The 72,089-nt window shown below is 36.4% G+C and overlaps 2 protein-coding genes across 2 annotated transcripts in view; both read right to left on the bottom strand.

Annotated features, from left to right (window-relative positions):
• LOC149016106 (cytochrome P450 736A117-like) overlaps positions 1-298 on the bottom strand; it is a 2,009-nt gene extending 1,711 nt beyond the window's left edge. Inside the window, exon 1 of the mRNA XM_089155838.1 lies at positions 1-298. This exon is cut by the window's left edge and continues 651 nt beyond it. Coding sequence (XP_089011964.1) covers positions 1-285 — 285 coding nt within the window. The 5' untranslated portion in view covers positions 286-298.
• A 17,766-nt stretch (positions 299-18,064) lies between these two features.
• On the bottom strand, positions 18,065-50,586 carry LOC149016105 (separase-like). Its single transcript, XM_089157236.1, has 27 exons — positions 49,774-50,586; positions 49,372-49,549; positions 49,170-49,277; positions 46,519-46,653; positions 45,949-46,430; positions 45,408-45,522; positions 45,145-45,270; positions 41,813-42,106; positions 41,613-41,732; positions 41,264-41,485; positions 40,718-40,828; positions 40,455-40,601; positions 39,975-40,340; positions 39,793-39,882; positions 31,906-32,151; positions 31,665-31,788; positions 30,722-31,546; positions 30,330-30,567; positions 29,115-29,220; positions 28,352-28,546; positions 27,287-27,336; positions 26,947-27,179; positions 22,558-22,789; positions 21,845-22,241; positions 19,804-20,043; positions 19,309-19,396; positions 18,065-19,117 (listed from the first exon to the last, which is right to left on the bottom strand). The coding sequence occupies exons 1-27, from the start codon at positions 50,475-50,477 to the stop codon at positions 18,606-18,608; spliced, it is 6,684 nt and encodes a 2,227-aa protein (XP_089013362.1). The 5' UTR covers positions 50,478-50,586; the 3' UTR covers positions 18,065-18,605.
• Between the last annotated feature and the right edge of the window lie 21,503 nt (positions 50,587-72,089).

The following is a 72,089-nucleotide window of genomic DNA, read 5'->3' as shown; positions in this document are numbered from 1 at the left end:
TTTCATGATCTCGCAAGCAAGATCTGCAGATGAGACTATAAGGGTTGGTTTGCTGCCGAAGTGCAACAGCATGAGAGGGCCATGGCGTTGAGCCAACGCAAATAGTGATCGATGAGGTAAGGAGCCTAGTTGATGGAGGTTTCCTATTATAGGAAGTTTTGATGGAGAAGGTGGAAAATTAGGTTTCTTTTTCCTGGATCTGTTGATGAAGTGTATGAGAAAGCAAAACAGAAGGAAGGAGATGGCATGAACTAAGAAACCTTGATACTCTAATGTTGGTAGCATTTTCCTAGAGATGTTCTATTCTCTTCTGGTTCAAAACTGAAGATGATAATTGATATATATATAAATGTGCTATTTTCTGGTTCAAAACTGAAGATGATAATTGATAAATATGCTATTTATTCTGGTCCATATTGAAGATGGGGATCATGGTGAAGTTTCTATCACATTCTGTGGATAGAGACTGACTTTCGCTCAGCCACTAGTCACTCGAATTGTCTCATATTTTCCAATGCATGGTTTCTTGTTTGTTTTGAATTGAACGACCAATGCTTTCGAATGGTTGTATCCGGAAACGCTCTAATGATGTCTTCACTCTTCATACCTAACGTTCAGAATTGAATCAGTACAATTACAGAGCCATTCTGTTCAAAGTTCAGAAAGGAATTGAAGTAACCTGTAAGGGGCTGTTAAGGCGGTAAAAAAAATCAATGTTCCTACGTAGAATGTTAGATTTCGAAAGAAAAAAAAATTCCTTTGTAATTTTAAATTGCTAAAAAAAACTAATGTCTTTACGTATACGGTATAAGGTAAAAGGTTAGGGGTTGAATTTTCCATGACGAATGCTGAATTATTTCTTTATATTTAAATTATATGTATCAAATCTTTGAGAGACAGGAGGTAAAGTCTCAATTATATGTTTAAATTATGTAAAGCGTCAAAAAGAAGAAGCTGCTGACAAATTAAGTTAAGCATTGAAAGACAAAGGACAAAAGATCCTTCGAATTACTTAGGCTAGAGTTTGTTCATTAAGGTTTGTGACCTTGAAGCATTTCTCTCACCCTAAGAAAAAAAAAACAACCGGAAGGATCCACTGAAATCACCTGGGAAGAATATTCCATTTGGAATGACGGTTTAAAAGTTAAATAAAATCACATCCGAGCCACCATATTCACATATGTATTAATGAGTTATTATTTTTTAAGTATGAATCCTTTTATTATAACATAAACTAATATTGGGTTCTCTTATTATAATAAATTACGTATGAATCTCCTAGTAACCAACACTATTTAAAAAAATGTTAAGTTTCTTTGTAAAATAACTTAAAAAAAAAAAAAAAGAAGATAGATTTCAATATTTATGAATTCAAGTAAGAATTGTTTTTTATTCTCAGAACGTGGAGGTTTACAATAATATTTTGATATTGGTCAACAGCTTCTATGTTGAGGTTATATCAGAAATAGGGTCAATTTTGATGTTGGTCAAACAACTAAGAAACCTTGATGCTCTAATGGTGGTAGAATTTTCTATTCTCTACTGGTTCGAAACTGAAGAGGATAGAGTTGCTATTTAATCTAAGTTATATGGTCCCTTTGAAGCTGGGAATCAAGGTGAAGTTCCTTTCACATTCTAGCTCTGGATAAAAATTGACATCGGCTTGTGAAAATCAGAATCTAACCTGCCACTTGTCAGTCGAATAGGCTCATATCTTCCATTAGATGATTATTACTCGTTAAGTTTGAGTTACAGCGAGCTGCTCTTGCATGGGTAGGCAGACAATCCTGTCTAAGGCAGAGCTGCTGAAACACTATATAATATCTTCGTTGTTGGTGTCGAATTTGTCAAGGTTGCAGACCACGATTCACACAAAACGATTCAGATATGGTTTGATCTGATGCGAGATTCTCTCACCTACAAGACCACTAGAAAAGCGGTAAGAAACGGAGCCGATCAGTTGGATCGGCATTTCATCTCCGACGGCCAAGTCAGTAAGAACGAAAAATAGCTGTTCTAGGGCTCAAGTGATGAGCTCTAGGTTTTTTGAATGTATGAAAGCGTGAAGTTGCAGGATTTTTGAGTGAATGAAAGTGTGTTATCTTTTGCTTGTGTCTGATCCCTCTTAATAGATTTTCCTTACTCACTAGGCCTTGTATGGACCGTCAATTGAGTGCTATGGAATCAATGGTTATGATTATATTCTTACATGGCCTGTGGTCTAGCCTCATAAATGTTTGGACCGTCGGCTGGTCTAACGTGAACTAATGATGGGTGATTTATCCACAACATGAGCCCCAAGCCTGCTGACTAGGTCGACTTTAGTTGAGACTGTGAAATCCCTCATAACCCTAACCCATAAATCAATATTGTATGTCCAAAAAACCTAGAGTGCAGGAAGAAGACAACTGTGGGTCATCCGAATTGAAAACATTGAATTTGACTTTGAACTAATGGAAGTAGATGGAAATGAGACTAAGTTGGGAACTTTGTTGGATTTTGGAAGAAGAATTAACCCGAACGTTGACAGACTTGGTAGATGGATCAAGAGTACAGTAATGACACAAGTGAAAGGTCCCGAAAAATCAAGTAAGACCCTTCTATAACTTTGAAAGGGACCCAAGAGGAAGTTATGGCTTTCAAAGCACCAAAAGTGTCAAGTTGGCAGCCTACCTTGGTAGTCCCAGGCGTCCAAGCCTATTTCAGGGAAAATTGGCACTTTTGGGGGATTAGGATTTTGAAGCCTATTTAATTATTTTCGTTATAAAACATGTCATTATGTTTTAAAGCCATCAAAGAATGTCAGAGACACTCTAAAGAACCCTCTCCAAGGTGAAGGAAGGTTTGGGAGCATCCATCAAGTTTTTCGTCTGACAATTCTTCTTCTACAAGGTTAGCATTCACTCTATTCTTTCTAATTCTTCTTTCTCTATTGTTTCTACCTATTGTCGAGACTTAGAAGAAGGTCTAAATCTACTGTAAGTACCTTTTCTTCTATTTTCTTAATTATAGAGTGAATCTCCATTCACTCTAGCTCTTTCATAAATCTCACGATATGATTTCGGTAAAGACATAGCATGAATCTATGTAGGGGTGTCAATTTGCAGCCCAAACCGTTAAAACCGAACCGAACCGGTCCAAACCGATCCTTAATGGGCCGTAATTGGGCTGAGGGAGGCAGAGCCCGAACCCAACCCGAACCCAAACCGCTACCCGTTATAACCCATTTTACAACCCGTTATGTAGTTTAACATTAAATATTATTTGAATAGTCATATTACCATTAGGTAGTTGATATAGATTTTCTGAAAAATAGCATAAATTCAAAGATCAAATAGTCATTCTACTACTTGTAAAAGACAATTAGAAGGATTAACTATGAATGTCCAATTAAATGTACAAAGTTTGTTTAAATTAAGTAAATATTTTTTTTGCATACCAAAAATTATTAGCCCAAACCATTAGTCAACCTGAGTATAGACCATTAGCCCAAACCATTAGTTAGCCCGAACCCAAACCGCATCAAACCGAAACCGTTATTTTGCTAACAGGCCGTGTTTGGGCTGAGTGTTTTTTAGCCCAAAACCGTTAGGCCCAGCTCGAAACCGCCCCAAACCGCACCGTTGACATCCCTAAATCTATGTAGTTTTATTTCTCTTTGATTAGTCTGATTTTCAAACCATGTTAGACCATATTCTATGATGTTTTCAGACCTTATTCTACTATTCTCTTTACCTTAGAGTGAATAGTCTATCTCTGAATCTGCGGTTTGATTTCGTATGAAACCTAATATAGGACTTGTTAGGCTTTCATGCATTCATTTGGTCATAATTGATGCCTAAATCATACTAGATAATGTCCTACCATGATTTCAGAATTTTTTAGTTAATTTCGGAATGATTTGGAACCCAAACGATGAGTTTTCTATCGATTTCAGGATTTGTTGTCCGTACACAACAGCCTTGGTCGATTGGCTTGGCAACCCCTGGCGACCAACCATGCTGCTGACAATAGAATGCCTAGTTTTGCCCTCTTTTCATCTTCAAACCTTTAGGGTTTGTTCCTAATATTGAATCATCATATTGTTAGGATTTTTTTGACAAGTTTGAACTCATCTTTTGATCTCCTCTTCAAAGGTTTCAAATCGACAATAAGGTGAGGACGTTCACTTACATATAACCTTAGTTACATTCTTATTGGTAATAGGACTTGAATGCATGTTCTATATTGTTGTTTTTAGGACTTAAACATGATTGTTATGCCTTTGTAATTTCAGAATATTGTTAGTAATGATGTTTTACATATTTGTTAGATATTTGAATGTTTGAAATGAGAATGAATTATGATATAATGATGTGTTTGGAATCATATTGATGTGAATGCTTAGGTTGTGATTGTAAATTGTAGAATGCCAATTGGGTGTTTTTGTCTTGGGACATTAGTAGAAGTGGTATGGGACACAATCCTATGATACCCCTTGGCGCTTTTCATGATTATTGGATGTCATACCTAGGGTGTGTAGAAGTGTTTGGTTAGAAACCTCGTCATATCACACCCTATCGGCGTGGGTGTTGAAGCAGAGTGACCTGTGGTAGCAATGGGGATTGTGGGTGCTCAAGACTAGTAGTCAATCCGTGAGAGGACACAATCAAATTGTGGGGGCCATTCATTGGTAGGGTTGCATTATAATAAGTCTTGGCTCATGGGCGCTCAAGACCAGTAGACAACCCGTGATGGGACATGAAAGCTTCCCGTTCATTATATGTGGATGACCAATAGGGTTAAAAATCCGTAGTCCAAGCTGGTTGGTGCCATAGGATACGATGACTCTAAGAGGAAGGATACCGGAACTGATTGTGAGAGGTATGAGGGAAAGTATCTGTCACATCCCCCAGTCAAGTACCTAACTACAACACCCAGAGGTGTGATCCACAACGCGGAAGATCAAGTCTCAACAATCATCCTCCCACATAGCACAATAATATAATCTTGAGCAAGAATAAATCATTGTATTAATTGGGCTTCTTTGGCAAGTTTGATTCTATCTTTTGGTTACTCTTCAAAGGATCCAAGTCGACAACAAGGTGATGACGTTTACTTACAAATAACATATAAGTTACTTTCTTATCTTGTAATAGAACTTGAATGCACGATCTATATTACTGTTTTAGGACTTATTCATAATAGATATGCCTCTATAATTTCAGAATGTTATTAGCAATGATGATATGCATCTTTGTTGAATATGTAAAGTTAGAATGTAAATGAGTTATGATATGATGTTATGTTTGAAATCATATTGTAATGTGATTGCTTAGGTTGTGATTGTGGAATGAGGAATACCAATTGGGTGTTTCTGTCATGGGACATCAGTGGAGATGGAATGGGACGCATTCCTATGATGTCCATTGGCGCTTTCCATGATTACTAGATGTCATATCTAGGATTGTCTGGAAGTGTTTGGTTAGAAACCTCGTCATATCTCACTCTATCGGCGTGGGTATTGAGGCCGAGTGACCCATGACAGCAATGAGGATTACAAGCTCTTAAGACCGATATCCAACTCGTGAGAGGACATAATCACATTGTGGGGGTCATTCATTGGTAGGATCGCATTATAATAAACCTGGGCTGGTAGAGTCACATTATAATAAGCCTGGGCTCATGGGCGCTCAAGACCAATAAACAACATGTGAGAGGACATGAAAGCTTCCCATTTATTATATGTGGATGACCAATAGAGTTAAGAGTCCATAGTTAAGGGTGTCAATTGCATACCGAACCTCGCCGTCTAAAACCATAGCATATCGCACCTTTTAAAATTCGTTATGGTACGTACCAAAACCGAATTTCTTTTTGTACGGTTCCTGTTTTCAGGTACTCATACTGTCGATATGTACCGAAATCGCACCGAATTGGTACCATACCAAATTAAGGGATATAAATGTAATTTTACAATTAAAACAATTTACCTTTACCCAATCCTTAATTAGATTTACTTGCTTTGTCCTTCATTCATCTTCTTAGATTTACTTGCTTTGTCTCGGTTAATATTAGATTCTATCGATTGTTGATCACAATTTCATTAAGATCTTAATGAACTAACAACAAAGTGGCATGAGTTCGATCGTACCGAAATTGTATCGCACAGATACCATGTTTAAACCGTTTTCCCACACCGATTTAATACCAAAACCGTACTGTACCGTGTAAATTTGGTACGGTACGGTTCTGGTTTTCGGTATTCAAAGTTGGTACCATACCAAAACCATACCGATTGACACCCTTATCCGTAGTCCAAGTTAGTTGGATACATAGGAAACGATGACTCTAGGGAAAATATACCAGAATGGATTGCGAGAAGCAAGGAAGGAAAGTATCCGACCCTAAGTTGATATGACCTTTCATGTTACTAAAAGAGAAAAATCAGGTTATGACTCTTTCAAAGTCTCTTTCCACCATTAATGGCTTCCAAACAAACCCTCCCCTGCTAGCCATGTTGGATCTTAACTCGACCTGCATCAGGTGTAGCCGTGCAGGGCAGGCTCACTCTCCCCTCTCTCTCCCCCACTGAGTGATCCACTTTCAGAAATATATCATAATATCATGCTTCTCAGTCCTCCCCTCATAATATCTCAGTCTTTGTACGCCAACTTCAAGCTCCACAATCAATGAATAATCAATTTCTCACCATTTAAGGTTCAGTCTGATCTGTGCCACCCTATAATGGTTTATGCAGATTTCATCTTCTGATCAGATCGTCTGGAGATCTCGTTGTTTCAGATGAGGACCCATTCTGGGGTTCTTGAGACCAATTTAATCACTAATTCGGAGTGGGTTCATCCATCCATCACGCAGTGACAAAATTGGGGCTTTCCTCTTCCCTTTTTGCAGCTGGAAAAAGTGATTATCACAAGTGACTCTTCAATGGATGAGAGGATGAGGATTCCAAATAAATAAAAGAATCACTACTGAGAATCAGATTTGCCTATCGCTGTCGAATCAATATAATTGTATGATTCCAAACAGCCCCCACACACTATCACAACAAAATAAGGCAATGCATGCACATGACTAACAAGGCAGGTTTCTAACTTCCTATCCAAGGATCCATTTATGGAGGGATTCTCACACTTCTTCTTGTGGCTTTCTATAACAAGTGGTTGCATCTAATCTCATCTTTATTAATTTCTATTTAGTACACTATTACATTAATGCTAATCTCTTGTATTAGTTACTTTTCTATCATCAAACAATATATATTTTTGAAGGTGGGCTATTAACAACTCTACAAATACGTTGGATTTCTCTAGGGATAGTCAGACTGAAGATCACCCATTTTAATCATACCCTCCATAAAGGCTTGGAAGAACCCCTCTTGATTAGTGCTAAAGTTCCGTATTCAGTCTTTTCATTTGTGAAGTGTCTAAACTAAACTGAGTTGAGAAATCCTCGTCAAGAGACCAAGTCCTTGAAGTACTGTTTGTCGAACACCAGCGAAGTAGCATGAAGGTCCCTTATGATTTCTTCCCATCCACCTTTTGGACAGAATATGTTGTATTATTTTTAATATAATAAAATAATAAACTTTTCATTTAAAATTGGATTTATAAGTGCGGAAACTTTCCTTTGTTTATTTTAGGAAAGTGTGTGTTATATAGTCCCACATTGGAAACCGAGATGTCGGAATCCAAATTAATTAATAGGTACTGCCTATTAACTTTGATTTAATATCAAAAGACATGCCAATGCGTGTGCAGTGTACGAGCGAGGACGGTGTACCGTCCGAGCGCGCTCACGCACGGCGTGGGCAGTGGGCTATTTAGGCGCTTTTGGCGCACACACTTAGCACTTAGCACGCTTCGAGCGAGATCAAATCTGAACCGTCTATTTTGATCAACGGCAGATCTAGGGCAATGGAAGTAGATCCATAAATGTCATCTTGATGGTTCAATCTAGACCGTTAGATCGTGCGGCCGAATGATCCAACGACTCAGATCTGAACATTGGCATTTGTATCCCTACAGAGAGGTGCACCCATACGAACAGAGTCATGAACTGTTCAGTAGAGGCACCTCAATGCCTATAAATCCCCTCTAGTTTCTCAACAGCAGGAGAGTAGAAAATCCGAAGTTTTCTCTGTTCTTGAGTTTTGTCTGTGCTTTGCAAAACTCAAGAAACAACCTTGAGTTTGGGCTTCTTTGTATCCTGGGAGACGGTTCGCTGGTACCTCATAGCACCTTTCTTGAGGGGCGAATTATGTCTTAAGGACAGCGACATAATAACGTGCCTAGAAGCTTCAGCTGTCATACTGTTATCTCGTGCTCCTGATTACACCAAGTTTTATTTTTCAACAAGTTTGTCAAGCATCTCCCTGCACTCAATTTCTATGGCAGGGTCAGGTATGCCGGTTCCTGAGTGGTTGTAAAGGCGGTTAACGATTGAGAAGAATTGTCTCTTACCAATCAAGTGAGAACCAGAGAGGGCTACAAGGTCCTTCATTGATAGATCAACCTGCAGAATAGATCGATAAGGGCACTTGCAGTGGATCTTGGGCTCAGCATGATTTCGTCAGAGTCTTCTTGGCTTGCTGTTAAGCTATCTAGCTTTACTTCCCAATAGAGTCCTCCAGTCTACAACAGCAAAACAAAATTCTTAAGAATTTCCAAGGGAGAGAAAAAAAAATACAGATTTTCATGCTATTCACTGAGTTGGGTTTCTGTAGAAGCTCTTGTTACCAATACAACCGCATCTCTAGAGGCCATGATGAGTATAGATCTTTTCTAATTCTTCCTTCGCCTCATCAAGGAAGATATTCCCATTTGAAGGTCTTGATCCTTCAGGCTCCACCTTGGTTGTTGAGCAAAAACCAAAACACAAAAGTCTTCCTCCCCCATACAAACCATCTTTATTTTCTGACCTCAAAAAACCTATTCCTCCTTTTTACCAACTCAATCGAAAGCTCTTCGACTATATGAATCCTCCCCCATGCAAACCATCTCTATATTCATACCTCAGAAAAACTGACTCCTCCTGTTTTTACCTACTTAAGAAGGTTGATGGTTTCCCAAGGATGGAAAGCAGGAGTAACTTCAGTCAAAAGCTCTGTGACTCCATAAATCCAAACTGTCATTCTTTGACATACATTATCATTGCGTGGCATGATATAAAATCTTGGATATATGATACAGAGAGTTGGTAGCTAGTCATGCGACCATTGGATACTTTATGTCATGATAGAACTGCATGAACCAAACCTTCAATGTATGCAATCTAGGGTCGATAGCCGTTTGGCCATTAGATAATTTTACGACAAGACAGTGCGCTAAGCTAGAAATATCTTGGGCTTGGTCTTGCTGTTTTGTTGTCAATTAAGGTGCCCCTGCTTTGATTAAAAGCCCTTTCTTATGGTAGTCAAGGAGATATGTGGTTCCAAGCCCCAAGGGATTCAAATACAAGAAGTCAATTTTCATGATTTGGGCCTTTCTGTGAGGCGATTGTGGGTAAGTTCTGACAAGGTGCAAGAAGATCGTACTTTAGTTATTGTAAGTCTTTAAATTTCATGGGAGGATATTTTGGTCATGTAATAAGGGGAATTAACTGGACATTAAGACTAGAACTGTAAACGGATCAGATAAATCAGTATTCGAATCTAAATCCAATTAGCAAATCCATTATCCGAATCTGATTAGCATCTCATACTGCCTCCCAAGCGGATTGCATTGTAAACTTGCCCGATGCTTCAGGCAACCAAACTGGAATGTCCTCAGTCAAAGAAGAGTAAAAACGAGTAGCGAGAATCTCCTCTCGACAGTTTTGTCTTGAGCCATATGTAATTTTTCCAACACAAGTTACTCAACTAGAATTATGGCCCATTCTAAGTGAGTCAAATGTAAAAAATCTCAATTGTAAAGGAAAAATGAATTTTGAATTCATCGCAATATATATATATATATATATAGTGTAACTAATCATGTAAGGGATTTTTTTTTTTTTTTTTTTTTTTTTTTTTTGGGTATGTGAGGTTCATTCTGGCCAGCTTGTGCACACCTCGATTACATTCTCAGGGGGGAGCTTTTGTCATCCGCAAGGGTCGAACCCATGACCTCTCCACTAAGAAGTATGGATCTTACCACTCTACCAACCCTGCATTGACATATAAGGGAAAATTTGAGGTTTCACTCCTTGAGTTATCCTATAAAATTAAGGAATATTTGTGAAGTGTCAAATCCTAGTGTGGTTATTGGCATCATATTAGGTTAGACACCTACTTTAGGCCCAAATAGCCTAAAATAGTTCTTGAAATGGAATCTGACCAAAACTGATTGAAAATTTCGGCAGAAATGTGGGTGAAATTCACGCAAACCCTACTTCATAAATGCACAGGACTGTCAAGCAAAACATTCTCGACCGCCAGATCAAAATCTCGGTATAGATTTCGATCTCGGCCATTGATATTCAAAGGTCGAAATCAAAATCTCAACCAAAATTTCTCATCTAACGATCCGAAATTTCGCTTGACAATTAATGCATATGATTGAAGCAATTTTCTCTTGTGTGCCTAGGCGAATCCAGGGAATATTGCCAAAATGTCGCACCTTACCACTACCCCTACTCTGCCAGTGTACAACCACCAACAGTTAAGTCTTTAAACTTGAAAGTTGAAAATGTATCTGAAATTCTGAATCTGGAAGTTCCCTCCCAAGGTTTCAACCATCGAAACGAAATAGGCCAGGAGGGACCCACCATCTCCAAGAGTTCCATGAAGAAATTCAATGCCTTACTCAATATTGCATAGTTCCGTTACATGGTTTTCTCGTTTGAGGAAAAGCTAAGAAGAAGCTTTCAAATAGGAAAGCTAATAAAAAGCCTTCAAGGTTTACGATCTTCAATGGTCAAGTTCTAAGAACGATGAGGTTTCAGAGAGTAACCAGTTGGAGTTACTGGGCTCCACCATCGATTGGTTGGCTGTGGAAGAGAAGAAAGAAACAGAGAAGTTATTGACCCAAGGCGCACAAGAGAAATCAATATCCAGTAAGGCAATGGGATCGAAACCTGAAATTCCTGATTTTAAATTTGCCTCCACCTCCTACTTGCAATTATAATTCTGTTAAGGTCTGAGATTATGTTGTGGAAGTTACACGAACCAGCAATGTTGCTCGTTTTCTACCTTTGAACTCCTCCTTTCTCTGAGAAATTCAGGTGTTGTACATTACAGAAATTCATCTTCGCTGTGGCTTTTTATTCTTGAATGACGGATACTGTTATGAATGTAACTTGCTGGTCTCCCAACTTTATAAGGAGACTAGCAGAGAGAGTGAGTCATATTAGAATTTAAGTTCTTGTAAAACTCTTACTCTTTTCTATTTAGAGATAATGAAACCTCACCCCAGAAGTAAGTTGATTGGGGTTTTCTTGTCGTGGATGTAGGCTTCACAATAAATGCCGAACCACGTTAATTCTTGAGTTTTTGTGTGAATGTTTATGATAAATTCAACATGGTATCAGAGCAAAGTTCGATAGATTGTTGTCAAGTTGTGTGGAGATCTAGAAAAGAGAGAATGTGCCAGGAGAATAAGGAAGGTTTTGATTGATTGGTCAAATGTGTTTTGTACGGGGTTAAGTGGTCTTAAGGTTTTTGGACGTTCCAGACTTGGTGGAAGTAACAGATCGAGGAGATTTTGCTCCGTTGATATTTGATATTGTGGGTTTGTATGGAGATCTTCCCATGGCAGGTTCTTTAGCAATACAACACTCTCTGGGAAAGGTTATATCTTTACTGCAAAACTTCATCTAGTCTCATGGTACTACTCTTGCTCTCTCTACTTTTCAGAATTCATTTATAGTAGATTCGGGTGCAACCGACAATATATGTCGATCTACAAATCTTTTATCTGATTTTAGCACTGATAAGTTAAATCTTATCCTCCAATTGCTGTTGCTAATGATACTACTATACCGATCCAAGGTCAAGGGACATTGAACCTATTTTCAACCAAGACTGATGCATTATTTGTGCCATCATTATCTATGAATTTGTTATCAGTTAGTAAAATTATTTAGAGTTTAAATTGTAATGTGATCTTTTCAAAGGATAAGGTAGTGTTCCAAGACAATTTAATTGGGACAACGTTTGGTGAAGGTAGTCTGCAAAATGGACTCTATATGTTAGATCTTACAAATAGCGCCTTGACTTCTATGAGTAATCTTGAGAAATCTCAACTCTGGCATTGGCGTATGGGTCACCCTTCTTATAGGATTTTACGATTTTAAACTCTTGGTTTATCTTTTAATTCTACTGGTTGTGATGCTTGCCATTTTTCCAAGCAACATAGATTAATGTTTCCACATAATACTCATGTTTCAAGTGCATTATTTGATCTAGTGCATTCTGATGTTTGGCATTCTCCTATAAACTCTAGAGATGGATTCAGATATTTTGTTTCATTTTTTTATGATAAATCTCGGGCCACATGGTTGTATTTATTGTCTTCCAAGAATGAAGTGCTATAGATATTTCAGGAATTTTGCCAGATGGTTATGACTCAGTATCAAACTCGCATTAAAGTTTTGCGAACAGATAATGGAATAGAATACACCATAGGCCCTTTCAATCACATCTCAAAAGTTTGGGAATCTTACATCAAACTTCATGCGCAGGCACTCCTCAACAAAATAGGATTGCTAAGCGCAAAAACAGGCATATACTTGAGGTGACTTGATCTTTATTATTTCATGGGAATCTTCCCAAGACTTATTGGTCAGATGCTGTCACCACGAATTGTTATTTAATCAACCATCTCTCCATTACAGTTTTGAACTTTCAGATACCCTCAGAGGTTCTATATGATCGTCCCATTGTGATGTCTCATCTTTGAGTTTTTGGTTGCAATGTTTATGTTCATGCCCAGGGTGGTGATAAACTTGATCATCATGCTCACAAATGTGTGTTTTTGGGATACTCCTCTACAAAAGAGGGTTATAAGTGTTTTGACCCATCTACTGGTAAACTTTTTATTTCACGGGATGTGTCTTAAACTTAGATGTTCTTCTCTAGCAGGAATCAAACTCAAGGGGAACTAGATTACAGTGAATTTGTTCATGTCCTGTTACCAAGTATACCAAATAACATGTTTGTAAGGGGTGATGCTAATGAAGACAATGTTATGGGCGACACCACTAAAGGTAGCACTGTTATAGGTGATGTCACTGAAGATACTGATAGGAATCTACATGGTGAAACAACTACAAATGTACCTATTGCAGGAAATGATACAATTGAAACCATAGCACAATTACCAATTCGCAGATCTACTTGGGTCTCTCAACCTTCAGTGAGATTGCGCGAGTTTACCACTTATCATATAGCTAAGTTCCTAATCCAATCTCATATAAGTTATGATAATATCTCCCCTCAATATTTTGCATATCTTTCGGCCATTGAAGACCACGAGGAGCCGGCCAATTTTATTGAAGCTAAGAATTCACCTAAATAGGTGAAGGCTATGAATGAGAAACTAGAAGCTCTTCATAAAAATAAAACATGGGATATAGTGCAACTCCCAAGTGACAAACATCCAATTGGATGTCGTTGGGTCTACAAGACCAAATTCAAGAATGATGGGATTCTAAAGAGATATAAGGCAAGGCTTGTTGCCAAAGGATATACTCAAACATATGGAGTTGATTATAGAGAGACATTTGCTCATGTGGTAAAAATAAATATTATAAGAGTGTTGATGTCAGTTGTTGTTAATTATATATTGCCACTTTTGCAAATGGATGTAAAAAATGTATTTTTACAAGGAGACTTACAAGAAGAAATTTATATGGAAATTCCTCCAGGCCATTCATTAGAAAAACAAGATGGACTTGCTTGTAAATTGAATAAAACAATATACGGCCTAAAGCAATCACCACGAGCATGGTATAAAAAGTTAAGTATAACTCTTATTAAATTTGGATTCACAAAAAGTGGATCAGATTCCTCCATGTTTGTGAAGAAAGCCTCTACTGGCACAATAGTAAATTTGGTATACGTGGATGATATTGTAATTACTGGAGATGATCATCAAGGAATCAATACCCTCAAAGAATATTTGAAGAAGACTTTTGACATCAAGGACTTGGGACAACTTCGATACTTTCTTGGAATTGAAGTTGCAACGTCTAATAAAGGATTATTCATCTCTCAAAGGAAATATGTTGTTGATTTGTTGAAGGAAACTGGCAAGTTGAGTGTGAAACCAGCAAACACACCCATGGATTACACTTGTAAGGTTACTAATAATGATTCTCCATTGCAAGATAATAATTGTTTGGGATAATTACTATTGCCCCCTTATACTTTGATTTTATTACTAATCAAACCCCCTTCTTTGTGAAATTACTATTGCCCCCCTCACTTCTAAAGGTGTTAAGTGGCTGTTAACATCAAATATGAAATGTCTATTTTGCCCTTAAAATTAAGAAGTAAATAATATGGCATTACCCTCATTTATAGAAACTATATTGCATGTCAATTATATCCTTAAAATCTTATATTTTAAAATTAGTTTTGGATTTGGTGGGACCACATACTTATGATTGTTGAAACTTTCACACTCCACTTAAATTTTTCATAATCACCATGATGAAAGTTTTACAAACAAATTAGCATATAAGATCTAATTGATAGAAAATTTGGTAACATACATAATGGTCAGCATATATTAGGTGATTTTCAATTTTCAACTTTGAATTAAATTTGATATTTTTTTAATATTTTAGTTTCTATTTAATTACATTTTTCTTTTATTTGATGATTTATTTTTAGAAAAAAAAAATCACATCTTTCCTTTATTTGGTGGTTTCTTTTTAAAAAAAGAAAAGTGAAATTAAAGTTAATTTTTTCCTATTAAGGGTAGTATTATAACTTGTAAAAAATAGCAAATAAGTAAAAAGATAATTGCAGGGTTATTTTTGGGATTTTGAAAAAATATATAGATGCCACATCATCAATAAACTGACGGAGCTTGACGGTAGGGGGCATTAGTAATTGTTGACAAAGTTAAGGGTTGGAATAGTAATTTTAAAAAGTACAGGGGATAAAGTAGTAATAAAATCAAAGTACAAGGGGGCAACAGTAATTATCCCTAATTGTTTTCAAAGGTTGGTTGGAAAATTTATTTATTTGACCATTACCGACCCTGATATTGCATATGCAGTAAACTATGTCAATCAATTTATGCATAATCCTACCAAAGGTCACATGGAATTGGTTAATCATATACTATGTTATCTGGAGTCTTCTCCAGGAAAGTGCATTTGCATGAAAAGAATGGACACACAAACATTGAAGGATATGCCGATGCAGATTAGGCTGGCAATCCTACTTATCGAAGATCAACTACTGGCTTTTGTGTATTCGTATGAGAACATTTAGTCTCTTAGAGAAGTAAAAAACAAAATGTTGTCGCTCGTTCTAGTGTAGAAGTAGAGTATAGAGCAATGGCATCTACCACTAGTGAATTAGTTTGGATTGGTGCCCTACTTCAAGAATTGGGGGTGAGAAGTTCTAAAGAACCCATGAAGTTGTTCTGTGACAATCAAACGGCTATACACATTGCCTCTAATCCGGTGTTTCATGAAAGAACTAAACACATTGAAGTTGATTGTCATTTTGTCGTGAGAAGGTTTAGGATGGAACTATAGAAACCCCTTATGTAAGAAGTGAAAATCAGCTTGCCAGTGTCTTCACCAAAGCTTTGTCAAAGGGATTGTTTCAAATTGCATTGAAGAAGTTGACCTCAAATGTTGTCTTCAATCCAACTTGAGAGCGAGTTTTATGAATGTAACTTGCTAGTCTCCCAACTTTATAAGGAGACTAGCAGAGAGGAGGAATCATATTAGAATTTAATTTCTTGTAAAACTCTTATTCTTTTCTATTTAAAGATAATGAAACCTCACCCCAAAAGTAAGGTAATTGGGGTTTTATTGTTGTGGATGTAAACTTCAAAATGAATGCAGAACCACGTTAATTTTTGAGTTTTTGTGTGAATTTTTATGATAAATTCAACAGATACTATAAATTCATGGTTTGAATTTGGACAATTGAAACATGCAAGTTCTAGTGTTCATCGAGTTCCATGGATCGATAATTTTACTCTATTTCTACACTGTCTTGCTTTAGTGGACGATTTCGGGGGGTTTCGACTACAAAAGTATTTTTATGATTATTTATGTCTGGAGATGTTCTTTAGCTGTGAGATAGATACCTGAATGTCTAGACATGAATTCACCTCCAACGACAAAATGGGATTATTAGATGATGAGTGAAGCATTTCAATCTTAGATTATGACGTCGAAGCATGAAGACCCATTAGTGGAGAAAACAACTTTTTCCAATAAAAAAGTGTGGGGTTCAAAAACTAGGGATCAAGATTTTTATTGGGTTGTTGCTCATACCAGCTGAACCCATTAAAAAAAATTTCCATAAAAAGTGAAGTGTTACCACTTACACCAAAGGGTTTGCTTAGTCAGTCTTCCTGATAATATGTATAACTAACCTGGAGAACCAAATACAAGCTCTATTGAATGGTGCACTTTGTTCTGAGGTCTACATTGCATTGCGGATTTGTACCATCTATATAAAAGGACAAGAGTTCAAATTTCCATAGACCATTCCCTTGTATAAACTATTCCTCCTTGAAGATTAGTAGTGATGTGAACAAGTTGGTGTCTGAAGGCCTACACAAGAAAGCCTTCCGCAAGAGTTAATTGTTGTTCCAAAAGTGCAGTACCTCCTACCAAGATCAACTCTTCCTGAAGCCGATAAACACAATTTGATCAATAATTAATTGAACAATATTTGCATAAATTACACAATCCAAATAGTGCACGATACACTCAATAGGGTTTAGTACACCAACTCTAAAAGAATCACACAATAGTGTTCAAAAACCCATCTCATAAAGAGGAAGGAAAAGAGCTACCTCTGCAGGAGAAAGAGTGGCTTCCAGTTTGAAGAAATAATAGACCATTCAATTTTCCAAGCATTTGAATCCAATTAGGTAATCCTATAGCTTTAAGTTTCATAAATTTGCCCAACCATGAAGTGGTTTACCTTTCATTAACGTGTAAATATCATGAATCGAATTCTCTGATATGCAGACAACGAATGATCCATCATTAGTATCCCAAAATGGATAAGATTCAATTGCAGTGACAAGAAGATAGTTCGATGTGGATTGCTCATGGAACAAGTTATCCATACATAGCTTGAAACAAAAATAAGAAATTAAATTCCCCCTTTTCAATTTTTTTTTGGAAGGCAACAAAATTTAATCAAGCTACCAAAAAAAAATTAAATAAATAAATTAAAAAAAAAAAAAAGAAGAAGAAGAAGAAGGTACATTTTCACACCCAGGAAAAAAAGGAATACATGTACATTTGAAATGGTGCAAGAGGTTCCAGCTGAGAAGGAACGTCTAGAACATGAGAAAATAACAGCATCAAAAGAGCTGGTAGATTCATGCGCCAAGATAAATCTCAAAGCTGATGCCATACCTGAACTCCTTTAACTACTACATATCCATCACTGCAATCCTTCCCTTCCCCATCAGGCACTGGTTTTACCCCCAATCAGACATGCCACAGGATACCTATAGAACTACTTCTATAGGGTACTAGGATACAACCTGAGTCAAATCTGCACCAAAAGAAGAGCATTACTGTATTCCCTCAGTAAAATGAATCAACAAAATTTCAAAAGCACATCCAGACCACCATAGCAATGTCAGGAAAGATTAAATCAATTCCCCCTTAACATATATCAGGCAGAAATAAATTTGACAACCTTACCAGATTTCTCATGTGAATATTACTTCAAAATGCTCCATCTGTAAGTTCCATCCTGAGGCATGAGTCGAAGCTACTACTCCACCGCTGATTAACTTTCTTCTGCATTTCTTAGGTTTCAAACCAGCAACCCTACTGTTATAGGTTCTGCACCTGCCACAGGTATTTGAAAGTATATTTGGAGCCTTGCAAAAAATTTAATCCACTTGTAAAAAAAGGGGACAAATATTTACACTTTATTTGATTTGAAACAATGATGTACAATGTTGTTCTATAGCTTTTTCTCTGAAAAATGAGAATACAAGAACTCCTCAGTCCTCAATGAGAGAAATCGACAACAGGGGTAGATCATCTGCTTGAGTCCAGCTTACCATCAAAATGTCCAGGAATCCACATTGCATCAGGCAATAACTACGTGTTACCGGGACTGACCAGATTTGCAGGAAAAATGAGACTGTAGGGGAGTTCGAAAATAATTCTCATGCATGAATGAACTCGGGGGTTTCTGTACTGTTCAAGAAGTATCGCATCATGGAAGGGATGTTATTCCAACTCTGATACACAGTTAAGGATGGGATGTTATTCCAACTCTGACACCAGTATCATGGAAGGGATGTTTATTCCCATTAATTTATGGCTTTCTGAATTTGAACTGCAACAAATTGAGGATAAAATGCATGATCTTCTGAGTGAACACTGAGGAGAGAAGAGTGCAATAAAAAGCACTTTGAGGAGAGAAGAGAACAATAAAAAGCACTTCCATACAGCTATGAATCCTTTTTTTCCCCTATAATTGTTGGGACACCATAACATACTGGAGATGCCCCAATCAAGAATGGCAGCGTGCAAGCTTCTCGAGCCTGACTCATGAAAGATCCAATCTTTGGTCTAGGACTAGAGCAGTTCTTGCATGTTGTACCACAAGCCGCCTCCTCTAACTTCTTCATTCTTGAAACCTTATTTGTTTTACTCCTAGTGCTTATGTCCATGGATCCAAATTCTTTCACCAGTTGATTGCAGTAGGAACAATCAATTGATGTAGATCTTTCCTGAAACCAAGAATCAAGCATAGCCTTCCCAAATCTATCAATATCCCTGTCCGTGACTTCCCACAGATTGGCAACTATAGCAGGAGAACCGGCTAATAAATACCAGATAGGGGCACCTTCTGGAGCATAACATCCCATGAAAGATAGAGATCCACTACTGCATCCCATTAGAAGAGTAGCCGCACAGTTATCCAGTTTCTGAATCTCATTGCCAGGTATATACTGTGTCCCTGCACCAGCACATGCATGCCTTCGTTAACCAAACCTGGATCAACAAACTAAAAAAATTGTAGGTAGTGCTATAAACAGTACAAGGACCAACAACTTTCGAAGGCAACAGCCGCAGGAACAGTGAATACAAATGTTGATGGCACTGATAAAAACAGGGGAAAAAAAAGAAAAAAAGTGTAGCCAAGCATACCACTTCCATGCCCAAAGTATATAAAAAGGTCATGGCTTTTCAAAGCCATGGCCAACTCTTCAGTTGTGGGAGAGGTTCCAACTTTTCCCTGCATTGAATATTTTCAAAATCAAAGGAAGTGTAAATAGGTAAAGTTTTAATTTCATACAATAATTCAGAAAAAATAGATTGCCTGAACGTCCCCTAAAGAATGGACAATCTTATTGTAAGCATCTTAGAATGACTGTCCAAATCCAATTCCTAGAAATTCTCTCCAGATCTTGCTACATGGAAATATGTTGGGGGGTAATCCAGGGGTTGTAAACAAGGTAACCACTACAAACTTGATCTTTCAAGCAGGAACAGCAGAAGTCCTTGATTAGGTGGATTTTTATCACATGAACACATACATGTACGCTTGCCAATTGTCTACATTTCTCCTAATCAAGTTTATTGTTGTCTACTAGGTTCACTTCTTTACAATAGCTGAATTTCTGAGAAGCAAACAGGAATTACCTCAAACTTCTGATTTCTAAACCAGCCCTCAAAATCAGCCTGTGTGTGGATGAGATCTCCACTTGGGTTCAGTAAATAAAATGCATCCAGAGGATCTATCAATGGAAAAGCAGTTGAAACCTTCTGAACTTCCTTCACGTGATAGTAACTCGTTTTGAGTAGAGCAGAAATGCCAGCTACAGAAGGCATGCGGTAAACTTCTTGTTGCCTTAATATTGGCATACTCTCCCATGGAAGCATCTGTTTTTGGTCATCAGTCAATGAATTGTCTTGGAAGAAGATAGAATATAAAGCAAAACAACAACAAAAAGAAAAAGGAAAAAGAGAGAGAAAAAAAAATACAGAGGATCATCTAAAACATTCCTAGTCACAACAATAACTAACTAAAAAAAATCCCCGTATAGAAAAGCTAAATTTGGTTGTGGTGCGAGATTCTGCCTAACTAGTAGTACAGCCATTACCTGTTTAGGAGATTAACGTTGGCTGTATACATTCCAATTTGGTTACTATCAGCACTCTTCTTCTTTTTTTTTTTTTTTTGGTCAGCACTCTTTTGTTTTAACTTTGACAGATAAATAACGGGAAAAAAAGGTATGCTTCCATCAAATGAAAAAAAATCAATAGAACTATCCAAACATTTCAAGATGGAAACAGATAATATTGAGCTTTATTAGAATTGACATCTTAGGGGCCTTTGCTTGCTCCAATGGGAAAAGGCTGGACAGTCAGTGTGAGCACAGAATTGAATCTGAGGAGGGCCCACTTGGGCAAAAATGTCAAAGGTTTGAACTTTGGTGCTAATTTTACAACAAAAAAAAAACTATGACTTATGGGGGGAGGGGGGAGGAGAGATTCTAATAAATTAATGCAAAATTCTGCTGAAGAGTCATGTTTGCAACATGAAGCAGAAATTCCGGTATTTTTGTCAATCAAGCATCAAATTATGATCCTTCAATGAAAAAATGCTCTAGGTTCAACTGCATGTAGGGACAATTGGTTTACCATTCCAAAGTCTTATGTAATGTTGATGGATACTAATCCTTAGGGGAAGACATAAATGATAACATTCATACAGTTCACATCCTTTTGCAAGTTCATCAGTAGAGCTACTAAACTGCATTTGAATTACAACCCTGAAGAAAGCTAAAGAGAAGATTTAGCAAGAACCCTAGATGAACTGACGTTCCAAGAATCATTGCAAATTCTTTCCTCAGATTAAAAATATCATTTAGACTAAAATTTCAATATCTGCAACTAATTTCCCAAAATATATGAAATTGTCTTTTGTTTTTCTTTCTTGTATGAATTTCTTTCAGGCTCACTATTCTTTTAAACACTGATACAATGTACAAATGCATCTTTATTTTTGGTATAAAAGAAAGCACACCTGACATTTTAACACTTCATGTTGCCATTTGATTTCTAGAATTCCATATAAAATATAGATATTCAATGTCATTGATTGATGTTTCACACATACCAAAGTTTGTCCTGCCTCTATCTATTACAAAGAGGGGCTGCTATGAATTCAAATAGAAAAATACTAGCACCAAGTCACCAACTACTAAAAATTTGCAGTTAGTAAGATATTTTAACTTGTACATGAAGCTTTCCTTACTAAGTAATCACCACTCCTCTTCTGCACTGAAATATTTCAACAGCCCACACAGTAATCATTCCAAAACAGCAATTGCAATGGAATGAAAGGTGAGGATGAATCTATATATAAAATAGGTTTTTTTTTTTTTTGTGGGGGAGGGGGGGGGGGAAGGGACAAAGCAGCAATCGCATTGAAAATATGTCAACAGCCAGCACAGTAATTGTTCAAAAAAGCAAGTGCATTGGAAGCAAAGGTGAGGATTGAATCCAATTAAAAAAAAAAAAAAAAAAAAAAAAAAAAAAAAAAAATAATATATATATATATATATATATATATATATATATATATATATATATATATATATATATATATATATATATATATATATATATATATATATATATATATATGTAAAAAGAGGGTGTACAGTAAAAGGGTTACCTGCACATCAGAATCCAGCACCAAAATGATTGGTTCTCTACTGCTACATTCTTCCTCAACCTCAACTGCTGCCTCAAGTATTAGTTTGTGAGTCAAGCTAGACTTTCTTTTAAAATTCACACTGGTGGCAGTCGAGGAACCAGATATTTCTTCACAACATCCACCCACACCGAAGTAGCCATTATATAGGAGCAACTGAGAAACACATGCTTCTGTTCCAGAGACACACCCAGCACCCCCAAGAACAACTTTCAGAAGATTTTCACATAAATCAAATTCACATTTATGTTTCAGGTCATCAGTCAGCTTTCTAAGTACTGAATTCAAGTGTTTGCCATCTGAGCGTTCCCCCAAAAGCAAGCATTTCCAGGGGCCTAGCCATGAATCTTCTATATTCCTGAATACATAATTCCCATGGCATTTTATCAGAACCGAACTAACTAAGATTTTCCATACAGGTCTAATCAATCTAGGTGTCATCACAGATAGTGTAGCAAGAGGTTAACATGTGGGGCTTCTAAACAACTTGCATTAAAGAACTAAAAGGTTATTGCAGGTTGATTCCTTAATATTTATGCACATATTAAGGACATGTAACTTTCAGTGACTGACAATGACAAGATGCAGAGTTATTCATGTGTCATGTGCATACACATTCACACAACACAACAGAAAGCAGCCAAACACAAAAAGGGAAAGTGAAACCAACATACCTCAAGAACTGACCCAGGCAAGAATCAAGCTTCTTTCTATGTGTCCACCAAAGATATCTGTTTTGTTGTGTATCTCTGGGAGGAGAAACAGTTGATAGGTAATTCTCCTCCAGAATGGCTCTGAACACAGGGGCTATGTTATTCACCAAAGTGTCATTCCAAGGACAGTGCCACGTTTTACTCGAGTTTTTGCACTCAGTTACAGACCGAATGTCAGAAAGTGCATGAGCTTCTGACGGAAAGAAAGATATTATCAGGACATATCATATGTGAAATAAAATACAAGCACAAGGAAATGCAGGATCCAGAAAAGGGAATATGTTGTTGACAAGTAGTAAATATAAAAGTACTAGAGACAGTGGCAAATACTAAAGTTAGTTTCAACTTGCAAATTGAACTTGCTCAATGCATGGGCTTGACTCTTTTCCAGAATGTGTAATTTTATGCTACCATCATTGTAATTACAGAAATGAAGTTTCACTGTTTTCTAGACACAGTTTTCTGATGATGCCAGTCCAGGAAATAAGTAAGGTTTTTGAGGGACTACTCAAATGCGACAGAAATCAGGTAACCAAAGAATTAGATTATCATAGGTTATACTGAAATTCTAGATATCCTGCATACAAAACTAGAATTCCAGTGCATCATCTTAAAGAGAAACAGTCAGAAAAGGAGCAGAAGCAGAAAAGGAGAACACAGTGAGGAGAAAAGGACATACATCATCAACTTTCTCTCTCCTCTGTATGCTGCTGTTAGGTGATTTGGACAGCACAGGAATTCTTATGAATACCCTTGTTTTATTAGTTACTTAAGTACATTAGCTATAAGGGCAGTATTATAATTGTGTAGTTTTCTTTCATTATAATGATGGCATTGCTACTGATTGAGGTTTACAGAAAATATCTGCAATCAGTAATTTTAACTCATAAAGAGATCTATCACTAGTTACAGTACGTGTGTCAGTGGTAACCTTATCACTTCAAGTACAAAGCAAACTACAATGTCAAGATCTAATTTATTGATGAACCTGGGTAGAGAACCATGGCTCTTGCATCAGCTGAATTTATTTAGTTCAATATGTTCTTCAAAAGCTTCTCTCTTTTTTTCAACAAATAAGCCCTTTAACGTGCACTCAGTTTTTCATGAAAGAACTAAGCGTGTGGAAGTTGACTGTCATTTTTCTCATGCTACTGTGACAAGGAAGATGACCCCCAGTCCATTTGTTAGCTCCAGTCAACAGCTTGGTGATTTATTAAACAACGCCATTATTAAGAATTTGTTTCAAGCTAGGCATAGAAGTCTTACAAGATATTACTATAGGTGTATTTTCATACCCTTGCTTGTTAGTAATCATGTGCGGTGCATAAGTTATTAGCATAAGTATTGTAACTTTGTAGTTTACTACCATTATTTATAGCCATTGCTACCAATTGGGGTTTTACAGAAAACCTCTCCAATCGGTAGTTCTCTCTTTGCTGCCTTCTATTTTCTCTCTCCCTCTTTCTTTGTCTTTGCTTAATTGATGTTGATTGTTTTAGTTCGGAAACAGTTACAGGCTTAAAGCTATTCAAGGCGTAGCCAGTGCATGCAGCTCCCACCACTGCAGAGCCTGGGGAGGTGTAAAACGTGTAGCAACCCTACCTCATCTTTCGAAGAGAAGTTGTTTCTAAACTCAAACCCACAACTACTTGGTCATGATAGAGCAACCTTTGCCACTGCACCAAGACTCACCCTCCATTAATTTGGTCACAACATCAAAAAAAAAAAGAAAGTATAACTGTGTAAGTAACAATTATCGAAAGCAAGCATCTTCCAGCTCTTCTCCTATTCTTGCAAAAAAGTATATGGGCACTCATAATTGACAAGTGATGGTCAACTTCAATGTGTTTTGTGCGGTTGTGCTGAATGGATTGTGAGCCACAGCCACCTTATTCTCATAGTATAGTCTATCAAATTTGGTCAGCCTTAAAGCCCACTTCTTTGATCAACAATTTAAGCCACAAAAGTACACATGCTTTATGAGCCATTTCTTTAAATTCAGCCTTGGCACTCGCTGGATGCTTAACTGCTCCCCCAAGCTACTAATTTTCCTCCAACAAAGGTGCAACATCATAATGTTGATCGCATGTTTGAAACTGACTATGTCCAATTTGCATCAGCATATCTGTCTATTCTCAAGCAATTACTTTCTTGAATCCCCTTTCCTTACGCTAAACTATAGATACCATAGAATCTGGAAAATTGCTTCTATGTGGTTCACTCTATGTCTTGCATGAATGGGTTAAAAGCAATGACAGTATATCTATAGATGCAATATCTAAATGAGTGGGGCAAGATGGAACAACTTCTCAACAAGTGAGTTCAAAGGCTAGCAACCTAACATTCCCATTTCACCTACGAGACCCAAGAAATACTTCTGCCAAAAATATAGATGACTTTGCTTAACTATGATACTTCAATTCCTACAAATAATTTAATGGTGCCAAGATCATCTCAACTTCAGAGATAGATACCCTTAAGCTTATTTAGTTCCTCATCATCATCATTATTCATCACAATGTATCAACATACACAAAAAGGATAGTAAGCTAGCCATTCAAATGCTTGGAATAAATATGTTCTCTCCAGCTTTGATTGTATCCATTTTCACCATAGCTTGTCTAACCGGCCAATCCAAGCTCTTGGTGATTATTTCAGGCCAGCCCAAAACTTTACTATTAGCTTAGGCATCATAAATATTGAGGATACACCTCATATTGATAATTACCAAGTAAAAAGGCACTTTCTCATCAAGTGGATATGAGGGCAATCTTGATTAGCAATTAAGAATAGAAGACCCCTAATATGGATAACCTAAACTACATACAGGTTTCTTGAAAATCAACTCCATATCCCTAACTGTAGAAACTGAATTTTAATACCCAAGAAAGTGTAGCAGCAGCAACAAAAGGAACCGTATTGAGTCTCACCAGAGATTTAGTCACTAACAATGTCGAAAAAAATTAGGGTTTAGCACAGAAAATTACCACTTTGAGCTGATCCCACTTTTACATCAAAACCTTTTCAAAATTGATGAAAACTCCTAGGATATATATGTTCATTCCATTCAACTTAAACCTAAAATTTGGTACAAAGGACTAATGAGTTTCCACTAAAAGCAGCTTCTTCTTCATCTTTTTTGGCAGGATTACATTGCCAAAATGCTCCTGGCCTTAATTAATGCCAAGACCTCTGATTGATCCCAAATTTTAGGCTCCAGTGTGATTTATTGTTTCAATAACATCCTATAAGATGGTGTGATACAGCCACTTGATAACTTTGGATTCAAGATAAGCAGTTTAGTACTACTGCCACCTATTACTTAATTAATTAACCCATATCAGTCATGAATCAGTGACCCCTATTCCACCCATGTCAATCATGTCCCCAAGCCTCTTGACCAAAATTATATCTTGTGAATGTGTTAATAGTTGCTTTCTTTTATTTTTTTTCTTTTATTTTTATTATTCTTTTTTTTTTTTGAATTTTCTACGCATTTTCTTTTATGATCCATTTGTCTTTTGAGTATTCAACGTTTTTCATCAATAAACCTTTCTACCACAACCATGTCTTCTATCAAGACTTCTAAAAACACTGCTTTTATAATGGAACAACACTACAAAGATATCATTTTTACAGTTTGAATGGGAAGAGCTCAAACAAACAAAAAAGTAATTGCAACTGGTCTGTTAGTAACAAAAAATAAATGTTTAGTGCAAGATTCAAATTATGAAACCATGCAAATTAAACCATTAAAAAAATTAATAGATCAATGCAATAGATACAAACTTCTTCGAATATTAAATCTTTTTGATGATGCATACTTCTCAAGGCAATCAGGAAGCTAATATTTCCACTTTTGAATCAAATTATCCTTAATATAGAAAAAGAACTTTAGGATAATAAACTCTATCAAATCTATATGATAGCCATGCTTATACTCATGGTTCAAGTTTCTACCAAGATGGGTCAAAATTTCGGTTAAACTTGGGTATCCCAAGAAACCAAGACAAAACCATGGTTTAGCTTTAAATGTACCCAGGTTTCAATAGGTTTTGTCAAGTTTTGAAATTTTCAATAATTCAAACCAATATTTTGAAAATTTCAGTAGTTTCAACTAATAAACCCCAAGTTAGGACCAATTTCAATCAACCCAATGTCAGCAGTTTCGGCTAGTTTTAAGAAGTTTCAGTAGTTTTAACCAGATTTGACCAGCCCATCAAATGTCAAGTTTCACCCCGAAATCCTTGGTTCCAACCCATCTCAGCCATATCTAAGTTCTTGGCTAGTCAAAACCATCATCTAAACCGAGATATTGATGCTTGTTTATATTGAGGACATAATATATACCTTTAGAAAGCAGATTCACAGGTAGAAGCATGGTAATAGGCTGGCAGGTTGAATCTAAGCGTGACAGTTGGATGCATGCAGGGAAAGGAGAAGGAGAATGCAGTATTTCTCCCAGCAGACTAGCATAACCACCTCCAAGCAAGCTTATACAGATTATTGTAGTGTTAGGAAGGCCTTGGAAGAAGTCCATCACATATCCTTCAAGATACTCAACCCTTTCTGGTGCATGTCTCCTGAAGTAGCAGCAGCAGCAGCAAGAAGAAAAATAAAATACAATAAACAGTTATAAATGTACATGGTATCTCTGAATATGCAAGTGCAGGGATGAAACCGTATATACCTGAAGCAGTTTGCAGAAATTGTGGGATCTGAATTAGAAGCATGTGAGCCCTGAAAATGCAAAATAAACATTAAATGACAAATATAATGCAGTATCTGTATATGCCTTTCACCTATTGCAATCTGGCAAGCCCAGACCAAGATGCATATATTAACAAACAATGGCTTACTTAGTTATTCCTCAAGAGTACAGAGTTGCAAAACGACATGTTCCAGGATTCTGAAAGGAAGGATATAAAAGGCAAATATGCGAAGTGGAGAGCAGCCAAAAATAGTACTCCTAAGCTGCAACAACAATTATGCAAACTCTTTGCATGAACATAAACTAGATCCTAAAGACAGCAATTGTATCTTTATCGGCTATTTCCAGGTACAAACTGAGATCTACTCTTCTTAGCAGTATCTATAGTTATTTAAGAGAACCTGGCTTGAGAATGCTGACTTAATAGGTAAGTTCAAATTCTCCCCCTCCCAGATAACTCCCTTTCTCATTAAGTAATCTTCCAATATTCAATAAGATAATACTAACGCATAAACCCAAGAAATTTGAAGGGGGGAGGGGATTCCTGCACCTATAACAACCTAGACTTTAGTTACCTATAGAATCAGTCAACAAGGAAACGAATTCTAACTTAATATCAAACTAGATTTATCATTGTTTATTACAAAAAAAGATTTCAAGAAAAGAATGATAGCCGCATAGCATATCTCACTCCTTTAAAATTCATCCTTGTCCCAAGACTATGCTCAGGATTGCTTCTTCAATCACCGTACATAATAATGTCATCATCATCCACAAATCAAGGTTCAATTAAAAAGAAGTTATTCCATTGATGTCTCTAATCTGTAGATAAAGCACACTGCATAGGTTTTCTGCATGCATAGGAGTGAGAGAATGGCAGTTCATCAAGGAAAAGTAACCATTTGAACACCATTTTTACCAAATACTGGTCTCATGACAAACATAGAATATAACCATCATGTTGCTAAATACAACCAATAAAAGCACTAGCTCCTGTTATAAGCGGTTCCTTGTTGAAGTATGCATGATAGTGCAGATACATACCTCAAAATTTGTGGAGTCTACGAATTTTCCACTCTTACTTGAAAAGAATTGATGGTTGAGATGTGAACCAAGTGAAGCTTGATGAAAATATGCAGCCCAGTGACTCACAGAAAGGGAGTTGCCAATACAAATAGGCAAAGAACAGAACTCAGCAGAGGTGGAAAGCAAAAATACAGCAGCAAGCAACCTAGAGACCTGTTGCACAATCAGTAGATGTTGAAACTGTATCAGTAGTTTTTTATCAACCTTAGGTAGTAAAGAAAGTTTTCAAAATAGTAATCGGCAGCAACACAGGCAAGACAATAATCACAAAAGGAAAGGCTGGATGACTATATAAACAAAGAGTGAAATAAGCAAGAGAAATTTGGACTGGCCTTTCCCAGCTATGAGCTGCCTTATGGACCACCACAGCATAAAATCTCCAGAATTAATCCCCCATAGAAGAACATACAAAATGAATACACAATGAAGATAAGCATGATTTAGTTTCTCTATTTGGCTGAACTGCTTCACTCAATGTCAGTAGAGGAAGTGCAAAGACAATTAGGCTCCTCCTGGCAGATGTCCCTTGGTTTTGGATTTGATGACAGTACTAATGTATTCAAGTTTCTCTAGGGTATAACTTCACAATATTTGGAACAATTTCAATACTAAGCAAATGGAAGGAAGCAAATACAACATTAGATAATATGAGCTATGATGCAATTTAAGTTATCCAATAATCATGACAATGATCAAAAACAAGTCAAGGCCTAGGAGTGACCTTCTGAAAAAGTGAAGGGAGATCACGGCAGAGTATAAATGCTTGCAACAACCAGGAGATAACTCTGGAAAGCGGAATATGAGACAGACCACAGCAGCCCACCCTACTAATTGGAGTAAATCAAGAAGGTTAGAAAGATAATAGTCAACAAAAACTTATGATGTGTAATGAGATTAAGATATAGGAAATCTGACACATGCATCAACCCAAAACGATGTATATCATAAACATAAAAGTGAAGAGAAAGTGCATCAGTGTCCTTGATCAAACAAAAAGAATAGCTTAGCCTTTTCTTCTCGATAAAGAGCATCTTAAAACTCAAAAGAAAAAAAATGAAAGAAACTAGGACCATGTCGATCCAGTTGGTAGGTGGTAAAACTGTTAGGCCTCCTGGTCTTGATCCTGAGGAAGCTGGACTCTACTTTCAACTCAACAATTCCATAACTTCATGCCATTGTATGATGAAAAACAAGAGACTAAAATGTGCTGCCATGTGGTACTCAAATCTTATTATGGAGGACAATTGGCACTGAGAGCTTCAAGTTATGCATACATAACATAAGGCTGGTGAATAACCAATTTAGTTGTCTAGCTCACATCAGATAAATATTCATAAACATTTAATACAATGGCAGTATCCATATCTGCAGATTACTTAAATGGCTAAAACTCCAAATATCAATATAACCACAGACTTGGGATAAGAGGGAACCTATAGAAGCAGCCAAGGAAGCGATTGAACCAAAAACTACAGCACAGTCTGTTTGAAGATTAGCATCAATCTGCAAACCAACACTTTCTTTATATCACTTGGAGTTTCACCAAAAAGCTCAAACTAAGTTCTCTCTCCCCCCCTTTGTATTCTTTGGTTCGGTTTTAATATATTATTTATTCATCCAAAAAAAAAGTTTGCCACCATTTCACTTAAAACCTCGAGCTGTTAAGGAAGGGCAGCATCAATGCACATATCAAAACTATTTAAACACCACTACTACCTAGAATTCCGTTTCAACGTGTTGCTGCACTGAAACATTTCATGAAATTTCAGCAAAACCTGGACATTATAAAACTGGGCCCATTCTAAAGCACCTAGGCCCTTAATAAAGCCTTGGAAAAATGCTTGTAACACCTGGGGTACTTGCATATACATAAGATTTGTTCAAACCAGTTTTGTGTCATTCCTTGCGTACAAATGAAACAAAAGTGGTAGAAAACCTGGTATGCGCTGAACGATAGTTCTTCACAGTAAACCAACAGATGCTGTACAATACTGATGCATGTTCAGTGGCAAAGTAATCATCTGGTATGTCCTTTCCGATGAAATCAAGCAACAGAGAGTGTGAAATACCAGAACAAGTCTGGCAAAAAGGCTTTCTACCAAATAGAAAAGAAATGCTTCTCCAGAATACTTTATGTGCTTCGTGAATTTCATCATGAACTTGTATGCACTTTCCTGACAATGAAAAACTCAAATGAAGTCAAAAGTAGTAAAAGGATAAAGAAGCCAAGAGAAAGAAACTATTCTCTGTTTTCTGAGAAATTAAACATTCATAAGACAATGAGTATAAAGAAAAGAGATAGATATGAGTACAAAGCTTTCAGAATACCTATCCCAGTAAGTAGCCTTAATGAAAGACGTCGGTGGTGAAATTCCCATTTAGTAACAATGAGATCCTTTACTGATCCAGTCTCAGCAGCTTCAACAAGAACAGATTTCCAACAAGTGGTTCCACTGCAAAAGCATTTATGTTCACATCCTATTTCAGCTTTGGAATTCTTGATGAATGATCCTTTCAGTCTAAGAGCCTCAGAAGAACCAAACCCAGGATTGCAGCTTGAACGTTTAGTAAGTCTTGATTCTGGCTCATCCTGAACTTGGACACTCTTCTTCTGATTAGATTGGTTTCTGGAGCGAGTGACCCTGAAATTTTGGTCAGTTTTCAGAATTGGGTTCTCACTTAGATGTTTTGATGCATTCCTTGTCTTTCTAACCATTTTATTATTCACTCCCAAGGACTCATCTTCAACCATCACAGAACAAGATTTCTTCATATCAAAGTGATTTGTTGGACAGCATGCATTTGTACTGGTAAGATTACAATCAGTGTCAACAGCAGTTTTTCTGTTTCTTGTGCTCTCAATGTTTGGTCCAGAAATACCAAAAAAAAAATCTTGCTTCGAAGAATTTAGTTTTTCCAGTGCTGACTTGTACACATCTAGAGCAACGGCTAAGCTGACAGACGGAGGAGAATCTGTAGAGGTAATAACTCGGCTTCTAGTCAAATCTCCAATTAGCTGATCGATTGTAGCTTCCATTATCAGCTTACATCTCTTGCATGATATGGTTGTGCAGCCATCTTCCAAAGTTTTCTTAGCAACATTAAGTTCATTTTCTGCCAAATCCCAAGATTTCCGTTTGCGATATATTTGCCCTAGAGAGATCGTAACAAATCACAAAGGGTTCAGTTACTAGATGTCTTATGGTCAAACAGAAAGAAATAGACACCCACAAAGACAGAGGAGAAAGAATAGGACTCATAATTCCCATACCCAAGACAGATGCAAAAGCAACCATAAAAAGCTCCAGTCCATGAATAGAAGAGATATGCTTCCCCCCAAGTAAAATGGCTTCAGCCTCAGATCCATTCCCAATTGCTTCATGGATAATCCCAACCTAAATATAATATAAGCAAATACAGCGTTATGTTGACTAAAAAAAAACTAATCTTAATCTTATCAACTACAGCTTGGGAAAGGTGGGGTGAGGAGGAGAGAGTAAAGATAAGGAAACCTGCAATGTGCTTTCCAGATAGCACTGAAGAACAGTCCAGGGACTAAGAGGACCACCTTCTGAGTCCCATGAGTTCACACCATATGGCCAAACTTCAGTAGCTACTGATCCATAGATCCTGAGATTCTTTTGAGTGTTTTCATCATTTCCATTCAAGTTCATAGGATGCTGTGCATTTGAGAAATAAAACTTCTGCCGCAAAAGCTTCAAACGTAAGCGTCGAGCCTCTTTTGCATACTTAAGAGCCTAATGAATACAAGGATATCATGAGGTAAGACTAAGAGTAACATGTAGAAAAGGGTCAGCAGTTTGAACTTTGAAGAAACAAAATTCAGAATGCCTTTAACCCCAATGAAAGATAAGAGCATGTTAAAAAAAATTTAAATCAATACAAAAAAAATCTTGTGAATTCCATTATTACAAATACATGGTGGTACATCATACATGCAAGTTAAAGTGATTGAAACTGTAGAAATATATTCTATTTTAAAAGTTTACAATTAATTTATGAATGTGTTTTATCTAATCATTGCTGCTCAAGAGTTAAAAAGTTGTTAAGAATAAGATGAAAGGTGGCCTCGGACAAGGCTATAGACCAAAGACACTAAGAATAATAGTTAGTTCAGTTGTCAAAAACCTTTTTGAAACAATATGTTGTTCCATTGGCATAAAATGAAGGTGTTGTCATTGTTGGCAACTTAAGTGGGCTTTGATATGGTACAGCAACACACAAAAAGGTTCCGAGAGAAAGAATCCAATTCAAATAAAGAAAACTCAAGAATCTCGTTTTTGAGGGTCTCTCAAGAATCCCGGTTTTGAGGGTCTCTGTCCAGTTTTGATCAACCTCTTCATCGGATGGTCATCCAGTGTCCGATTGAGCCGATTTTTGGAGGAGAGCTTCACGACTTCTTGATCTTCAAATCCAACGGTGGGATTGTTCATTGGAGATCTCTAAGTTAGTCCGATTTGTACGTCAAAACACTCCTTGTTTAAGTCAGATAGGAATTCTGAGTTTGATTCAAACTCTGAGTTTAATTAATCTATAAAAGGAGAGCAAACTCCAGCAGAAGAGATAGGACGTTTTGAGGAGTTTGGGAAGAGCGTGGAGGTCGAACCAGAAGACATTGGTTGGCTTTGGAGATCTGAAGCTTGGGAATAAGAAGTCTTTTGTTTTGCTGAACAAGAAAGAAAGTGAAAGAGAAGGAAGAAGAAGCAGCAGAAGAAAAGAAGGGAACATGGTTGTATGGTTTTTTTAAAGAGAGAAAACTGAAAAAGATTGAAAAGAGAAAAAAAAGGGGTGGAGAAAAAGAGAAACAAGTATTGTTACCATGCATCTTACACAAGTTGAGGTAACCCGTATTCACAAGTTATTGTCTATTATTTTCTAGGTTATGTTTAATGATGAAGAACCTAGATCATGAATGTAATTTGGGGAACTTGAATTATTGGTTTACATTGTGACCTAGCAAGTTGGAGCTTGTCTAGGGGGTTGGGGTTGCCGTGCCCTTGTCTGTCTCAATTGCATTTTAGACTATAGCGGGGATTGGTGTTCCCGGACTGTTGTAGCAGTCAAAATATCTAGGAGTGTATTGAGTAATATACGAAACCCTAGGTAGGGTATTACTCCGTGGATGTAGGCAATTTGGCCGAACCACATAAACTCTGGTGCATTGCGTTTTTTGTTTATTTTTCTTTGTTGCACATATTGGAGTGCCTTGATTGCAGAGTGGTGGTACACTGTCTGGTAGACCCAGCCACATTGTGGTGTGTGGTGGACGTGTCCTTGTGCAGTTGATAGCTACGAGTGGTACACTGTCTGGTAGACCCAGCCACATTGTGGTGAATTTTTTAAGACACTGATTCACCCCCCCCCTCTCAGTGTCAATCTGGGAATAACACAATATAAAGATATATTAAATTTAGAGAATATGTCATACACGAAGAACTGATTCAGGCTTCAGAAACCATGATTTCCCAACCCCAATCCTCTTGAGGCTTTAGTACAAATAAAAAATTTAAGTCAACCAACAATGAATTGAAAGAAGCTTCATAGTTTCATGCAATAGTAGAGGGAAATTACGAAAAATGTTATAAAGTTGATTGGGTGCCTCACATGAACTGTCACTGTGCCCAGTGTATAAGGCCCATGCTTTATAGCTGTATATTCTAATGGAAGCCAACAAGTGCAAATGAGATAGCCAATGAGCTAGTAGTAAAACAACCGTTGAACCCAGACTTTGTTTTGGAGATGGTATAAATATGTGGACTTATTATTAGCTCGTACAGATGGTAGAAGGGGTGGATCACCTTCGTCATCTTTCACGTAAGTGCAGTCCCCCTCTTTTTCTGGAATAGATCAAGAACTCACTCTGGTCTTAGTAATATCTCATTTTTTTTTTGGATTCCAAGAATTTACAATCTTGAATGTCTCGGTATCTTGATATATCTCAGAATCTTACTATAATCGTATGCTTACCACCCAAACTTGGTTTCAATTTCAACAGGAGAACAAAGCGCAACAACCAGTTTTTTCGCTAGCCAAGTTGGGCTCCAAAACTGAGTTCTCAAATTATGCTTGCTGTTGATGAGATAATCACATTAACAGGCTTATTTTGTATGATATAAACCTTTGATTTAATTTTTTTTTGCAATGGACCAATTTAATAGGCTTTCAATAGGTCTAAAATGTGAGCAAACTGTAGGTATTTGGGATGAGGCTTGGTACAAGCTCATTCTTATTCCTAGTTAAGATAGGACTAGTTACTTATTAGATTTACTTATCCAGCTACGCAGTAAGCATTCCTATTAAGAAGAGTATATTTAAATTTTTCATAGTAGACTAGTTTATATTCAGTAAATATAAGCAATATAAGGCTGCAGAGCAAGAAATGATTGAATGTCTTGAAGTTATTGAGATTTGTTTAGCCTTAAGAGTCTGTGACAGATATGGTGAGTGGATGTCCTAAACCTAAGATAGGTTCTCTTCTTCTGCCTTCTTTGTTCAACTTTCTTCTTATTACATCTCCGTTTAACTGTAAATCACCTTCTGTTTTGAGTTGCTGATCAAAATCAAGGAGTTAATGGGGAAGATCTGGTACCTGATTTCAGCAAGGAACACATTCCTGCAACTAACCAGACAACCCATAATATCAAGTAATTGACTTTTGAGTCTGATTCAGCTTTGTACCTACATCACATGCTCTGTTTTAAGTTCAATTTTAGTCAACATTTTGAGTCTCGTCAATCTCCTACGTCATAAGTTTCATAAACTTTACAGCATTAAAGGCCCCCTTAAGGCCTCATGGAATCCTTTTCTAGATCCAAAAATTACAAATTTTAATTCTGGATTTATAGACTACCCAAGAAAAACAGAAAGTGAACCTTTTCGTTCTGGTTTGAAGATTCTGTATCGTTGCTGTATTCAAAACTGAAAATGATGATCCATGTCTCTTTCCATTATTATTTTTGATAAATTATGGTATTAGCTTTGAAAAGAATTAGAAACTTCAGTTCTGGTTAATAAAGAAAATACAAGAGATTATGAGTTGGGGAAAAAGTAGGAATGGTTGTATTGTTGTTTATGAGTTTGAAATGATGCAGAATAGGTTAAAAAAAAAAACATTTTCTACATGAGTGTAAGGATTCCAAAGATTGTCGAATGACTAAGAATGGAATTGGGAACATATTAAAGCATGGCAGCATAAAGTACCTGCATGGATGTGTGTAAGAACCATAGATAGAGAAATCATCGAGATCTCATTAACATCACCTTTTCCGTTTTTTCCTTCTTTTTTTTTTTTTTTTTTTTTGGATTCCAAGATGAGACTGCACAGGAGTTAATATCTCAAATATCACATTATATTAGTTGAGATGTTGATATCTGTTGGAATTTTACAGTAATTGTATGTTACCCAAACTTCGCTTAGATTTCAACCAAGAAAAAGTGTACCAACTCAGTGAGATCCTGGTCCAACTTAATTTTGGCTGATCCAAGTTGGGTTTCAAAACTGAGTGGTCAAACAATGGTCAGAACTCTAAACATGCAACGATAAATTTAAGAAGATTGCACAATGATGGACTATAATTTGATACCTATTCATCTTAATGCATATTAAAGTTGTTTTGCTAAAATTTTATGTGGTATTGTGGTCTACGTTGAGCTATTGTGAGCATCAGGTCGCAATTTAAGTTGTTTACTTGAGTTATATTTAAGGGGGGTGAGACTTGGCACAATAGTTAAGTTGCCGCATGCAATCGTTAGGTTGTACTTTTAAAGCATGGAAACAAGCTCTCCGCAAAAGGAGGCTGTGCATCCTGTGTCAGATACTCTTTTTTGCATGAATTATATGTGTTCTATGACTAAACATTGAGTGGAATAGGTCATATAAGAGTACATACACACCATAATCTACCCAACTATGGTCCAAGTCAAACTACCATTTTGGATGTGATTTTTTAGTCTAAGGGTTCAACTATTTTTGAAGGGCCTAGAATAGGATTTTTCTAATTTGACCATTCGACGTCAAAACCCTTCATTGGAACTTCGCAAAAAAGTGTACAGCTTTCAAAACTTGAAACTTGAATGTTGATGATCCAATGGTTTGTCAAAGAAGCTTATTTCATAGGCATCAGACAAACACCATTGGTTTTTATTGGAAAGAACAACTATGTTTTTGCTTAAGTAAAGGGTGTCGGCATAGGAAGCCTCGAGATTATTAGTGGCTTTAGCATTTTACAGACCCATTAAAGAAGTTATGCTCCAAAACAGAGAGAATCACCCACAAATTTTGTGTTTAGAGTGTTTGTAGAATGTCTCATATTTGAATTATCATTCAGTGCCAACAATACAGAGCAAAAAGCTGGTACCTATTTCCTTTGTGAAGAATTTCAGTAGAAAACACGCAATATCGTATACTCAAACAATTCTTGAAATCTGTGATGACGTGTTTTATTGGTGATGCAGATCCAGCACTGAATTGGCCTATTTTCTTTTCAGACCAACCTAGGGTTGGTAGATATGGGTGTTCAGCCTTTGTTTAATACGTTTGTGTGGTCATGAGCCTATTCTATGGGCCCACAAGTTGGTGCCCAGGCTAAATACGAAAATATTTAATTAATTACTTTAATTAATGTAGAATCCGCCGAATTTAAGTTATTAGAGCATTAATAGTCTTTTCTTATGCTTTGTATTTCAGTTTTAAGTGTCCTAGTCTAAGGCTCTTTTTGGTATCAATTCTCATTCTCTATTATGCCTATTTAAAAGAAATAAGTACAATAATTCATTATTGGTCAAGAATGAAAAATGATTTGGTGAATTTTGTCGAAAATAAATTATGGAATAAAAAATAAGTTTGGTGTCAAAATAAAAAATTGTTAGAAAATAATAGTAAGCAAGTGAGAAAAGAGGAAAAAGTATGGTTCTTATAAAAGAAGGTGTATTGACTATTTTACACTCATCTTAACTATAAAATTTTAATTAAACTTGCACATAAATGAAGAGAATGAAATTCTCACCATAATCCATAATAGACAAAAAGTCTATTAATGGATTTTAGAGGTTTATCTATTAATTTAAATAAAAATAAAACTGATAATAGATGCCAAACAATTTAAATTAATGACAAATTCTCATAATTGAGAATGATAATTGATACCAAAAAGAACCTAAGTTAATTAGTTTCTATTTTGAGTTCGTTTCAAAGATTGGAGTTAGAGTCCAGCTTGGAGTCCATATTAGATCGGGACTTCATCATTTTATGTAAAAACGGATTTGATAGAGAGAGATTAGACTGAATGTTGAATAAGAAAAGCTTCCTTCCAAGTAATTCCTCTTGTGCTTGTTAGTAAATCTTGGTTCTATCAATTGGGAAGTGAAAAACCAAGGCTGACAAGAACTCTAAATGTGAACTCAAGCCTAGACACCTGTGGCTGGTTGAAGATCAGAGTTCAACCTTCATTCTCCAATTGAGTATTCCATCGTAAAGGCAACCATTCAGGTAACTAGCAGCCTACATGAACCCCTTCTCCTATCACTTTTTCCCCCTATTTTCCTTGAATCCTCCACGACAATCTAACTGCTAGATCTGCCCCAAACTTTAAGTACATCATATCCTAGATCCCAAATTGACCCCATTCTAACCCTCTATCTATCTATCTATATATATATATATATATTATACCCCCTAGACTCTACTCATGCGGAAGCCTTTGGCCCCAGGTTCACCCTTTTTTATATATTTTAAATTTTATACCCCCCCCCCCAAAAAAAAAAAAACCTTATATCTCCTGATTTAGTCATCCAAACCAAATTTGGGGCAATATATCTTTCTATTACTACTTGTATCCCCTCCAAGTTTCATCCCATTCATATAAATTTTCATTTCATATCTCAAAAAACCTGCCCCATCCCACCATCTAAATCTCTCCAAAACTAACAACTCGTCATCCTTGATACAATTTTATTCCAATTAACCCAACCAGGGAACTTAGATGCCACTAACCAAATCCATCCTTACTAGCAGAATTATTCCATCACAGCCCATATGACAAAGACGCCCTGATAAGACCCTTGAACCAAGCGGGAATTGACATATAGAACCTCCCCTGCAACTCTGAATATCAACTCTTGGCAGCATTCAACTTCATCTGAATATCACGGCACTAACACAAATTCCCAACCTCATGCATGCACGCTGCAAATAGAGAGGTAAACAAAAGCTAGAAGAAGGCAGCAAATGACTTAAAATTGCAACACTGAAATTGATATACAACCAACCCAATTACAAGACTTCCCCCAACCAGAATACCAAAATGATTGCCCCAACCGAGGGTCTTCACCTCCCTGCATGCAAGCTACACAATACAATCGTTCAATCCCCCCTCGCCGATTCCTAGTGCCCACTAATATAGCCCCAACAATTCGCCAAAGTATTCTAACTAACTACTTCGCACATAGGCCAACATGAGAGTGGCTGCTCCCCAATAGAGCCCTGCCACCTGCTCTTGTCCTCCCCCCCCCCCCCCACATATGCCATAAACATAATTTCAAGAATCCCTTTCTTGGTCCAATATGAGTTGGTTCTCTTACAAGGTCTTGGTAGAAGTAGCCCCCATTCAATTGGAGCTGCATCAATTGTTGTTGGGTTAGAATCAGTCGATGGTAGATTTCACTTGGATGGTAGTAAACAACAATTAGTCATGAACCCATGGAATATCTTTAGCTCAACATTACTTTCTCATGGAACTCTCCTTGAGAAGTTTATGTTATATAATTGCCATCTCTCACCTCTAGAAGGAAAGAAATCTTTTCAGATATGGACGTCCAACTACGGATATCTTGAAATGATTTGGAATTTGGAAAGCCATCTCCTTCGATATTCACATGCTTATTGTCCGCTAAAGTTTCAAATTTTTGTTGTTTCCTAGGGTTCAACGTGATAGGAACATGGTTTTCAAAGCATCTGCCTAGGTGCCTAGGCCCATTTTTGGGTCAAGGCATCCTGGTGTCACCTTGTTGCCTTGGTTCTCCTTGCCCTCTATTGCCTCACCCTGCCTTGTTGCCTTGACAACCATGGATAGGAGACAACTCTCTCCATGGAATGGACATATTGTTGTCTACTAGGGACTTGTTTCCTTTCTCACTATCCAAGCCCTCATTCTTAGGTTTGGCTTTTGAGTTGTTTCCACACACCCCCCCCCCACCCATTTAGAGCTTGTTAAATTCATCAATCCAAAAAATGAAAAGGATTTATTCACAGCTCAAACTCAAAGGTCTCCAAAAGAGAAAAGGCGCAAAAATACAAACAGCTTGATCAGAAGAATCTGGGTCAATTACCACAAAAGAAATCATGACAATAATAAGAATAATACACACAAAATGCAAGTTACCTCGAGAAGTCGCCCATTTGAAATAAGCTTTTCACATAAGTCATAGTAAAGATGTCCAGCAAGGAAATTGGAATGACTGCAGACAGGAACCTATGGCAAGGAGGGTTTGGGTGGAGGGACGAAAAAAGATTTAGACTATGCTTGCCATGGTTATCAGGATGTGCTATTGCAAGAGATCTTACACTTGACAAGAGATCCATTGCAGCCTTTTTAACTTTATTAATGTTGACATCAGAGTCCAGAGAATTTTCAGGATGATTCCCTTGAGGGCAAATGGAATGTGAAATTGAAAACTTCTGCCAAAATCCAATGAGTAGTGGCTCTGAATCCTTTAAACAATTAAACCAGAAACCAACAGAGTTGGAATTAGCACCAAAAAGCTCTGAAATTTTCGGTATCAAGTCCTCATCAACTGGTGAGATACAGAGGGCATGGGTCAGTCTTCTATCTCCCCATAACATTGCTAAACTCTTTTCAAGTGGGATGTGTTTCCGTTTTAGTAGCGTGATGATGATCTTGTAAATGTCATGATGCAAATGCATGTGACCCTGGCATTACACAATGAGGGAAGGAAATCAAAGTTAAGATATCAAGATTGATAATATTAATCACGATCCAAGAGCAATATACAGAATATACTAGCTGTTGATACTGAAACTAACCTTCAGTGATAGCAAATCAGAAATTTGATACAATAGCTGCACTGCATTTTCAGTCACCAACTCACTTAGCTCATCTGCAGGGCAGTGCCTTGGAATGATTACATTTGACCATAGCTCCAGCGCATCACGAATATCATTCAAGATTGCCTATACAAATACAACAAGCAAGTGTCATCAACAGTAGCAAGAATGTACATGGAACCTCTGAATGCATGTTTCATGTAGTTTTTTATTGCCAAATAGAAGCCATAGAGTATTGTCACCTCTGACTTTGGCTCAGCCTCCTGGACACAAAGTGCCCGTAAGCAATGTGCAAGTGCTAATTGATGGCATGTCAAAGCACTGTTGCTGGAAGATTTAGCAAATACTTTGTCCTGTTTCAATTAGTGATAAATAAAGAAGCATTTTCAAATAGGTCAAGGATCAACTGGAATTAGTGTTACCTTCCATAAAATAAAGAGCAAATTGCACTGGCAACACAAAATGGAGGCATTAAAGCATTGACACCCCACTTTATGTTTAAAAAGCACAGAGACTCCAAAATTGGATTTTTATTGGATATATTTGTCAAATTATTCATTGAAAACAGTTAAATTACTGTTTATTTTCAAAAATATCCCTATAATAAACAGTATCTAAAAGGTTTTCAGTAATAAATTGGACAGATATATCCAATGAAAATCCAATTTTGGGATCTCTGTGCATTTTAAACATAAAGTTGGGTGTCAGTGCTTTAAGGCCTCCATTTTGGGGTGCCAGTGCAATTGCTCTAAAATAAAATAACACAAAGTGATGGGGAAATGGCTCACAAGTATAGATATAGCCTCTGAAAAACACTGAATACAATTTTGAAGTCCTTCACTCTCACAAGCTCTCAATGCCTTTCCTTTCCTAATAAGAACCTTTGATTTCTCTAAGAAATCATTCTCTGTCATATAAATATCAGAGAGGAGAATGTCCATAATTTTCAGTTGCATTTTCTGGCATAGATTGGGATAACTTGAATTCATTTCTTCATATGCAAAAAGCTCCTGCACACAATTCAACATTCAACAGTTAACACAATGCAGTTATTCCAACTAGGAACCCCCTCCATAAAAAAAGAGGGCACCAGAATAATCACTTGGAATAGTAAACTAAAGCAAAAAAGACACGAACCTGCTCCAGAATGATGCAAGTTTTCCTTCTTGACCATGCTGGACAAGTCTTTAACATCAAGGAATACAAAGTTGGAGTATTATCTTCCATATCAGATCCATTAAATTCCATGCACTTAATCTGGATTGAAGGGGGCAAAATTTCATTGGTGCATAAACGTACAAATTAAATCTGACAAATAGACACACTTCAGATAATACCTTAACCCACTGTTTCACTAACAGTGTGGGACAACTCAACCCTTCAAGAAAGCTTCCAGCAGTGCTCCAATTCAAAAGGCTATCTATAATGCTTCTCTCTACATCACTGCTTCCACACTGATGGAGAAAATCCAGAAGAAATGCATTTTTTCCACATGTCTCAGTGACAAACTCTAGAATAGAATCTTCAGATAACTCCTCCTGACTCCCCTCTGATTTGTCCCTAAATTTCTTGCACAGTTGCAAAATACAAGTCCATGATGCTCTACAGCATAATTCTAATGCTAGTGAAGCCTGTATAGATATTAATTCAACACTTCAGATGAAGAAACTCAAACAATGGAAGAATTACGGACTTCAGAAGCTATTATGAAGTCTAAACAAATAAAATAACAACAAACATGAGAATAGTAGCAGGGAACTGTAAATTTTCACAGTGATGTTAGAGATTTATGCAGATTGAACTCAGCTCAATGGTACTAAGAGAACAGATAAGGAGGAGATTGGCACGGTCATTGCATCAAACAAAGATAGAGGGAATCTGGCACTGGGAACTTGTTCAATACTCTTTATGTGCTGTGAGATGCAGTGAAGCCCGTGGTGAGATGCCAAATTGGACTAACGAGATGCTAGTCAAGTTGCAGGAAGGAAGCCTACTTCATATCCTTCTTCATTCAAACAAGTTCTAGATTACGTTCTAATGTTGATATTACCATCTTCTCCAACTTTTTCCGGGGAAGGGGGGGAGGGAGTGGAGAATCTTCTCTAATTGATTAGTTACGTCTGCAGATTCTGCACTACATCGCTTATCCATCAATGTTGCTGCAGCACTACTATCACCATCACTGTTGTTCTACTACCTTCTAGTTCTGATTCACTTGTTTTTACTGACCTAAGTTAGTATATCTAGCTTAAAGGGGGTAGCCAATGCACAGGCTTCCGCCAATGTTTCTATTTTGGATTCTAGTTGCTAAATCTGAACTTGAATTTCTAAATTAAGGATGCTAAGGAAGTTGCTAAATCAACAAGTGGTTTTCTAACTCGGAGTGTATTTTTTGATGGGTAAGGAAAAGGTAAAATGGGGTATGAGTGTACCTTTCCCATAAAACCCTAAAATTTGAGTTTGTTTGGGGTGGGAGATGCTTCCGATATTCATCTGTCGAGGTGCCGATGGAGTTTTCGCAACCCATGCCTTTCAAATAAAGAAATATTTGCTGGAAAGCATTCCAACAAATACAAGAATGCTTAAATCTGACAAATATTGAAGGAGTGACATTTCAATCAAACTAAGTTTGGTGTTTGCAAATGCTGTTTAAAATTGCTTCAAATGAAAATAAATCAAAGGCATCAAAACTGTTAGAATGAAGTAATGAACACCAAGAAATCACGAACAGAAACAAAAACAAATTGAAGGAGTACAGATTTGACCACACACCAATGCAATGTTCTACATCAACGGGTGAAGAAGAAGTTTCACAATGCAAAAAGAAGATTACAATAGAGAACTTAACCAATCCCTAGAACAGCATTACAAAATCTCTCACCCAAAACCTTAAGGCCAAAATCCCAAATCTCATACTAGCTCCACCAAGATCACAGCCTCACAGGGAACATGTTTATAGACTTTTAATAGGGTAAAGGGGTCGACCCACCCATAGAAGAAATTTCGGTCGAAATGGTTGAAATTTTGAATGAAACGCAGGCTTTTTAGCAGAAGTATATTTTGATCAAATTTTTGGAAATTTCGACCATTTCAGAGGTTTCGACCAAACTTTCAACCATTTTAACATTCCAACTTGTTTTTCCTTAGTTTTTGTTGATTTCTATCCCATTTTCACCTAATTTTCACAACTCCTTTGCCTTCAAACACCTCTTTTGCTCATATTTTGCCTCCAAACACCTCCTAAGCCACAACAGCTACAAAGGAAACTTCGGCAGCAATAGAATGTGAAGCATGAGCCATACCCAATAGTTCCAATTTTTTTTGTTTTTGTTCATGCCATAAATGATCTTGTATTGCCCTAAAATTAATATATGTTTAGCCTAGGACTAATGATCTATGACAGTGTTTTGCTAAACTTTTTTTTTTTTATTTGCTACAATTTTTTTAGTTTCCAATTTTAATAATTATTTTCTAAATTACATATTTTGAAAAAATACATATGTATATATGATAAATAGGATTCAACTTAATATATGTGAGACACCATCACTTGATCTAATAGGTCATTTTATTTTGTTGACTTGTTGTATATGTAACCATTCTATCAAACAATTCATGTATGTTGATGATTATATGCCTGTATACAATACAGTTTGTACTTGTCAGAACTAGTCATTTGCTAGTATACTTGAATGATAAATTTTCAGTGGTTTTTTTTTTTTTGGCAAAATACTAGTTCCATTGTGTTTATTATGCTTTAAATAGGTAGGAGGCAAGAAATTAGACGAAATGGATGTCATATAAGGCTAGAAACCTAGGGTCGAAATTTCAAAAAAAAATCATATGTTTCGACCGAAATTTCGGCCTTTTCTTGGGTCGAAATCCTGGTTTCAACCGAAATTTGTTCCTTGGACCCATTGGGTTGTATCCAATCCCAGAACCAACACTAATCTCACCAGCCAGGTCATTCAAGTCACCCACCAAAACATGTTGGTGCAGGTCAATCTTCAATGCAGGGTATAAAAATTCGGGTCAGACATAACAAAAACAAACTAATACTTTACAGCTCTTTTGGTTTGTAGAAATGTTTTATCAGATTAAGACTTAAAAAACTTTTCGATCTGAGAAAAAACTCAACATTTAAAAAGTTAAAATTGCACCTAACATCTAAAATCCAATCTATTGTTCTTGAACTAGGGCGAGACTTCTTAGCTTTTCTGAATTTTACTCTAAGTATTTGATGAAAAATATCCTAAGTAAATAAAATAAAAAATATGAATATTGTAATAGTTCCAAGCCAGGTTTCCTCAAGTTCAATGCAGATAATTGAATTTGCATACAGGTTGAAACTTATGAAATTCATTAAAGTATGGCCAGAACAGTGTTGGAACCAGGCTAAACCAAGGCATGATTGAAACCTAGTCAAATATAAACCTGATCCTCATCTCATCACAGTAGGCTGCGAAATTGAGTTCTTCCATATAAGTACTACATTAGCAGGCAATACAGTATACCCAGTCATCCAACAGATGAAATTGACCAAATAAGCATCCAAATGTCTCATATTAGCACTTAGTAGGCTTTTTGTTATAGAACACTCACAACCTACTTTCAAAACCTTTTTCTATATCATAGTCCCCAACAAATACCACAAGTGCTGAATGGGTACCTGTTTTACTAGCTTGGATCGGTATAAAATCACACTAACATTATAGAGAGAGGTGACAAGATATTTTAGCTCATGAAACTGGATCCATGTCATTGAAGTAATCTGATCAACGCAATCTGCAGTCCTCTGAAATAAGAAGAACCATATAATTTAGACGATAAAGAAACTAAAATGTCACTGCTCCTGGAATCATGCAATTATTTTGTTGCAGGATTCAGAAAGCTATCGAAGCATATTAATAGGGGGGAACAAAAATCACTAGCCTGTATGCCTTTCTGTGTCCTGATGGAGATTGTGTAAGCTGCTATTGCAACACAAAGAAAAGTCTTCTGGCTCTCATGAAGCCTCTCTCTCTCAGATTCAGATGTATATGTGTATCTACATGTCAATTGTCAACAATAAAAACACTTCATCAATTACTTTTTTCCTGGGCACTAAAACTCCTACATTCTGAAGTTGTAGCGTCACATAATGAGACTAAGCATGGATATAGAAAGAGGCTTATGTGAGGATGGCAATCAGTGTAAAAATTTTCTGAGTCATTACACAAGAATGTTCACCAAATTCTCAGTAAATTAAATTGAAGACAGGAGTAGGAAAACATATCCTGAAGCAATAAACTTCTTGTTTTAGTGAAACAGCCCAGAGCAATATACATATAATAAATGCTAAAAATGACAAAATCTCTGAGGACATGCCCAAAGTCATAATGTTCCAGGTTGGAAAAACTAAATGAAAAAGACATAATATACAACATATTGAAAGAAAATATTTGTTTGGAAAAGAACTCTTCCAATGAATTACCTGGAGCACATGAAAAACACTTCACAGAATCTACAGAATGCATCCTCAATATAATTCAATCCAGCAGAAGACAGATCAACTTCAGTTTCAACAAGGATATGTTTTTTTGCTGTATTTACAAGTTCAGAAAATGGCTTGCACAAGAAATCCAAGACATTTAAGTAGGAAAACATGGAAACTTCTCCAAGTCTATGGCAACAAATTCTTGACTCCTGAAAATCACATTCCATGACTGTGCAAAGTGTAGCCTTGGCATCCTTTTCTGTACAGCAGGGGAATACACCATTATTCTTGTGAGTAATTTGAAAGTAACTTTCCAGTGAAGCAAGCAAGTCAGCCATATGTTGCACATTAGCTCCGTTGTTAAGCAAACACCTAATTGCACGCTCATCCTTTAAGCCTCTGGATTCAACATCATTACCCTCAACATTCAATGCAGCAGCATAAAGGCTAAGAATCAAACTAACTGGTGCCAAACCCTGCTGAAACAATTATTCAACTATAAATTACCATGCAACTTGGCAATTGAACACATAACTGAAGGAAATATGCAAGATGCAAGCCATTTACCTGAAAGACATCCCTTGCAGCTTCATTTAGGTGTTTTGCAACTACTCTACATATATCAGTATTTGAAGTTCGGCATTTACTTGCACAATAAAATACAAGATCAAGAATCTCATTCTGGAAGTACTGCGTACTAACCTGCCAAACACTAAGCACATATTACCTTCACAGTGATGACTACATTTAATAGAAGATAAGTTAAACCCAACGTCTTCAGTTACAATGTCTAAATAATAGCCGAATAGCCATACTTCAAAACTGTCTAAATAATGTTCCACAAACAAGCATGTTGAAAGACTGATTTGAAGGCAATGATGCTGAAATTCCAATTCCTAAACAACTATATCAATATCATGTACATTTTTGTACAGCCTGTATTAAAAAGAGCTTCACCAAAAGACCACCAGGAAAACGCCAATGATATTTTGACAGGATGCAGCAAACTATCTCAGTTAAGAATAATGGTTTTAATTAAATATAACCTGTTAGGGTTGGATTCTTGCTGTATTTGGACCTATAAAGTCCTGATTTTATTTGGTTTTATTTCCTATTCAGTTGTGGACATTGTAATTGAACCTACAAAAAAAAATCTAAAGGTATTGTAGTCTTGACAACCAAGTATGAAGTTCCACAGCTATATTGTTTTCTCAGTCCTAAGTTCTCTTTACATAACCAAAAGCAACAACAGAGGGTAACATGGTAAAAAATTCGAGGGAAACTCAAGTTTCGACCAGGTGAAAATGGGAAACTTATGTGGAAACTTGGGAAATTTCGAATCGAGGACTTTTCCGTACAAGTTTCGACATCAAGTTTCACCAGGTTTTAGAGAGTATTTTGGGGTGGGATCCTGTATTTAAGCTAATTAGAGTGTAAAGAATACAATTTTGCTAAAAAAATCAATGTAGATATGTCATTCAATGTACATAACATCAATGTAGAGTTGTCCAAAAAGTACATTATAAACTTAACTACTTAAGCACATAACATTCAATATATAATTTATAACTTCAAAATAGTTGACAATAAAAGGAAAATACAACTTAGTGTTAAGAGGAGTGCCAAGAGTGGATTCATCCTGTGAGTTGAGTAGTACTATGCATGTAACATCCTCTCCTCCAACCAACGAACATAGACATCCCATGACATTTTATGCCTATGGTTGTCAAGTTAATCGACAACTGTAACTTTATGAGTCTGGTCATCAATATGCTTAAGATAACCAACCTGAAGGAATACGCACTTTGGATAGGGAAGTCCTGATGAAGGGGGTATTTGTCTTGGGTATTTGGGGAAACATGAAATAAACAAAAAAAAATTGAAAATTTGGGAAAGCTACAAAATTTACAGGAAAAAGTCCCCAAGTTTCCATGAAATTTTCTAGGTTTCCACGAAATTTCTCAAGTTTCCACGAAATTTTCCAAGTTTCCCACGAAATTTCCCAAGTTTCCCACAAAATTTGGGAATTTTTTTTTTCCTCATGAACCAGCTGGTCTAACTGGGTTGAACCAAGTTTCAACAGGTTTCGAGGTTTCAACAAGTTTCGACGAAATTTCGACAGTTTCGATTGAAACTGAGGACTTTTTTCGGTCCTCATGAGTTTCGTTTCGCGTTTTCCAAAATGGAAAATTTCGGCCGAAATTTCACAAGTTTTGATGGAATTTTGTTCTATGGAGGGTAAGATTAGTTAGAATCCTTTGTTCCATAATTATCAATATACTCTAGGGTGCTAAACTATGAGCAAAATTAACACAAAAACGTCTTCATTCCTTCCAAAAGTTGAAATTGGTAAAACTTGGGACTTCTATAGTTTTGCAAAAGGAAATGGTGTAATACCATAGTTGGCAAAACCTCAAACCTTTAGGAATATGTATTCACTTAAGATTGATATCATGATTCAATTTTATGGATAATGCCACAAAAGAGAGTGTCAACCAAGTTAACTAAACAATTTGAAGATATACCGAAATCAGGGACATGTAGAGTAATAATTCAGCAGAAATACACTTCTTGAGCATGAACACTGAAATAGTTTAAACTGAAGGCCAAGGATGACCTCCATGCAATAGTACATGTATCATAGTTCAATCATCTATACGGAAGGAGATTTGAGAATAGAAACTAGACCAAGGCTGAAGCAAAAGTATGTATGTTGGAGGAGGCTAAGAGTATTGTGATACCTCCCATTAAATTGAAGAAGAAATTTATAAAAAGGGCGGCCAAAATGTCCAAAATTCATGGAACAAAATGCTAGGCAAACAAGAAGAAAATACACATTAGATATGCTATCTGAGATACACAATTTAACAGATAATATGTGTCAATATAGGTTATAATGACGGAAGAACATATTTTACCTTGACAATGATAGCTACAAATAAAGCTTCGTGGAATTGAGTTTCAAAAAAAAAAAAAAGAGTACAAAATATTGATGAAATAAATTATAGATTCATATTATTAACAGAGAGAAGAAAGCCTGCCCATGTCTGACAGAAGGTTTGAAATAGGAGCAGATATAAAATCATTAAGCCTACGACACCCAGTTAATGTTAGATGTGCCATATAATTTGTAACATAAATTGGATTGAGTTTTCATTGTTCCTGCTTAAAAATTTTCCTATTATAACGTAGCATCAGTTTGAAGCAGAGGATGTTACCATGCAATCGTGGGAAATGGAACTTAGTGCACATTTTAATACGTCAACAACGAGTGAGTATCCACCATCTCCTTGCAAGAAGAGGGAAGAAAATATCCTGCGTGCAGTCTGCGTAAAAAATGCCAACTCCATAAGATAACTAGCTAATTAAGAAAAATTTTAAACCCATAAAGTATGCGAGTGAGGGTTACTAGCATTGCACCTTGCAAAATTGATCCTTTGCCGATGATTTTAAACACTCAGCAAGTGCTGCCATGCAGAAAACATTTACTAGATCTCCATCAATACATGTATACTCCCCAACCATAAACAGAACACATCTGTTCAGGTTGGCAACAAGGAGGCCTTGCAACTTCTCAGATGCCTTGACATCCAAGACCCTAAAATATTCATTGCAGATGGGAATTCATTACTAATTTCATTTTCTTAGGATCAAAATGATTATCTGTGACTTTGTGTAAGCAAGAATATTCAACCCCAGAATCCAATGCATAAACTGTTAAACATAGTTTAAGAAATTGAATAATATATCAACCAAGTACAACCTAAATGAATAAAAATAACTCCATAAATTTCAAGGTAGAAATGTAGGCTCAATTCATACCTCAACCATGGTCCAACCTGTTCCACCAGTTTGAGTATCCTTCTATATGCATTACCATCCTTAGTTTTACTCCCTAGTACACACCTCACAATAGTTACAACCAATTCAACAACCAGCGTGGCTAGTTGAGGATCCGAGTTCTCCTTTACCAACACCGGCAACATCCGTCCCTCAACTTTCTTCCCCTTTACTGATTTGGACTCATATGCAACAGAATAAATGCCCTTCAGCCTCTCAATAACCAAAAACGCCTCGCGCTCAGCTTCCCCATACATCTTCCAAGCCTCAAAACAATGGATCAAATTAAGCCTCTGCAACTCTATTGCATAAGGATTCCCCGACAATTGCGAAGCTATACAAGATAAACAATCCAAACAAAGCTTGTATGTATCAAACACTTCAATGACCCTAACTTCTTCTTCTCCGCCTGGTTTTGGTGATTCAAGTAGCCGCTTTGGCAGTAACGATACAGATCTATTGAGAAATGGAAGTAACTTCTTTGCTAGAGTACGAAGTACCGTTGATTCAGCCTCGTTCTTCTTCTTAATCTTTTGGTTCTTCCTTAGCTTCTTTGAATCGTTCTCATCTTCAACTGTGAGTAAATCTGCGAAAGGTTTGAGTATATCTGAGTAGCTTTCGTGGAGACCTTCGTATTCGGACTTTTCCAGCTTTGTGAGTGCAGAGGATTCCAAGGTGGAATCCATGGGAGAAGGAAGAGCAGTGCCACTGAGTTGCACTGAGTTGCAGATGTGAAATAAAATGAACGAAATGCAAGGGCGCCAATTTTGCTCGCTTTTGGTTATTCAAAGAGCGTTCGAGCGGCTTACCGAAAATAAAAAAGAAAAAAATAAATAGAGCGTTAGAGCAGGTTTCAAATAATAAAACGTAAATTTTCAGCGCCACCCCTGAATTATCCTATTTATCAATTAGGCCCTTATAAGGTGAATTATTTTTAATTTCTTTTGGTGGAAGGTGAAAATATATTTACAACACCCCAATTGTTTGGGGTTAGAAAATCACAGTTAAATGTTGTTAGAAGCATCTTAAACTAATAGAAAATCTTATATTGACTCATCTCTATGTCTTTCTCTAAAGTGTATTATTGCTTCCTCTCCTAATCATAAATTTTGGTTAAGTTTAATTTTTTTTGGTTAAGTTTAATTGGGAGATATGATTCATGGGAAGAAAAATCTACCCCCCTCGATTTTTATTCACTTCTTAATTTTCTTTTTTCTTCTTTCAAATACCAAACAGAATCAATCAACATAACATAATCGAATCCCAAAAAAACGAATATGATTGATTATCTATAAGAGAGGGAATGAGTAACGTACCCGATAAGTTTACTTACGAGAAGGAATTTGCAAGCCATACTCAGAATAAATCATTCCTCCAAAAATCAATTTTAATCGCAAACAACTTCAATCAGCATTTCATTCCTTTTCAGAAATTCTCAATCGCCATGCTTTAAGATTGTTAGAGTTAGGGTTTAAGTACATCTTTGGAAGTGTCATAACGGCATTCACAACTGCATGAGCGCAGGACAACCCATGCCTAGAATTTGAAGAGCAGTAGTGGTAAAATGCCTTATAGATTCCCGACTCTTCTCTAATTTTCCGTTTTTCAATTAAATGGAAAATATGGGTGCAGCAGAATCCAAACTGGAAGACTTGTTTGCTCAGGAACAATCTCTGCTAAACCAAAAATATGGAAATACTCTATCAGTGTTCTTGTTGTCTTGTGGTAGGAGGCTTGGGAGTGGATATGATCCACGAAGTGAAGTAATTATCATTTAATTAGTATTTTAAAAACCTGAAATCAAGACTCATTGTCTCTCTTAAAACTGATTAAGAATTGGTAAGAACCATCTCAGGAACTCCTTTAATCTCAGTAGACCTGATTTGAATCGGTTAAGATTCCGATTCAGATTCAGATTTTTAAATCCCTGTATTAAGATTTATGTTGTCGGACGTCTACACAAGTATTACCATTTAAAAGCTGAAGTGTTCAGAGAGGGACATGGTGAAAGCAGTGGGTCCAATAGTCCAGCCATAAGCTTCAGTTAAGATAGAAGGATTGCATTGCCTTGACGTTTTTGTTGATGTTCTTGATTGTTTTTGTAAAACCCAGCCCTAACCTTGATCCGGAAACCTTGTTATTTGTAGGTCCAGTGACCCGAAGTAAAGTAAGAAGTCAGCTTTGGGCCATCCCAGTGGAGGACTTGGTGTCTGGCTTTGAATCCATGAGAGTTGATGATGAAGTTCTATTTATGGAAACTGAATCTTGATGAAGGTCGGATTAGTTGATGGACTTGGAGTGCTCTCTATCATGGTTTGAAGAAATTTCTACCTATTAGGTAAGTCACTTGATATGTGTGCAAAACCCCTTTAGGATTGGATTTGATCTGGGTCTTCAATTCCCTGTTTAGGAGTTGCTGAACTAATTGGTCGACTGGACCAGTCGACCAATCCACTCGACCAATGGGTTCTGTCTTTGGCAATTAGGTCTTGCTTGCTCTATTTAAGTCCAATCTCGAGTCTACTTCGTATTTTCTGCTCCAAACTCTTTGGAACGAACCAAAGACCTCTGCAAGTCATCTCCCTTGCATCCTTGGTGTTTTTCTTGACGGATCTTCGTCAAAACTCTTCCTTTTGCATCAAAGGTATGTCTACACTCTCTTCTTCTCCTCCATCTCTGTTTTTCTTTCCTTTTTGAGTTGAGACAGTAGAGGAGATGCTGCATTCTCTGTTGCAAACATCTCTGGACTTGTCTCTCATGTTTTTCTTAAGGATTAATGGCTAATGCAATGATCTTAACCATGATCATTGCATGCTTTTGAAGGAATCATGATCAAATCATGATCTTGTCTTTGTTTATCTTTTGATTTGAATTCTGATCTTCTTAGATCTACTATATTGATCATGTTAGTAGTCAATTGCTGTGTTTTCTTTTCATGATCCATGATCTATCAATCTCTAGTTGTTTCTCTTCTACCATACTATGTTTTCTTCATGAATCATGATAGTTACATATATGGTAGGTTTTGTTTCCTTATTTAGATTTATGCTCTTAGGTCTATTTTCTTGAAGATCTAAGTATGCCTTCCATGATATCTTTATCTGAATCAATGATTCATTCTCCTATTGTTCTTGTCTATGATTTCTATCTTGAATTCTTCAAGAACCATGATTGATCTAATTATGGTAACTTTTTGTTTCCTAATTTGTATCTTGAAGACTTGATTCGATTAGTGTTTTGAGGTCCCCTATATGTTAGGATACTACTAATGTAGTTTACCCCTTGATTAGTACCCTTTTGAACCACCAAATTCGGATTTTATATCTTAAAACTCTGATTTTGTAGGCTACTATCTTCATTGGTCGACTGATTGGTCGACTGGGGCAGTAGACCTGTAAAACCCAGCCCTAACCTTGACCCGGAAATCTTGTTATTTGTAGGTCCAGTGACCCGAAGTAAAGTAAGAAGTCAGCTTTGGGCCATCCCAGTGGTGGACTTGGTGTCTGGCTTTGAATCCATGAGAGTTGATGATGAAGTTCTATTTATGGAAACTGAATCTTGATGAAGATCGGATTAGTTGATGGACTTGGAGTGCTCTCTATCATGGTTTGAAGGCATTTCTACCTATTAGGTAAGTCACTTGATATGTGTGCAAAACCCCTTTAGGATTGGATTTGATCTGGGTCTTCAATTCCCTGTTTTGGAATTGCTGTCTGCATTGGTCGACTGATTGGTCGATTGGACCAGTCGACCAATCCACTCGATCAATGGGTTCTGTCTTTGGCAATTGGGTCTTGCTTGCTCTATTTAAGTCCAATCTCGAGTCTACTTCGTATTTTCTGCTCCAAACTCTTTGGAACGAACCAAAGACCTCTGCAAGTCATCTCCCTTGCATCCTTGGTGTTTTTCTTGACGAATCTTCGTCAAAACTTTTCCTTTTGCATCAAAGGTATGTCTACACTCTCTTCTTCTCCTCCATCTCTGTTTTTCTTTCCTTTTTGAGTTGAGACAGTAGAGGAGATGCTGCATTCTCTGTTGCAAACATCTCTGGACTTGTCTCTCATGATTTTCCTAAGGATTAATGGCTAATGCAATGATCTTAACCATGATCATTGCAAGCTTTTGAAGGAACCATGATCAAACCATGATCTAGTCTTTGTTTATCTTTTGATTTGAATTCTGATCTCCTTAGATCTACTATATTGATCATGTTAGTAGTCAATTGCTGTGTTTTCTTTTCATGATCCATGATCTATCAATCTCTAGTTGTTTCTCTTCTACCATACTATGTTTTCTTCATGAATCATGATAGTTACATATATGGTAGGTTTTGTTTCCTTATTTAGATTTATGCTCTTAGGTCTATTTTCTTGAAGATCTAAGTATGCTTCTCATGATACCTTTACCTGAATCAATGATTCATTCTCCTATTGTTCTTGTCTTTGATTCCTATCTTGAATTCTTCAAGAACCATGATTGATCTAATTATGGTAACTTTTTGTTTCCTAATTTGTATCTTGATGACTTGATTTGATTAGTGTTTTGAGATCCCCTATATGTTAGGATACTACTAATGTAGTTTACCCCTTGATTAGTACCCTTTTGAACCACCAAATTCGGATTTTATATCTCAAAACTCTGATTTTATAGGCTCTTATCGTGCATTGGTCGACTGATTGGTCGTTGGACCCGATCGACCAATCCACTCGACCAATGAGTACTGACAACTCCAGATTAATTGGTCTGCTTTGGATGTTTTGGTATCTTTTCTGTTAGGGATCTTTCCTAATATGTTGTATACACTTGTTTAGGACCTTCTTCTCAAGTTTGTCAAGATCTTACTTGATTTCTTAGGATTCCTTTGCAAGTTATAAAAGGTAAGGATGGTTACTTCTTTAACAACATAAATTGCATATCTTAGTTTCTATATTTGAATCTTGTTAAGTTATTTCTTTAATTAGATTCTTATAATGTTATACTACTGTGTAGTCTTGTTTTGATATCAGTAGCATTACTTATTTATATTGAATTGACTCATGTATGATTTACTTACCAGTTATATACAGGTTAATTGTACTTATTGATTTCTTTCCATATATGAAGTTACTATATATGTGATGTTATGAATTGATGCTTGTGTATGCTTAAGTATGGTTTGGAAAGGAGAGGTGTCCTTTTGACACTTCTGTCCTTGGACAACTACAGGAATATTATGGGATGTTTCCGGAAATGCCCTCTGAACACCTTCCTAAACTGTTGGATGACATATTTAGGACTGTCTAGTAGTGTTTGGCTAGGATGTCCCGTTATGTCAGACCCTAATCGGAGGGGTATTGAGACCGAACGACTCGTGGTAGCAATGGGGATTCATGGGCGCTCAAGACCGGTAACCAACCCGTGAGAGGACAGGAATCACATTGTGGGGGCCATTTATTGGAGGGTTGCATATGGTTAGACTTGGGCTCACGGGCGCTCAAGACCGGTAACCAACCCGTGAGGGGACGTGAGAGCTTCCCGTTTACCATATGTGGATAACCAATAGGGTTGATGAGTCCGTAGTCAGGGACTATGAGGACTCTAGTGTGAAGGATACCGGAAAGGATCGTCAGGGACGAGGAATGGACGTATCTGGATCTGACTTGATGTAACTAAGTAGAAGACTTGCATTTGGCTAGGCTTAACCCTGACATGCGCCGGTACTTAGACCAATGGTTATGTGAGAGAGTGGTGACCTATACCCCCAGCCATGGAATGTCCCGAGGGATGCCGGACCCGTTACCAACTGATGATGAGTGATTGAGACCTTCCTAAAGAAGTACGGTGCTATGACTTAAAGAATGTCTGCCAATAGAGACCAGCATATATAGAGTTAGATTCATACATTCATTGTTTGTTTCATACCATATTGCATCTATGTTTGTTTTGTAATCCTGCCATTTATGTTATTATGGATTTAACTGCCTTACTGAGTTTCTTTGAAACTCATTCCTTTATTGTACAATGTTTGTTAGACTATTCTACAGGTTCTGAATATCATGACGGCTCATACGAAGAAGCGCAAGGAGAAGAGGCATATCTCTAGGAAGGTGATTGCGGTTACGACAATTACACTGAAGATCCCGCGAGTGGTTATGCTCCGTACGATGCTAAGTCCGACCATAGAGTTGAAGCGTCCTTGTGTTGTTTATGAGATTTATACTTATAGGGATGTTGTCTATAAAGTTGAGAACAATTTAGTTACCTATTGTACCTGCTATTGGGATTAGATTTTATCTTGCTTAGAACTACTTTTCCGCTGGTTGTAGAGTGGGATTTCACCTCACTTTACTTATCTGATGACACTCTGATTATATCTAGTACTCTGATTTATATATGATTCATTCTTTCCTTATTTGGATCTATGGTTTATCTTCCGCACTTTTAATATTGTTCATGATTATGTTATTGTTTATGTGGGAGGTTGATTTCTCGATACCTGATCTTCGGGCTGTGGATCACACTCTCGGGTATGCCAGATAGGGTACCGGCTGGGAGGATGTGACAAGACCAATCCAATCGATCAATGAGTACAGCAACTCCAGAATTGGTCTGTTTTGGATGTTTTGGTATCTTTTCTGTTAGGGATCTTTCCTAATATGTTGTATTCACTTGTTTAGGACCTTCTTCTCCAGTTTGTCAAGATCTTACTTGATTTCTTAGGATTCCTTTGCAAGTTATAAAATGTAAGGATGGTTACTTCTTTGACAACATAAATTGCATATCTTAGTTTCTATACTTGAATCTTGTTAATTTATTTCTTTAATTAGATTCTTATAATGTTATACTACTGTGGTACTGTTTTGATATCAGTAGCATTACTTATTTATATTGAATTGACTCATGTATGATTTACTTACCAGTTATATACAAGTTGATTGTAATTATTGATTTCTTTCCATATATGAAGTTACCATATATGTGATGTTATGAATTGATGCTTGTGTATGCTTAAGTATGGTTTGGAAAGGAGAGGTGTCCTTTTGACACTTCTGTCCTTGGACAACTACGGGAATATTATGGGATGTTTCCGGAGATGCCCTCTGAACACCTTCCTAAACTGTTGGATGACATATCTAGGACTGTCTAGTAGTGTTGGGCTGGGATGTCCCGTTATGTCAGACCCTAATCGGAGGGGTATTGAGACCGAACGACCCGTGGTAGCAATGGGGATTCATGGGCGCTTAAGACCGGTAACCAACCCGTGAGAGGACAGGAATCACATTGTGGGGGCCATTTATTGGTAGGGTTGCATATGGTTAGACTTGGGCTCACGGGCGCTCAAGACCGGTAACCAACCCGTAAGGGGACGTGAGAGCTTCCCATTTACCATATGTGGATAACCAATAGGGTTGATGAGTCCGTAGTCAGGGACTATGAGGACTCTAGTGTGAAGGATACCGGAAAGGATCGTCGGGGACGAGGAATGGACGATATCTGGATCGACTTGATGTAACTAAGTAGAAGACTTGCATTTGGCTAGGCTTAACCCTGACATGCGCCGGTACTTAGACCAATGGTGATGTGAGAGAGTGGTGACCTATACCCCTAGCCATGGAATGTCCCGAGGGATGCCGGACCCATTACCAACTGATGATGAGTGATTGAGACCTTCCTAAAGAAGTACGGTGCTATGACTTAAAGAATGTCTGCCAATAGAGACCAGCATATATAGAGTTAAATTCATACATTCATTGTTTGTTTCATACCATATTGCATCTATGTTTGTTTTGTAATCCTGCCATTTATGTTATTATGGATTTAACTGCCTTACTGAGTTTCTTTGAAACTCATTCCTTTATTGTACAATGTTTGTTAGACTATTCTACAGCATCTGAATATCATGACGGCTCGTATGAAGAAGCGCAAGGAGAAGAGGCATATCTCTAGGAAGGTGATTGCGGTTACGACAATTACACTGAAGATCCCGCGAGGGGTTATGCTCCGTATGATGCTTAGTCCGACCATAGAGTGGAAGCGCCCTTGTGCCGTTTATGAGATTTATACTTATAGGGATATTGTCTATAAGATTGAGAACGATTTAGTTACCTATTGTACCTGCTATTGGGATTAGATCCTATCATGTTTATTCTCTTTTAGAACTACTTATCCGCTGGTTGTAGAGTGGGATTTCGCCTCACTTTACTTATCTGATTTAGACACTCTGATTATATTTAGTACTCTTATTTATATATGATTCATTCTTTCCTTATTTGGATCTATGGTTTATCTTTCGCACTTCGATTATTATTGTTCATGATTATGTTATTGTTTATGTGGGAGGTTGATTTCTCGATACCTGATCTTCGGGCTGTGGATCACACTCTCGGGTATGCCAGATAGGGTACCGGCTGGGAGGATGTGACTGTTTTTATAGAGTTGACTGTTGAAATCTCTTTCCATGTGGAAATAAAGGGGCATTCATATTCAACCTCCATTGCTATGAACTTAAGATGGTATCATTCAAGCATATATTATGCAGCCAATATTTTGGCTAAGGTAAAAAAGGTAAGGTACATGAAAAACCTAAACTAAACTAGGTTAACTGTTTTCTTTCTGACAATTCCATGATTATAATAAATTTTTTTTTTATATATATTTTGATTTTGCCCTGATCATAATCAAGTGATCAAAATTTTGTGGGAATTCGATCATAGATCAGAATTTGGTGAGAATTCAATCAATTTACTAAACTTAGATATGGGATAATATTGAAAATAGATAGATGAAAACTAATTAAGAATTAAGACTAACTCAATTACTAACAAGGGTCAATAGATGAATTGAATAACTTAAAAAATGACATTAATTTTAGTGGTTGTTATAAATAATATTTATTATGAATGTCCATTACCCCAAAGAGATTGTACTTCCAATTGAAGATCTCAACTACCTCAGGATGCAATATTGGTGAAGATCACAACCATCTCATTACACAATGTTGGCAGTCAATATATCTATTCTATGCACCTTCTATCTTGGGTGGCAATCTATCATTCCATATCAAGAATATCTTATTGTGTGCAAGAATCATATATTGTATTTCTATATCAGAGTAGATGCTCCTTATACTATAAATATGTAATGCAATCAACTGAATGAATTACTTCTGATTGATCTTGTTATAGTTTTCTTCTTTGTCTCTGATATATTATCTTTATTTTATAACACGTTATCAGCACGATTCTGCTCGAAGTAATTGTGAACGATTCCGCTCGAAGTATTGTATTTTGAGAAGAAAGACAGCAGACTATGTATCATTATGTTTTCTATTCCAAAGTGAAAATAATGATCGACGTCCTCGCACGTTTTTGTAAACAATGGAGTTTACCTTGTCCATCTTGAATTGTAAGTGCATCATGATAAAAAGGTATGTTTTATTGAATCTAAGAATCAAACAAATAATAAGATATTAGATTTCCTTAACAATTGTGATTTGTCATTAACAATTGATTTTATTTATTGTATATAGTGGTTGCTAGCTTTGCACCACAAATATTATTAAATGCACCTGAAGTTGCAATATTTGAAACTGTAAATAAATACAGTTCTACAGATGCACATGAAGTTGCAAGATTTGAAACTGTAAATGAGTACAGTTCTGCAAATGCACATGAAGTTGCAAGATTTGAAACTGTAAATAAGTACAGTTCTGCAAATGCACTTGAAATTGCAAGATTTGAAACTGTAAATGAATTCAGTTCTGCAGATACACATGAAGTTGCAAGATTTGAAACTGTAAATAAATACATTTCTGCAGATGCACATGAAGTTGCAAGATTTGAAACTACAAAATTTGAAACTGTAAATAAATACAGTTCTGTAGTTTTTTAAATTAATTCTCTTTTGAAATTATAAGGAGAAAATATTATTCATGAAAATATCCCAGCAAATTTTCAAGTTTCAGATTTGTTGTTACAATAGTAATATTGTAAAAGGAGTTTTAAGAAATACTCGGAATGATATCATGCCTATTTGTGGCTGAGTAAAATAATGGACTATTGATGAGAAGTCATGAAGCTCGTCTTATTGGTTCTGTTACATTCCCTGAAATGAATGCAACAATTCATGATATACCTAAAAGAAGGCAAAATTAAAATTATGGTCATGACTGTGGAAGAGTATGAGACAAAAGACGGAATAATTACTGTCATTATTATGGAAATAAATAAGAGAATAATAAGGATTCTTAATATAACAATTCAAGGAGTAAAGATAATATTTGTTTGAAATTCAAAGCCTATATGCTTCTCGAGGCCATGTTAGATTTAGTCATGTGAGGCGTCAAAATAACAAGGCTGCTGATTGGTTGTCTAAGAGGTGGCTATTCGGAAGAGATGATCTGATCTTTTTCAATGATCCCCCACAGGAAATGACAAACATCCTTAGAGAGGATTGTCTCATGAGTTGTGCTTTAGTTTGATTTGTTTGTTTTTTTGGGTCTTTGACCCCGTTTTGTAACAAAAAAAAAAAAAAAAGATACTATTTGTTACCGATGTGGTATGAAAGTCATTAGACATGTACTGTCCGTACTCCACAATATTTAATTAAGCTTTGTTAAGCCTTAATTAAAGAAATAAAAATAATGTGGAGATAAATTGGATTTTCCAAAATCACGATACTTGAGCAATTTTTGCTTATAAAAAAAATGAACATTGATTTCAATAATTTTATTATTTGGCATGACCGGTTGGACCATCCCGGATCAAGTATGATGCGAAAAATTATTGAAAATTCAATTGTCATCCATTGAAGAACCAGAAGATTTTTCAATTAAATGAATTTTCTTGTATTGCTTGTTCTCAAGAAAAATTTATTATTAAATATTCACCAGCTAAAGTTGAGATTGAACATTCTACGTTTTTGAAACGTATAGAGGGTGAAATATATGGGCCCATTCACCAATCATGTGGACCATTCAGATAATATAAGATTTTAGTAGATGCATCTATAAAGTGGTCACATGTATGTTCATTATGAACTCGCAATTTGGTGTTTGCGAGATTGTTTGTTCAAATAATGAGATTAAGAGCATAATTTATGGATTATAAGATAAAGATAGTTTGTCTTGATAATATTGGTGAATTTACATCTCAGGCTTTATGATATAACAACTGAGATCACAGTTGAATAACTTGTTGCTCATGTTTATATCCAAAATGGTTTGGTAAAATTATTTATTAATTATCTCCAATTAATGACTAAATCATTGTTTATGAGAACAAAGCATCATTTGTACACATCAGGCCAAAAGGTTGTTATAAATTCTCCCTATTACAATTGACTTATGGTCAGAAGCCAAATATTTATCATCTTAAAATTATTGGATGTGCGGCTTACGTTCCAATTGCTCCACCACATCACACAAAGATGAGTCCCAAAATAAAGTTGGATAAAAATCTCCTTATATAATTCAATATATTATTAAGGATATGAGATTTATTTAATGCAATACTTGCTGAGTATTATTTTGATGAATTATTTTTTCCAACATGAGGGGGAGAGAATAAACAGTTGGAAAAAGAGATTGATTGTATGCATTATCATTATCTCATTAGATCCTTGCACTGAGCACTGTAAACTTGAAGTTCAAAGGATAATGCAATAAATATTATGAATCAATTGCCAGACTTGCTGACCTGCTAAGAGTTACTAAATCTCATATTCCAGCTGTAAATGCTCCAATTAGAATTGATGTCCCAGCAGGACAATCTATCAGTGCAAATGAAATTAAACCACGTTTGAAACGTGGAAGATCAATTGGTTCTAAGGATAAAATCCTAGAAAAAGAAATGAGCAAATGATCAAAATGATCATAAAATGGAGACAATTGATTATGAAAATCCTGAAGACATAACTTTCTATGAAACCCCAGAAGAGGTTCAGGTACCTGAAAATAATGAAGAGATCTCGATTAGTTATGTTATTGCATGAAAAAGATGGAACCGAAAATATAAAGTTGTCGACAACAATTTTTGCATATAATGTTTTTGTTGAAATAATGCAACAAGACGAGGATCTTGAATATAAATTTGTTGATGAATATAAATCAAGAAATGATTGGCCAAAATGTAGAGACGCAATTCAAGCAGAATTGAATTCGCTTGAAAAATAAAGTTTTTGGACCTATAGTCCAATATCTGAAGGTATAAAGCCATTGGGGTACAATTGAGTTTTCTGCGAAAAATGAAATGAGAAAAGGAATGAAATCGTGATATATAAAGCATGAATTATGGCACAAGAATTTTTGCAGATGCCTGGCATTGATTATATGGAAACATGTTCTCTTGTAGTGGATGCAATCACCTTCAGATATTTTATTAATTTAGTAGTATATGAAAATTTTGACATGCGTCTAATGGATATTATTACAGCCTATGGCTCACTCGAGTGTGAAATATATATATGAAAATCTCTGAAGGATTCAAAATGCCTGAAGCACATAAAAATTCTTAGGAAGTTTGTTCAATAAGGCTTCAGAGATGATTATGACATATATGATATAATCTCCTTGGTGGATATTTACTAAATGAAAAGTATAAAAATGATCCAATTTATTACTGTGCCTTTATTAAGGATATGGATCTAATTTTAGTAAGTATATATGATGATGATTTAAATATCATCGAAACTCTTGAAGAGTTTCCAAAAGCAGTAGATTATTTGAAGAAAGTTGAAATGAAAATCTTGAAAAGACAATGTTTTGTCTTGACTTGTAAATTGAGCATTTGACGAATGAAATATTCGTTCATCAATTAACTTATATAGAGAATATTTTGAAGAGATTTTATCTAGATAAAATATATCCATTGAATACCCCAATGGTTGTGAGATCGCTCAATATAAAGAAAGATTCATTTCGACCTCAAGAAAATAGTGAAAAATTTCTTGGTCATAAAGTATCATACTTAGTGCAATTGGGGCATTAATGTATTTTGCTACTAGTATAAGACTAGATATAACATTTTCTATAAGTGTATTAGCAAGATTTATCTCTTTTCCAATACTAAGACACTGAAATGTTATAAATCATATATTTAAGTATATTCGAGAAATTATTGACATGATATTATTTTATGAATGTGGACATCAACTTACTTGTTATGCAGATGCAAGATTTTTATCTGATCTATATACAACTAGATCTCAAACAGGCTATTTATTCACAAGTGAATGTTAGGTATTTTATATTTGGTTTAGACCAATGATACAACACATTCTGGAAGCATGAGTCTTCTACTAGAAAAAATGGGTTTGAACAATATTATATGAAGATTATGCTGCATGCATAGCTCAATTGAAGCAATGATATATCAAAGGAGATGGAACGATACATATTTCACTGAAATTCTTCTTCATTCATGGTCTTCAATGAAATGGTGAAATCGATGTTCAACAAACTCGTTCAAGTGATAATTTGACAGATTTATCTACTGAGAAGTTGCATACTTCAAATCTTGAGAAACTGGTATATGATATTTGAATGTACGTACTTAAAGATACTCAATGATGTTATCATCAGGGGGAGTAAAATACGTGTTGCACTCTTTTTCCCTTAACCAAGGTTTTGTTCCACTGGGTTTTCCTGGTAAGGTTTTTAATGATGCAGTTACCAATACGTATTATTTAGATATGTATACTTTTTTTCCTTCACTAAGATTTTTTCCCACAGGATTTTTTCTTAGTAAAGTTTTAACGAGGTACATTATCTATTGATGGACATCCAAGGGGGAGTGTTATAATGAACATCCAAGGGGGAGTGTTATAAATAATATTTATTATGGATGTCCATTACCCCAAAGAGATTGTACTTCCAATTGAAGATCTCAACTACCTCAGGATGCAATATTGGCGAAGATCACAACCATCTCATTACACAATGTTGGCGGTCAATATTTCTATTCTATGCACCTTCTATCTAGGGTGGCAATCTATCATTCCATATCAAGAATATCTTTATTGTGTGTAAGAATCATATATTGTATTTCTATATCAGAGTAGATGCTCCTTATACTATAAATATGTAATGCAATCAACTGAATGAATTACTTCTGATTGATCTTGTTATAGTTTTCTTCTTTGTCTCTGATATATTCTCTTTATTTTATAACAGTGGTCAATTTTTGGGTGATTTGAAAAATTTTCTATAACAAAATAATAGGATTTTAAAGTTCTATTTACAAAAATATCCCTAAGGTATTTCAAACTCTTTTTATCCCCAGTAGGTAGTAGGCACACCTCTTGTGGCTGGTGCTATTTTTATTCCGAACCAATACCTTGTATTAATAGTAGAATATAATTAGAAAGCTATCCCCGAAGTGCTTCATTTGACAAATGGTAAATTATGAAGAAGGCTTCTATCACTCCTTTGTACTTAAAACTGTTACTCCTTCTCCCTTTATTTTTTATAAATGGCCAAATTATCCTATTTTTGTCCCTTTAATCAATGAAAGTCATTTCCCACTTTTATTCATTAATTTTTCATTATGTACAACTACGTGTGTTTTTTTTCTCCTTTAATTCCCACTCCTTTATAAGAGTTTTTTATTTTTAATTTTTTTATAGATTATTATAAAAGAGGGAGAAATAAAAAAAAAAATACATCCCGGACCGTTAAGTCAAACCGAACCTTAATGGGCTGTGTTTGGATTAATGGTGGTAGAGCCCGCACCAACCCGAACCCAAACTACAACCTGTTATAACCCGTTATATAATTTAACATTAAATATTGTTTGAATCATCATATTGCCACTAGGTAGTTGGTATAGACTATCAGAAAAATTAAGCATGAATTCAAAGATCAAGTCGTCATTCTACTACTTATAAGAAACAATTAGAAGGATTAAGTATGAATGTCCAATTGAATGTGCAAAATTTAAATTAAGTAAATATTTATCAAGTGTGAGAATGTTGATTAAGTATGATTATATTTATTGAGAGGTATTTCTTTTGCATATCAACTAAATACAAACTCAAAAAAGAGATGGATTTCATAGAAGGGAAAACAAAAATCAACATTCTCACAAAACAATAACCCAGTTTCAACACAATCAATCATAGCACAAGTTATAATCTAAAATGATTTTTGGTTTGAAGATTTGTTTCAGGACTATCTGGTGGAGCCTAAGGAATGAGCTTGCATTTTCTATGTTACTAATTATTTGAATTCTTAATTTCTATAAGGTGGGTGGGATTTCTACAACATGGAATGATCTTTTTCACTTTTTAATGAAAATTGATCTATAACAATTTTGTTTTTTTATAGAATTTTGGCTTTTGGTATAGAATGCTCGACTATTTATTTTTATTCTTTTTCTTGCATACCATAAATTATTAGCCCAAACCGTTAGTCAACCCGAGTATAAACCGTTAGCCCAAACTGTTAGTTAGCCCGAACCCAAACTGCACCAAAACCGAAACCGGCCCAAAACCATTTTTTTGCTAACGGGGCCGTGTTTGGGATGAGTATTTTTGAGCCCGAAACTGTCCCAAACCGCACCATTGACATCCCTAGTTTTCTGTTAACTTTTGAATTTGAAATTAACATTTTACCTATGGAGTGAAAGGAACTTTTTTACAAAACTTATTTCAATTTTTTTCAAATCTACAAAAGAACTCCCTGTTCTCTAAACTCAGGAAACACAGTGGAGCAACAAAAAACAGTGGAGTTCCATAAGCTTTGCATATTACAAAAAAAAATACAAATATATGAAACAATGGTAACATTATCAGCAACACCTTTGGTGCCGGATTTTCCTCAGTCATCGACTCTGTTTTAGAAGCGTAATATCCGACGATCAATGCAATGATGTTTCTATGAGTCAACACAACATCTTTGGCTCTTCCAGTCATCCCCGATGAGTACAAAATTGCTGCTAGATCTAACTTATTCACCTCAACTAGATCCAGTACAATACTGGCACCAGAAGTCGTCGTCATCATCATGGATAAGAAATCAGAGGAATCCAAGAACACCAACCATGATGAAAAAAATGGAAGCTTTAAGGAGAACAAACGAGAATTAGGGCATAATAGGGAGATGTTGATAACAAAGAATTTTTATCTACTTTGTCACGCCCTCCCAGCCGGTACCCTATCTGGCATACCCGAGAGTGTGATCCACAGCCCGAAGATCAGGTATCGAGTGATCAACCTCCCACATAAACAATAACATAATCATGAACAATCATAACATGAGTGCGGAAGATAAATCATAGATCCAATAATGAAAGAATGAATCATAAACGAATCGGAATAATAGACATAATCAGAGTATCAAACAGATAAGTAAAGTGAAGCAAAAATCCCACTTTACATCCAGCGGAAAAGTAGCTCTAAAGAATAAACTAGATAAAAGCTAATCCCAGTAGCAAGTACATTGGGTAACTAAATTATTCCCCACTTTGTAGACGACATCCTTGTAGGTGTAGATCTCATAAATAGCACAAGGACGCTTCCACTCAATGGTCGGACGAAGCATCGTACGGAGCATAACCACTCGTGGGATCTTCAGAGTAATTGTGGTAACCGCAATCACCTTCCTGGAGATATGTCTCTTCGCCTTGCGCTTCCTCATAGGAACCGTCATAGTACTCGGTACTGCGGGATAGTCTAACAACATTGTACAATAAAGGAATGAGTTTCAAAGAAACTCGGTAAAGGCGATTAAAATCCATAATAACATAAATGGCGGGATTCGAGAACAATCATAAATGCAATATGATATGAGACAATCAATGAATGAATGAATCTAACTCTATGTATGCTGGTCTCTATTGGCAGACATGCTTTAAGTCATAGCACCGTACTTCTTTAGGAAAGTCCACTCACATCCTCAACCATTTAAGATATCTTGGATTCTCTCACGGATCATTTCACCGGTCTTGAGCAGCCGATTGGTAATGGGTCCTTCATCCCTCGGGACAAACCTTGGCGGGGGGTTAAGTCAACACACTCTCTCACAACCATTTGGTATAAGTCTTGGCGCATGTCGGGGTAAAACCTAGCCAAATGCAAGTCTTCTACTTAGTTACATCAAGTCGGATCCAGATACTTCCATTCCTCGTCCCCGACGATCCCTTTCGGTATCCTTCACACTAGAGTCGGCGTATCCTATGGCACCGACCAACTCGGACTACGGACTCATCAACCCTATTGATCATCCACACATGGTAAACGGGAAGCTCTCACGTCCTCTCACGGGTTGGTTACCGGTCTTAAGCGCCCGTGAGCCCAAGTCTAACCATATGCAACCCTACCAATAAATGGCCCCCACAATGTGATTCCTGTCCTCTCCATTGGTTGGTTACCGGTCTTGAGCGCCCATGAATCCCCATTGCTACCACGGGTCGTTCGGTCTCAATACCCCTCCGATTAGGGTCGACATAACAGGACATCCTAGCCAAACACTACTAGACAATCCTAGATATGTCATCCAACGGTTTAGGAAGGTGTCCAGGAGGGCATCTCCGGAAACATCCCATAATATTCCCGTAGTAGTCCAAGGACAGAAGTGTCAAAAGGACACCTCTCCTTTCCAAACCATACGTAAGCATACACATGCATCAATTCATATCATCACATATATGGTAACTCCATATATGGAAAGAAATCAGTAATTACAATCACTTGTATAACATTGGTAAGTAAATCATACATGAATCAATTCAATATGAATAAGTAATGCTACTGTAATCAAAGTTATGCAACAGTAGTATATCATTGTAAGAATCTAATTTAGGAAACATATTAATGATATTCAAATATAGAAACTAGATTCATGCTATCTATGTAATTAAGGAAAATAACCATCCTTACCTTTTATAACTCGCAAAGAATCCTAAGAAATCAAGTAAGATCTTGGCAAACTTGAGAAGAAGGTCCTAAACAAGTATATACAACATATTAGGAAAGATCCCTAGCAGAATATATATCAAAATATCCGAAACGGACCAATCCGGAGTCTGTTGTACTCATTGGTCGAGTGGATTGGTCGAGTGGTCCAGTCGACCAATCAGTCGACCAATGCAGACAGTAGCTTATAAAATCAGAGTTTTAAGATATGAAATCCGAATTTGGTGGTTCAAAAGGGTACTAATCAAGGGGTAGACTACATCAGTAGTATTCTAGCATATAGGGGACCTCAAAACACTAATCAAATCAAGGTATCAAGATCCAAATTAGGAAACAAAAAGTTACCATAATTAACTCAAACATGGATCTTGATGAATTTGAAATAGAAAACAAGGACAAGAACTATAGGAGGATGGATCATTGCTTTCGGTAATGAAAACATGAAAACATACATAGGTCTTCATGGAATAAGGCTTAGAAGCATAAATCTAAATAAGGAAATAAAACCTACCATATATGTACTATCATGCATCATGAAGAACACATAGTAAGGTAGAAGAGAACAACTAGAATTCTATGGATTATGGATCATGGAAAGAAAACACAACTATTAACCACTAACATGATCAATGAAAGAAGATCCAAAGAGATCAGAATTCAGATTAGAAGATTAACAGAGATTAAATCATAGTTTGATCATGAATCCTTCAAAAGCTTGCAATGATCATGGTTAAGATCATTGTTCTAGCCTTAAATCCTTAGGATGATCATGAGAACATGTTCAGAGATGTTTGCAACAGAGAATGCAGCATCTCTTCTACTGTCTCAACTCAAAAAGGAAAGAAAAACAAAGATGGAGGAGAAGAAGAGAGAGTAGACATACCTTTTGATGCAAAAAGAAGAGTTCCGTCGAAGATCCGCCAAGAAAACTCCAAGGATGCAAGAGAGATGACTTGCGAGAGGTCTTTGGTTCGTTCCGAGAGGGTTTGGAGGCAGCAAATACGAAGTGGACTCGAGGTTAGACTTAAATAGAGCAAGAATCAACCTAATTGCCAAAGACAGCACCCATTGGTCGAGTGGATTGGTCGATGGCCCGATCGACCAATCGGTCGACCAATGCTTGCACAAGGCAAGAGAAAAGAAAAAGAGAGAGGGGAAAAAAAAAAAAAAAAGGGAGTGGGGTAAAAAAAAAAAGGGGACTTACCTAGTAGGTAGAAATGCCTTCAAACCAAGATAGAGAGCACTCCAAGTCCATCAACTAATTAGATCTTCATCAGGATTCTGTTTCCATAAATAGAACCTCATCATCAACCTTCATGGATTCAAAGCCAGACACCAAGTCCTCTACCGGGATGGCCCAAAGCTGACTTCTTACTTTACTTCGGGTCATCGGACCTACAAATAACAAGGTTTTCGGGTCAAGGTTAGGGCTGGGTTTCACATACTTAGTCCGCTACTACTGGAATTGGTGGTAATACTCTATATATCAATTCGATAATTGAAGGGGAAAGATATCCTTACCTGGATTCGCTTTCCTAAATATAGAATATCTGCAGCATAAGTAATTTGGATCCATGTCCTCGTTCCTTCACAATCCCATCACCGGTTTAACTCCGCAATCTCTAGGAAAGGGAATAAAATTCCACAACCCAAATGCTTTGAGGATGGAAGAAAGTAGAGATCAAGACTAGGGAGAAAATCTACACAGAACCTTCTGGAGAGAGAGAGAGAGAGAGAGAGAGAGAGAGAGAGAGAGAGAGAGAGAGAGAGAGAGAGAGAGAGAGAGAGGGAGAGCCACCTTTCAGGAAAAACTCACATATGAATAATCTCGTACATCTTCAATGATGCGGTGATTACCATAATATATAATATATTATTAATTTATTATATTTTGTAACCACCCTAAAAATGAAATTTCAACTTTGCCCTTAGACATATAATTATATTAATAATTAATAAAACCCAACAGGAATCTATATATATGAACATTACAATATAGCAAAGGGAGATAAAGAGGTTAAAGCCGTCGGCACAGTTGGAAATGGTGAGAGTATTCGATGCCTCTTCTGTAGCTATATGTTCTCATGAAATACCATGCAAATTGTTCCCAAAATCTCAATCTTGTCTCTCGTTTCCTTGGGTGGGTTGCAGAGAAGCAAGTCTCTTCTCTTTTTTTTCCTCTTTGCTTCTCAAATTCTTTTTAAATTGAGCATAATGTGTTAGATTGATTCATTGATCAAATAAATGTTTAAGATTTTAACGGGATTAGAATGAGAAACAACATGATAAAACCATATGATGGAAGGGGTGTGGCGGGTAGTGGTTGCCAGTAGAGAGAGGAGGAGGGCTGGCAAAGAGTCGGGGAATCAAGTGAACAGGGTGTCCTTTTGTAAATTTAAAAAAAATTAAAAGAAGTTCGGTAAAATATTTCCTTACACTCTATGGGCAAAATGGTAATTTCAAAGTCAAAGTTAATAGAAAACTAACATTGAATTTTTTGTAATATTTTAAATTGAGAAAATTGGACTAATTGAAATATTTGCCACTTAAGTGGGCAAACAAGAATTTGTGTTCAACTTAAGTGGGTAAAATGAAAAAAACTTTATATTTTAATTTAATCTCAACGCTTTAAGGGCCTGTTTGGTTACTTGAGTCTGGAGATTTCAAAAATCTAGAATTCCAAATCTATGGAGTCATGGTTCATAAAATTAACTGTTTGGTTAGCCTAAATCTTTGGAATGAAATCTATAGGTTCATCTTAAAAAAAACATTTATGAGTCATGGTTCAAATGTTTAATGTTTTTATAGTAGAAGTAAAATATCTAGATTTCACCTCATACCCATAAATCTATAGATTCACGTTTTTAGTGTAAAAATATGAATATCTAGATTTCATTAATCCAGATATTCACACAACCAAACGGGTATAAATCTCCCATTTGTGAATCTAGAGATTTGAAATCTCTGAATTTATGTAACATTTTCTTATCAGAAATCCACAAGATAAAATTCGCTGTTACACCCAACAACTCGTCAACTTGAGCAATGGTGGGACAAAAATTTCCTTCTTACCATTGGGCTAAAAATCCAACCTCGGCATGATTTTCTTTGAGCTAAGCAAATCCAACTATTAACTCCGGCAAGCATGCATGTATGCTTCCAAGATAACGCACTTTCCTCTCCCATTAAAATGTATAAGAACATCAACTTTTGAGTCTATTCTTTTGGGGAGGATATATAAATGCTTATTAGTCCAAATAATCAAAAATGTCATGCCCTTTATTCTTTTGCTTTGATTATTTCTTTTATGAAAAAATAATATATATGAAAATTTTCAAAAGAAAAAGACAAACTACGTACAAGGGAGAGAGAAAGGGGAGGGGGAAGAAGACTCAATAGTTCAATCTAAATCCTAAGTAATAATAATATGTATGTTCTTTGAAGTATCATCAATGGAAAAATGGACAATCATGAGCTGTAGCTTAGAGGATATGTTCAAAATAGAAACACAATGACATTAACACTTTTACAGTGTTCATCTTCACTACTGGTGCAAAAGTTTCCTTATAGTCAACCCCATATGTTTGGGTATATCCTTTGGCAACAAGCCTAGCCTTGTATCTTTCAATTGTACCATCACTGTTGTATTTGGTTTTATAGACCCATCGACAACCAACTGGGTGTACACCATTTGGAAGTGGAACAATATCCCAAGTATGATTCTTATCAAGGGCCTTTAGTTCGTCTTCCATAGCCTTTATCCATACTGATGAATTCTTGGCTTCAAGGTAATTAATTGGTTCCTTATGATCATCAATGGCAGTTAAAAATGTAAGAAATTGAGGAGAAATACGATCATAACAAATATGAGATTGAATTGGATATTTTACTGCATGATATGTTGAAAAGTCATGCAATCTGATGGAAGGTTTAGAGACTCGAGTTGACCTTCGAACTTGTATAGATGATGTCTGCTCATTCTTAGGTGGAACCAATATTTGTGGTTCTTTTTGAGTATCAAGATTTTGTTGCTCAATGTCGATTGATGAGCTATCTGGCATACTTGGTAATGGGGTAGGAGCAAATTCCTGCACAACAAGTTCATTATAATTATCCATATTCTCCCCCTGAATTTGACTCCTGCCAGGATAAAACATGTGAGTTTCATTAAAGGAAACATCACGAGAAATTAAAACTTTCTTGGTGGAAGGATGATAACATTTATAGCCCTTTTGTGATGTCGAGTACCCCAAAAATACACACTTCTGAGAGCGAGGATCAAGTTTGCTACCATGCTGCGAGTGAACATAAGCAACACAACCAAAGACTCTAAGATGAGTCATTGTAATTGAACGATTATAGAGAACTTCCAGTGGAATCTTGAATTGTAACACACTACTTGGAAGACG

Source organism: Hakea prostrata, chromosome 5, assembly GCF_041222555.1.
Source record: "Hakea prostrata isolate BN-2017 chromosome 5, UWA_Hpros_2, whole genome shotgun sequence".
NCBI lineage: Eukaryota > Viridiplantae > Streptophyta > Magnoliopsida > Proteales > Proteaceae > Hakea > Hakea prostrata.
Note: the sequence above shows the minus strand (reverse complement) of the source record. Positions and strands in the feature narration are given on the sequence as shown.

Excerpts from the sequence above, each read along its gene's own strand:
- LOC149016105 (XM_089157236.1), bottom strand. The coding sequence starts at position 50,477 with ATGGATTCCACCTTGGAATCCTCTGCACTCACAAAGCTGGAAAAGTCC. Across the intron at positions 45,271-45,407 it reads GGACACAGAAAGGCATACAG|AGGACTGCAGATTGCGTTGA; the intron begins GCTAGTGATTTT and ends TTCTTATTTCAG. Across the intron at positions 42,107-45,144 it reads GATCCAAGCTAGTAAAACAG|GCTTCACTAGCATTAGAATT; the intron begins GTACCCATTCAG and ends ATATCTATACAG.